Raw genomic sequence first — 55,151 nt, forward strand, 5'->3', positions numbered from 1 at the left:
CTGATTACACTTGAAGCACTTTCTTCCTTTTCCTTTGTTGGCGCAACTGTTAGACAAATGTCCCTTCTCTCCACAGTTGAAACAAACTACGTCTTTTTTGCCAACCTGTGTATTATTTTGTCCAAACTGCAACTTTTTATCTCTTCCAATTTTATCACTCTTTTTCATTTTCTCGGTAATTTTCTCATAATCATTTAATTTGTTTTTAAAGTCACTCATCATTTTTGCACCATATAAAATTGTTTTATTTAATGCCATCTCGTCAACACCGTCAATCACGTATTGCATAAGTGCGTCGTCTTCCACATTGCCTCTCGAAGCAATATCTCTCATGCGATAAAAATATTCCAAAACACTCTCTTTGGGTCGTAGTTTACTCTCGTTGAGCTGCATGTGTATTTGTTTGCTACTGATTTTCGACTTGAATTCGTTCAATAGCGCGTTCTTCAACGTTGTCCATGAGTTCAAATGTTTTTCACTCAAAACAAATAGTCGGGCAATGCCCTTTAGCGACTTCTTTGCGAAAATAAGTTTTTGCAAATCTGTCCAACGCATGAACTCTGCCTGTTCCTCGAAATCTTGTATCCATTCTTCGACAGCCATATCATCAGAGCCATCGAACACTCGGATAGACTCTTCTATATCGCGAAAACTTAAGGCAAAACGGGGTGCGGCCTGCTCATCGTAGTTCTGCCTTTGCTCGTTGCTTCGTTCTCTATTCCTTTGTCGACTTGTTGTTGGGATCTCTCTTGTGTGCATATTGTTATAGCTTTCTCGCTCCCTCCCGCGTCTCTCAAGCACAGCTTCTGCATCGTTCTCTTGATCATCGTTTTCGTCTATTCCCTCCTCGTCGTCCTCTTTGTCAATGTCGTCTTCATCATCGTTGTCATCATCGTCGTTGTTGTTTTGCAGCAGCTCTCCTTCCATCAGATTCCTAAAGATATGGAGTGCCATATTTTCCGCATTGTGATTTATGTTCAATGTAACACATATTGAAACAAGATCACGGTCCGTTAGCTTTGCTTGTATATATACGCGCTTTGCTGCAAATCTGGCGTCGTCTTCGTCGTATTCGAAACCACTAAAATCGCGCAACCGACTTCGGTTTTTTCGGTCTCCTTCTTGTTCATACACGAATTTGTGCAATGCACCAATGCTTGACTTCGTTGCCCGTCGAAGGCTTTTTGGAATTAAATCGTTTAAACACGTCATTTTGAAGAAATAAAAAAAAAATTGTCTATTTTATTTTCTCCGCTTTTTTAAATTTCCACGTCGTTTTTTGTTTGTTCTCAAGCTCCGTAACTTGTACCGCCGTCGTCGTACCGTCACTTATAAATTTTTGCTTAATTCCATCACGCGTTCCTTAAAAATTTTCCGCTCAAATCCGGGACGAGCCTCCAAAATGTGGGGGTTTTGGTTTAATATTATGTTTAATAAATGTTGAAATATAGTATTTGGTACAAGAAATAGAATTTAAGCGTCGTTCGTCGTCTGGTCTCTTTCCACAACCCTCTCACGTCGGCAGCTGGATCGAAACTCTCTCGGCCTCTCTCTTCTCGATCTGCTTTGTGCAGATATCTTAATTCGCCATCGGTCGTGCTTGCTGTTGTGCTTTGGGAATTCGCTTGGGAGCGAATTCGCTCACGCTCGTTTTGTCTAGGGATTTGCAAAACACAACCCACATAAATTTGTGGGCTTATGATTTATGTAGAATTTTAAAATATTTTTCATTTTATTGCTAAATCCGCTATCTACATCTACAATACTACATTGCACACATGAAATGTAGATTATACATCTAGAATGTAAATTATACATCTAGAATGTAAATTCTCCATCTTCTCCGCAAAGGTTGCGCATTGCCCTGGGCAGAGTGTGTGCGAGCGAGAAGGAGAATGAGTAGTCTGGTCTCCTGCTGGAGGAGGTGGGGGAAGCAACTCAATATTAATTTCTTCATTCTGGATATAATAATGATCCAATCTGATTCAGATTCGGCAATCTGGTAGATATGGTCATTCTCTACGACACATTTATTTTTATTTTTATCGTATCTTTAAAATTGTGGCTTCCACAGATTATTGTCTTTTGTGGGTGCGTGGCGAAATTTTGAAATACACTAGTAGCAGTTTGATATCACATGAGTCTGGAAACAAAATTTGGTTGCTCTAGCTCTTATAGTCTCTCAAAACTAGGCGCTCACCAAGACGGACGGACGGACAGGCAGACATGGCTATATCGACTCGGCTATGATGCTGATAAAGAATATATATACTTTATAGGGTCGGAAACGTTTCCTTCTCTGCGTTGCACACATCCACTTTTACCAAAGATCTAATATACCCCCTTAACTCTTCAAGTTCGGGTATGAAAATAGTCGATAGGGAATAAATTCAGAGAATAGGGTGAGTGAGGGATCAGTTCATAGCCCAATTTATCGATTTGTGCAATGGAAACTGCATATGTCTCTTGCATTATGGTCGATTTTTAGCAAACGCAGCACTCATCTTGCGGACAACTTTTTCATACCCAAGTTATTATTCAAATTTAAAACTACTTAGCCATGTGGTTGCCTATGGGTCCAGAATATCTTGCAATTTCAATCTCTGATCGGCCAGCACCCGTTTTTTGGCTTTTTTTTTCCACCCCCATCTAAAGTTTCCCAAAATTATTCCCCCCTATCAGATGGTTAGGAATGGGTTCTTTCGGTAATGCCAATTACTTATCAGTCCGGCCTCGTTTTAGATATTAAGAACCCATTTTCAATCAACTATATTTTTATCCCTAGGCGCCAAGTCCTATTAAATAAATGCGAGCTTAGTTCGTCTTTAATAGCTTTCTCCCACAACATCTTAGCACTTCTATATTTAACTAGCAGACCCGCGCGCTTCGCTACCTACTAAATGCATTTAATGGTTAGGAATTCATTGAAATAAAACAATGATAATCAAAAGCACCAAATATACTTACACAAATTACAATTTTTTCAGAAAACAATTTTAGACCAAATTTTAGATTTTTTTTTAATTTTCGAGGAACCTATTTGTAGAAAAGTAAAAACTTTTGTATGGAAACAATGCCACATACTCTGGTTACCAAACAGCATGCAATTTGGTGCACGCATTGCGGAGATAGCCGCTTACACACAGATTTTTTTCTAGAAATTTATAGTATAGATTTCATCACATGTTGTGGGAATTGAACCTACTGAAGATTGTGCATTCATAACACAATTATTGTAGTATTAGTATTTGTAATATTGCATGGTGGCACAGAGGTGTCGGAGGATGGCTCCAGACCACAGAGCCCTGTACCGTAGGGTGAGTTCTTTGTGCATCTAAAATTTAGATTTAGATTCTAAATCTACCGGTCAGAGCAGCAGCTCCCTTTTGGTCCCTGCAGTCTAGTAATCGGTCTGAAAGCTCCGCGTCAGTAGGAAAACCGATTAGGACTGACCACGAACCTAAGGTCAGAACTTTAGATGCCATTATACTGGATGACTCCGAATCCGATGATGATGACGGAGATGGCTGCGGACAGAAACGAAAGAAACGGAGCTGCTCGAAGCGCAAGCCTAAGCGCTCTTGTGGAAATCGCAAGCGTAAGAAGTCGTCCTCTGCAAAACGAAGACGCAGGAAGTCTGCTTGCTCAAAGCGCAGGGGCAAGAAGTCTCGCCGCAAGTCAAGCAAAAGCTGCGCAAAGCCACGTCCCAAATCCCGCTGTTCCTCGAAGCGCAAGAATATCTAAGAAGCCGATGCGACCAACTTACAAAAAGAAACGAAAACACCACTGTAACTGCACACAATGGGGCGGGAACCCCAAGCACTACCAACTGGCCTAGTGCCTAAAGGCGAGCGCGAGGTGCATTCCGCGATTATCAACTGTTGACGCTGCCCAGCCCAAACCAAAATATTTTGGAGTTTGAAAGGCCCCCTGCCTACAAACATCTGACCAATAAATATTAACAAAGTTCCGAGCATATTTTTTGGAGTCGTCCGCTCTTGTTTCTGGTTTAATGTTTTCCAATAGGTGGAATAGTTAAAGATCCATGAAAAAATCATGAAGACACAAGGTAAAATATGGGGCTCTATCTTTTGAATGTTATAGATCCTCGTATGTACATATGTCGTGAATATATATCCAAAAGATCCATTCCGTTCGGGAAAAACACATAAAGCACTTGCTAGAGCTGGTCGTGTTTATCGCTCGCTCCACAATTTGCCCTAATCGAATACAATCTATCCTAATTATATTTGTCTCTCATACTCATAAAAAACTTTTGAATAGTGAGGGATTTTACAAACTCTAAATGATTTATCCTTTTAATTAACGTAAACAAATCGACGCCAATCAAATATGCAAGGAGAGGTTTTGCATAACTTTGTTTATGTTCGAACATTTTTATTGCTAGGATTGCTCGTATTTTCTCGTGCCTGGTACATCATCCAATGTCAGAACGCACGAATTCTTTTCAGAAAATGGTTTCAAATGAATACTTGTAGTTCCATTTTTGATTTCGACGCTATCGCCTTAACTCTTTCAACTGCAATCATCGTGCAAAGAACGGTCCGTCCTTCATTTGCTGGTGGTTGTCCCTTCGCTTTCAACGACTGCCTTAGGTTATCCGAGATCTCTTTTGGAAGGCCAATAACACCCACTTGATCGGTAGCTATTTAGTAAATCCGAAGTTTTTGAAACTCTCATTTCAATAGCTTAAACCAGTGATAGGCACGAAATCTGACGGAAAGAGACAGGAAGAAAAAACAAAAAAAACAACCCCCTGTCGCGACGTGTCGCAGTCATGAGCCAGAAAGAATGGGCGAGCAAAGTGAATACACTTTGTTGTTGCTCTGATTTTCATGTGCGTAGCCCAAGACTCATGATGTATTGTTGCAATCTCGAGATCGCGCCTTCGAAGCATTTTTTCCCTCTCTTTGACGCCAAATTTCTGTGGCATTGTTTTTGTAAAAATTCACGGATCGCTGAACGCGAGCGACGACCGTCTGAGCCGACTTGCTGGCACCTCCCGAAAAACATTTTGGAAAGAGCCGCGGGAGCTGAAAGAGCCACGGCGTGCCCATCTCTGGCTTAAACTCTCGCAGGTCGAACCTGCAATCATTACCGAATATGGACGCAACAGTCCTTAAATTAAATTATTAAATCCTTGACGTAAAATCCAACGTAAATAAATATACAAACTAAAGGCGCGATTTGAAAGAATACGTATATACATATGAACATATGAGCATTTTAATGGGAAAGTCCACAGAAACTAAAAATTAAAAGTCAATAAAAAAAAACACATTTCCTTATAAATCCGTCCTGATATTATTATCCAAATTGATAAAAAGTTAATTTAAGTTAACTTTCATGAACTTTGAGGACAAAACCTTTAAAATCACCTAAAGTTAATTTTTCGATATTTTTCTTTACCTGTTAATGTTACTTCTGAAGTACCATAGGGAAGCCATCTGGGCCCCTTGCTTTTTAAACTCAGGCATTAAGAAACTGAAGAGTACTCATGTACTCCATAAGTTTCAGTCACAAAACCATGACTGAAATATATAACACCTTAATGCCTCGAAATGCAAATTAATGACGTTTCGTTTCAGCCGCTTGTGAGGTCCTCTGCAGTGGTTCTATTGAGAGAATTACCCTGGTTGATGATAAGGATGATGACCCCAAGTTAAAGTTTTTTGAGAACATTTCTAGCATGGTAGCATGGTCAAAGTAGTTTAATGACGCCTATATAACGAAAAATCTCTTTACATACTCGTATCTGGAGTATTTTAAAACAAAGCTCTTGTGTACCTTGTGTACCTCTGCCATATTTCCTTTCCTCTTCTTCAATTACTAACACTAACATACCTCTCCTGTAATACGTGGTAGTATTTGTATTTTCGAATACATGCTTAGCTGCTTTAGTTGTGCTTAGTTCTAATTTGCCTTGAAAGTAAGAACCAGTTAGGAGATACGCATCATGGGGCAGTGCCCCTCAATGTCAATGGTCGGTCCGTAAGCTTTGGGAGAAAGAAAAACTTCATCCATACTTATGCGTAAATAATACATGTTTGCTTTATTAAATTTCATTCCATTAAAATGTTAGCACATAGTGTGTCTGTATGTATGTGTATATTGTGGGTGAAGGGTTGGGGAGGTGGTGCCAGACGTTTCTGTTTTTGTTTGATTCTATGTTTTTTTCTCTGATAGTTCTGTTCTGTTCTGTTTCCTCTAAATCAGAGCTCAGATAATTTTAACTACAAATTTATCTTAAAGAACAGAGCATTTCTTAAAAAAGGCAACAGTTCCAGATGTATTGTAAGGCATTTTCTTCAATTTTCAGGGACCCTCAAGCCAATCGAGCTTTTAGTCTGGTTCCATTACGCATCATTCAAGCGCGTTTTGCGACTAAATCGGAATAATATTAGGGGAGTTATTCTGGTATCCTTTTCAAACAAACAACAATCAAACTACACACTTGTACATTCCCAAGCTAAGAAACGTAAAACAATATACAGTTATTTATAATGAATATATGCCGTGAAGTTCTGCAGTTGATCTTAATTATATTTGCTTTTCCCTTTCGGTTTTTACTCTGCTCACGCATCGCTTTTGATATGTTAATTAACTACACAGCCCCACCTCTGACCTGTGATTTCTGACCTCGCCTTGACCATCCCTGCTTCCAACTATACCCTGCTGCCTTCGTCTTTGCCTACAAAATTTATATTTCTGGTGGCATACTTTGTGTCTGTCTCTGTGTGTGCGTAAGCTCGTAACTGTGATAAGTTTGTTGGATGCATTTATATGGATTTCTAATTTTTCCCAAAACAAACTTACATATTTTGTTTGTTTTTTATACATTTTCGTTTTAGTTTTGTATGCGGATTCTCTGGTTTTGTTTGCATTTCTCTTGTTTCTTCTCTCCACGGTGTGTTGTTCGCTTCAGACCGACAAATACATAATGTTTCGTAAAGGGAAACTCCAAAAATTGGAACTCTGATTAAAAATGTTCTGAAACGAAGTTTGCAGAGAATATTCTAAAATGGTTTTACTGTGGTTTGGTTGGTTGTACCTCAATCGAGTCAGAGTTTCATTATGGAATATTTGAGCATACATATATCAAGTTAAAAGTTCGATCAGTTACGAAAGGTACTGAAAGAAGGAGAGGGAGCAGCACGACCAGGGAGGGGAGCCGTATCGTTGCTCAACTCCTTTTTGTCGATGGTATCGGTGGCCTCTTGGTGCAGTCCATACAGGAACTATTTTACCAAAACTAAAGCCAGAACCTCAAAACCGAGTCTGCCAAAATCGGTCTCGTTATTTCTCGCTTAGCAGAAGTGCTTAAATTCTTGGAATAATTTACGCATGTACGAGTATGTAAATATGTAAATGTGCTCACCGTGGTTTGTCTATCTGAAGCAAAATCTTTATGTAGGTATAATATTTAATTGCCTTTCCTTGCAGTGATATGTTTTCAGTGTTGACTCGTTCGACTTGCTATTGACCTCTTAAAGTTATCTTTGCTCTGGATAATTAAATATGTACTCGTATGTTTTAAAATCTGTGCAGAGAAATGTCGTGTAACGACATTTTTAAGGCAAATTTTATTTTTTGTTCAATTTTGAAACCTATTTGGATGATTTGTGCGCAGGGGGGGGGATATGGATGTGTGTGTGTGTGTGTGTAAGTGTAAGTGTATGTGTGTGTGTGTGCGTGAATGTTGTGCGTATGGAAAGGCGGTTGTTCGATCAAATTTCACATTTTAGGTTCTTCTACAATTCACCCAACACAAAGTTCCTTTCAATGCTTTCTAAAAAAAAAATAAAATATTGTTATAAATTGATTATAAAACTATTTTGGATATCACTTTTTGATTTCTAACAGCTCTTTGTGTGTTTGTGTGTGTGTGTATATGTGTGTGTCTACAGAACCTTGTGATAGTTGCTATTTATACAAAAAAAAAATTCTTTGCTCACATTTAGTTACATATTTTTTTTTTTGTTGATTTTTTAGTTTCATTTTTTACTTTCCTATAACATTTAGGGTTACGATACATTTTTTCATATATCCACCACCACAAAAAAAATTCTCTCGACAATTATCTCTAAATCCTTTGATTCTCTGGTTCTCCTCTTACAGACACATGTACAAGAATATGTGAGTATGTATGTATTTTGTTGACGTAGTACGTAGAACACAAAAATCATCCGAAAGCGGCGACTACAATATTATAGTTCTATGTATGTATGTATGTATATATACTCGTATGTTACGACCCATGGCTGAAAATAAGGCTGGACATGAGGACTGGACCCACGAAAAAGCTGTGGAATCGTAATCGACAACTATTTAATGATAATGATGTGTGTTTGCTGGATCGGCCCAAATCTGTGCCGTTCCTTCAATCTGCAATACATCGGTACATCGGACCAAATCCGTCTTGGGCAGATCTAAAATCAGTCACTGCTTTGAAAATGATTATTCTTTAATCGCCTTTTATGTGTTGTCTTCTGACTAATTTGGGGATCATTTGAAAGGCATCTCTCACTGAAAAGAACTTCAGTTGGCACGAAGCACTGAAAATAGTTGTTATTATCGGTATGCATCTGGATTTAGGTGGTTGAAAATAGTTTAAATCGTGTTTGAAACGTTAGAATATATTGAGGTCAGCGTTTCCCAATCGAGCTGACATCCCTCTCGTTTCCAGCCCAGTCTTCAGCCCTCCATTACATGTTCCTGCTCTCCCTCCTCTCCTCGCCCACCACGCCTCGGTGGTCTGGCTTTAAGCTCGCGGCTTAAGGCATCGGGAAATGATTCTGCTCAAAGTCTTTGTGTCGCTCCGCGAGCATCCTCTTGCTGACCATTGTCTCGAGTCTCCGATCCGTGATGGCTACAAAGGGCAGCCGGGACTGCTTGCGACTGTTGGCGGCGCCGACACCACTGGCTAGCACCGAGTTGCCGCCGATTCCATCGACGACCCGATGATAGACAAAGGAGTTGAGCGGCGATGCAGCAGCTCCCGCTCCTCCTTCAGTGCCTCCAGTGCCCTTGGCTCCTCCTCCTGTGCCATTTGAGGTGTCGTAGCGTGGCCAGCTATTGCTCTGGCCACGACCCGCCACATTGGCCACGAACTGTGCGCTTCGGCTGCGACTTCGCGGAGCGCCCAGGAAGCTGCCTGCTATGGCTGGATACGAGGGCAGTTTGAACAGGGCCGGCTTGGGAGTAGTCACAGAAGACGGCGGAGTGGGGGAAGGTGGAGGGTGAGCTGGCGGAGCGCCAGCGCCTGCCTTGTTGGCCATTTCCCTCTGCCAAAAGTCGACGGCTGCGGTCAGTCGCGGCTTCTGCTGATCTTCGTCAATGTCCACATAGCCATCCTCGTCAGGCAGATGATTGCTGGGAGCCTGGGCCAATGTGGCTGATGTTTCTCCTGTGACTGGTGTGGAGGCTGCCATCGTGGTTGTTTCTTGGGATTGTGTGGCGCTGAAGCCGTTGCGCTGCTCGGAAAACAAATCCTCGAAACGGTGCTGCTGATGGTAGCGTCGCCGTTTCTGCTTCAGATATTCATCGTCCAGTCTCACCGGTGACGTGACGGATCCACTCCAAATGGAGCTACGGATTGGGATCGATGGGACTGGTGGTGGTGGCAGGGTGCCCTCGAGCAGGTTCAGCAGCTGTTTGTTGCGGCGATTGTACTTCTTGATGTACGGCGGCAGGTTGGCCTCCTCGCCTTGCTCTTCCTGGGCCTCTTCCAGCTCGGCTGCAGTCTCGTAGTCGTCCTCGTAGTCGCCATACAGCTGCGAATGCTGCTGAGACTCGCGGTGCTCATCGTACAGCTGGAACTGGACCCGTGCTAGATGCGGCCACTTGGCGTAGTAGCGCTCGAGGTGCTCCAGCTCGGTGATCTGGTGTCCTAGCTGCTGTGTGGGTGGTGGCAGGGGTGGCAGCGGTGGCAGCGGTGGAGTGGGTAGCGAACTGCTCGGAGAACCTCCTGCCAGCGACGCTGCTGGCGCCTTGCGCTGGTACGGACTGCTCGGCCTCTGACGCAGTTGACCTGCTTTCTGGTGCGTGTTCTGATGGTGGTTGTGGTTTTTGTGGTGGTGGTGCTGATACTGATGCTGGTGGTGTTGATGATGTCCTTTATGACTTTGGTAGTGCTGGTGCTTCTGCTGTTGCTGATGCGGATGCGGATGCAGATGTTGCTCGCCCTGGCCACTTTTGACGCCGTTGCGGAGGACGGGACTTATGCGACGGTACCAGTTGTCATTGTCGTGGGCTATTAAGCGCTCCATCTCTGTGGTCTGCTGTTGCTCCAGGCCCTGCTCCATGCCCATGCCGAACTGGGGGTTGTCGTAGTAGTGCACGCGTCCCTCGTAGAAGGGTGTATCGGTGGACAGAGATGACCGGGGCCGCATACCCAGGGCGAATATGGGAGCTGAGTGGGCTCGCTCTCGCTCTCTCTCCCGCTCTCTCTCTCGCTCTTCTTCCTGGAGCAGCTTCTTGGCATGCCGGGGGGCGAGACTCGGTGGTGGAGCTGGTGGAGCTGGTGGCTGTGTTACTGTTCCTGGTAGTGACTGGTGATGCCGTTTTAGGAAATCCTTATATCGCTTTTTGTGGCTCTTGTGACCAGTCTTCTGACGGCTGCGCCGCAACGCCTTGAACCGCTCAAAAGCGGAGGAAGGTGTCGAAGATGGTGGCGTTATAGTTGTGCCCGGGACCGTCTCTGTGGATGGAGAAAAATAAGTTAGTCCCGGCATGCTGCAGATTTCTTTGGTTAAAGCCATGGAATAACCAGGCAGGCTCCGGTTTTTGCATTCATTTTGCTTTTTACGTTTTCAGCTAGAAGTTATACTTCTCATTTTAGGGCCCTCTGACATTCCCAAAATTAATGTTTATTTCCTCCTGTACTGTTAAGCGATTGTTGTTGCATTGTTGCAGTTCAGATTCGTTTTGTTGTACATATAAAGATAACGAAGGTAAGGTTGCCGTTTGAAAAGGGAACAATTTTGCGTTTTGCGAATGCGTGAGCCCCAAAATTTGCGTTTTCAAAAGAAACTCGTGAATTTTTTGCGAAATTGAAAACCGGAGCCTGCCTGTTTAAGTACCATTTTGAATGACTCAAACACAAAATAGATACTTGGTCAATTATTCTTTTATTTGCCAAAATGTGTCTCAAGTTAGTCCTGTCTATTTATTCCAAACAAGGATATTTAAAGCTTTGTTCTGCGGAGCCTGGGTTCTATTGTGGCTGTCCGTTGGTGGTCCAAGCCAGCTCAATGATAGCCCAGAAATCCCAGCCTGACCACACGAAATACCATCCCTCCGCTCTCTGGTATGACATGGACAAGGCTGCTTGCGATATGTGGCGGGGAAATGTAAAGGCAACCCACGTCTGCTGGAGGTTGTGGCTGTTTTCTGCTAGTCCAGGCACGTCTACTCCAGCCCCAGCAGTCCACTACGCCTATTCTATTCCCAAACTTAATTCTCCCCTCTCCATTCCGTGACCAACGGAAGGTATTTGCTTGGCCAATCCTCCAGAATGTTTCGCTCTTTCGGAATGCTGGCCTACATACATATATACGACTCAGAGTATACTCGTACAAGAAATTTGCCATTTTGCGAGCTTTATTGTTTAATGCCAAAAACTGGCAGCTTGCTTCTCTTAAAGATTCCCAGGGAGAGCTTTTGCAGTGGAGCAGGAGGGAGACTGTTACGTTTGATTTCCTTCTCTTTTTGGACGGAGAAAACGAAAATAATTTGCAAAAATTTCGCCAGAAAGTCTTTGCCTAAACTAATTAGGGGAGCATGGAACCCAAGCCACCCACTTTCCAGCTCCTGCTTTGCAGCCCTTCTCAAGCATTTAAAGTGCCTTTAAAGAAATTTTTCTCCCCTCTCTTGTGGGATTTTTTGGTGCGTTTTTTTTTTCATACAAATATTTTCAATTTAAGGAAAACACGAGCAACCGCAAAATTCAGCATAACGTACGTACCTACGTACACACAACCACACAACCCCACATACGACAATCTGACTCTGATGGGACTCCTGGGGAGGGGTATCCCCAGAGGTCCAGTTCTGGACTGAGAGCCTAGGCGCGAAAAGCACTAAAAGAACCCGATTCAAAGTTGGGCCAAACGTCGAGCAAGGAATGTGGAACAGTGGGCCAAGCCCGAAGGAACACTTGGAATTCTATAAATTACCGGCATATTGTCCTTAAATACAATCTGGTACTTGCCACTGATATTGCGAACACAACAGTGTACTGTGATATCACACTGAATGTACGAGTGTGTATGTACCTCCAAGGGTACCTTAAAAATGTTATTACATATTACATACGAATAATACGCAGTGGCCTTTCCTAGCGTATTTTAATTGTTTACCAGATACATGCATATGCATATGTACATATATGTATGCATATAGAAAACTGAGTGACGGGTATGTCGATGTCAAGGCCTGTACATTGTACACATGTCTCGATTCAAACGTTTCGACAGGCTTACATTTTGTTTTCTTCTCTTTTTGTGCATGTGGACAACATTTATTGACTTACTCTGAAACGGCTGCAATGCAGATTCCATATCAGACTCCGATTCGCTACTCTTCATCTGCCGACTTTCGAGCGTGTCCTGCTGCTGTGGTTCCAGTGGGGGGTGCTGCTCCGAGCTCTGATCGTCAGCGAAACGTGATTCGGGCTGCTGCTGCGTTCCATTTTCTGCCGAGCCAAAGGAGCTGCTCATGTAATTGGCCCGTGTTGGGACCTGACCCGGGCGCATCATCAGTCCCTTTTTTGCTGGTTGCTCCTGCTCCTGATGTCCGGCGTTTTCGAAGTAGTGCAGCTTCCCAACAGGGGCATCAAGGTCTTCGTCGTCATCAGCACTCTCCTTAACATTTTCCCTGGCATTGTCAGCCTCGTCGAACTTTTCAAAATATTTAGCCATGAGATCTGGCCTGTACATGCGCAAAAATCCACGCTTCTCTTTGCGGCCAATCATTGCTACTGTCGGCGACATTGTGGCTTCACAGCCCTTGCTGGTCTCCCTGCTGGCGCTTGGTGTTATTTTTGTGGCGGCTGTTGCTTCAGGTGTGGGCTTTCTAGATGATTCGTCACTGTCAATTGGAAACAGGATGTCTTCGGCCTCCATCACTTCATCCTTATCGAAACTGTCTTCAATGTCGCCGATTGCTTCCTTATCCTCCCTCACCAGCTTGACTATCTCCTTCTCCTGCTGTTGGTCGTTTTTCTTCTCTGGCTTATATTTTTCCTGCTCTTGATCCAGCTCCCGCTCCAATGATAATTGGCCTGATGGTTTATTTAATTTTCGTTCATTTAATATTTCAATAGAATCAAACTGCTGTTTCTCTCGGTCTGCCTTCTCCCCCATCTCACCACCTTGCCACTTGGCCCTGTCTGGACCTTGAGCCTGCTTCTGTTCTTCCTGCTGTTTGGTGTCGTGCTCCTCCTGTTGCTTCTCCGGCTGTTCATTTCGCTGCTTGTGCATTTTCTTAAATTTTGTATACCTTAAGCTTGTCCTGCCGAACTTTTCGTTGTGCTGGCTCGACTCTGGCTCTGTCTCTTTGGCTTCCTCCTCGGAGAAACTAAATTTTCCTACGCTTTCTGTCCCTGCCACGGCTTCCTTTGCCTTTTCTGCCCCCTCATTGGCCATTCTCTTCAGCTGCTGGCTTTCTTTATTGTTTCCCAATTTGTATATGTGGTGGCTTTTATTTTGCTTCTGCCTGGATAACTTCTTCTTGATGTCACTATTCTGGTACTTTTTAAATGTTTCCTTTGCGTCCAGCTGAGCAGTGAAATTTCTGGTAGTGGGCCTTTGAGATTCAAGTATCTGCAAGTATAAATAGTAATAAATACACATTAACATACAAATTTACGAGTAGTAGCCTCACGACGATTCCCGAGAAAATAAACTAATAGAGATGGAAACGGCCATATGTGCAGCTAAAGTAATAAAAGTATACTTAATTTTATTTTTTGCCACTAGATCTATACTTCTTTGTTGCTGTAATAATAGAATACTTCATTCTGATGTCTTATAATCTCCTTCTTATCTCTTTATATTTTAAATCTCCCCTGCATCATTTATTTGTTTGATATCTCATTTATTTTGTCTTCCCTTCTTTGAATCACAAATTCTAAGAGACAGTTTGTAGGCTTCTCTTTTTTCTTGCTTATTATAATAATAATTATAAGAATAATTATTCGTGCTAATCTTCATGTATAACAGTATAAACGAGAAGGAACGTGCGAGTCGCTTCTGGGGACGCGACTTTACTTATACCCGTACTCAGTCAGTATATATATTTTTCATTTTGATTTAATTTTTTCGAATTCTAGAATTATACAAAAATTTTACATATTACATTTTTTTGCTACATCTACATATACAATGTCTATTCTACATCTAACATGTAGATTATGGATATACCATTTATATTCTACATCTCCTCCGCTAGGGGTTGCTCGCGCACTGAACGCGGCAGAGTGTGCGAGCGAGAAAGAGATTGGTAGCGGGTCTCTGCAGGAGGGGGCGGAAGAACCAACAGAAAATGAATTTCTTCATTCTGGCTATAACTATGATCCGATCTAATTCAGATTTGGCAATCTGGTAGATATGGGCATTCTCTACGATACTGCGCTTTTAGTTTTAGCGTATCTTCAAAGTTGTGGCTGCCACAGATGTTCGTCCTTTGTGGGGGCGGAAGGGGGCGGGGCGAAATACACTTGTAGCAGTGTGATATCACATGAGTCTGGAAACAAAATTTGGTTCCTCTAGCTTTTATAGTCTCTGAGATCCAGGAGTTAAACAAGACGGACGGACGGACAGACGGACAGACAGACATGGCTATATCGACTCGGCTATTGATGCTGATCAAGAATATATATACTTTATGGGGTCGGAAACGTTTCCTTCTCTGCGTTACACACATCCACTTTTACCACAAATCTATTATACCCCTTAACTCTTTTTTGAGTACGGGTATAAAAAGTCTGTTTGATGTACATATTTACATCGACTTATTGGGCGTCTGACTTTTGTGACTTATAAACATTCGGGTGTCTGAAGTTCGCTTCCTCAGCGGGTGTGTCTGAGTCTCGGGCTCAAAAATGATTTGAACCGAATGGAGTGGCTTGGTCTCATTTTTACTCAAGTAAGTTTCAATGCAGAGATTCAGCGCTGGGGCCGTAAGCCCTGCTCCTCCTCGGCCCCTAGTTGGAATAGTAATTTGACTTGGCCGCTTCATTTTACGACATTTCAATGGACCACCACTGGTACAACAGAACTGACCTCATTCGCAGCGGACTTGGCTCGGGGCTCAGGCACCACTCTATGTGTACTTAAAAGTACGTTTGTGTGTACACATACACACATATATTTACACTGTGCATGGGTGTGTGTGTACTTACTATATCAGCTGCCTCGGATGCATCATTCTCTGCATCTTCGCCACCGCCACCGTCCCCATCCCCATCCCCATCCCATGGGGATGAACCATCCACATCGCTCCACGCAGCCCCGATCGCATCTTCAGCATCTCCGGCAGTTCCGACATCTGCGGCATCTGCGGCATCGTCATCATCATCATCATCATCATCATCATCGACCGCGGTTGCAACTGAGGCGGCTGGGGCATAATGCAGCTGGGAGTCGGTATCTTCAATGTCGCCATCGTGCTGGTCAAATATGTCCTCCGGAATGGAGGCCTCTTCTTGCAAATTGAAATCTGCAAAGGCATGAAAAATAAGGAAGAAGTGAGTGCGATATAGATAAAGCGATAGAAAGGGATAGAGAGAGAGCGAGAGCGAGAGCGAGAGATAGGGAGAGACAGAGATAGTGCCCCATTGGAATTTTTCTGTTGGGTTGCAAGAAAAGGTGCCTCCGTACACATGAATGCCCCGCAATAAAATAACATAGAATAGGTCAGAGAAGTGGGCATGGACTAGTGGGGACCCAGCTCAAGTACATTTTGAACAAAAAATGTGTGTGAGCTTGTGTGTGTGCTCTTTTTGCTTTAAATAAAGGTAAGCTGCTTGAATTGACTTCCACTTTGGGTCTCTTTTTATGCGAATATATTCGTATGTGATGGCGCACACATATGTACAGTGTACACACTTGAATACATACAGATGTACATACATAAATATAATCTAGAAGGTACAAATGTGAGCATGCATGCAGATACGATGCATGACCTCAGAAAAATAGATTTCACTCATACTCGTAGTTGAATAGACAAGATTTCCTTCCCCTTTCCCCTTCCTCTGCCCAACCACTTTACCGCACACACACACACGCCCAGGTATCTTTTATGCTCTGTCATTGACTGAATTACCATTGGGGTAGCTTAAGAAAAGGCGCGATGGAAAGGAGGAGGAGGAGGCGGCCGCATACGGGAGGGATGTTGACACACACACACACACACACAAGACCGGTATGAGCCAAGACCGCGGCCGTGCAGCATGATTTGGGACGACAAATATCAATCACTATACTCCTATATTTTTGTATACATATATATTTACATATGTACACACCACAGATGTATATGTACAGTGCCAAACTTATAAAGTAGTAGCACAACAATAAAATTTCAGCTTACTGCTGTCTTAAGAGCATTTGCAATCTGATTTTCTTTAAATATATGTACGTAATATTATCCGACAAACGAATATATTTTATATAAGATTGCCCAATTTTGAATTGCATTTTGTTTGTTATTAATGAGTTATGTTCTTGTAATTTGTTCAACTGGTCGCTACGTTTGGAAAAGCATTCGATCTAAGTCCTATTCATAGTTCTGTGCAACTGTCCAATTTTGTATCCCAAAGTACCTTTAATCGCTCAAACTAATCGGAGAAAGGAACCTCATAATTTCGCCCATTTAAGCATATACTTGGTTGGAAAATACACAAATATTTTTCCTATCTCTGAGCGATAAATTTTTCTTGTTGTGCCAGAAAATATAGATCCGTCTTTGGGCATTGAAAGGACCAAGATACATTTGATAATACATGAACAGTTGGCCGTCAGGAATAAATTATCTCGTGACATACAGCACAATTTGACATTTGCCCAAAATAAGGCTCTTGTCCAAATTATCGCCTATATTTACGCCTATATTTACTATATTGATTGAAGTTATGGAGAAGCGTCGTAACCCGTCGAAGAATAAGCCCTTGCTGTTCCAACCTTCAACCGCCTCGAAGAAGCAGACAAGGGAACTACACCATAAGCCATCGGCCCTCTCTTTTCTGTGCTCCTTCAACGTATTCGCAAGTAGAGGTTCTGGCTCCTAAGTAACATATTCCCAAGAACAAGTGGACCACTATTTGTTTAAAATATATTTCGAAATTTTTAGTACTACTAATTAAAATTGTTCTAACCGTGTATAATTTCTGTGGCTATTATAGAAGGGCGTTGTACAGTTGTAGCAATGGATAGACTCTTCAGACTTAAATATTTAATTTATGGGATCTCCACTTTATGTACTCGTAGATTCTGCCTCCACAAGCGAATGTCTATTCATGATCTAAGTATGTGTAGACCTCTGCTTCCAGTAATCAGGAGTCGGGGATGTATCAGAATCTATCTATGCATTTCAATAATTATAAAGCATAAGTAATGGATCCTTTCCACCGCCCATCGCCTCCACCGATTAGAGCTCATTGAGATTTTGGCCAACATGTCGTATACGCAATCTTGTTGAAGACTTAGTACGCCTCCGAATGGTGTTGTAATGTGACAGAGGGGTGGAGAAAAATAAGTAAATAGTAAATTATATTCAATTCAAATAGGTCTTTAGGTGAAGAGGGGATAAACGGAGTGCATGAATTAACATTAGAGCTTACTAGCGGTCGCGTTCGTGGTTCCTTTCTATCTCTCTATTTTTTTCCCCTCTCTTATGACAAGTAGAAGAATGTACTCGTGGTTTATCTGATTGCAATATTTAAATACGTATTGCTTAAACATTCTCTTTCTAAAAGCTTACTAAAAGAAAAACTAACTAAAAAAAACTTTGCATTTTCCTTCACAGTTTTCCCCTTTGGAATCGCTGGCCAAGAAAATAATGATGTTTGGATAAAGCTACACATTTCATTTGCCTTCGACCCAATGTCCAATGACGATAGCCTCAATGTGGTGCCCTCTCGATCGCCTCTTCCCACCATCTTTCTTCTGCTTCCCATCATTTATAGCATAACGTGTCGCCGCAGAGTGTCGAGAGGCAGGGACGTACAAAGGACTTGCGCTATTTTATTTTCCATTTTTCTGTTCTCTCCTTTGCTCTGTTCGCTATTTGCTGCTTTTGCTCCAGCTTCTGCTTCGGCATTGGAATAGGCTCGACTCCAGGTACTGTCCCTGTGTGTGTGTGTGTGTGTGTGTGTAAGTGTGGTTGTGCATATTAAGCTTGTGTTAATTTAATCACAGTAAAAATAAATTAATTGTGTGCCCAGCTCAGAAAAAACAAAAACAATGAGAACAGGCGTGGCAAATAAAATTTCCGCAATTTTAGGAGCAACGCACATTGGCCCGTTTTCCTTAAAAACGGGGCAAAAATGAATACTTTATAACTAGGCTAGGTCTGAAACTTATTCTAAGTCTTAGTCTGCAGTTTGTTAGATATATTATTAATTCTCTAAAGTAATTTTTGAAATACAATTACACAAATTAAAGTGTGCGTGGCATTTAAATGGTTGTAATGAACAGTCAAACTCAAATGTTCGAAACAATTTCTTTACACACGATACTCGCAGAGTTTAGGGATTTATTAGATTTCTGGTGGATGTACATATGTACATATATGTATAGGAGAATATTATTTTCTTGAACGGAATCAATCGATATGCCTACAAGTGCATGTCTGTCTGTGCGTACGTCTTGTTTGACGCCTAGTTCTAAGATACTTAAAGAGCTAGACCGAGTCAAGAAAATTCTGTGTGCAGACTCCTGTAATATTAAGTTTGTTTCAAAATTGTGCTACAAAATTGTGGCATGTGGCATGCATTTATTCCCTAAGGAAAAGCCGTAATTACAACTTGAGTTTTATTTTTGAGCAAAAAATAAAACCCAAAGAATAATGATTATTTTTTGAGTTGTACAGTGTAACTCAAAATTAATCATTGTGTTGTGGGTGATTCATTAAAAATACAAATGAATCATTATTGAATAATTTTTTGACAAAAACTTATAATGATTACAGTCCCTGGAAAAGAGCCTTATTATCGAACTTGTCTATGGATAAATCTTTGGATAATCTTTCGAAACAAAAAATATTTTCCCGCCACAAACTGTGTTATTTCCAACCTAAGGCTGCACCATGTGAAAATTTCGTTAAGATAGCTTCAAATCTATTTTTAATTTAATCAGGCAGACCACCATCGATTGATCGACTCGCAGGCATATGTCATCCTGCTCAAGAATATACATACATACATACATAGAATGTACGTTCATATGCATTTGCATTTCATATTTAACGTACACCTATAATACTCAGGTATACTCGGGAAATGTAACCTGTTGGAGTCTTTATGCTTGTAGCCTAATAAACAATTATGCATCATTGAATGTAAAGACCTAATTTTCCTATTTTCGTTCAGTCCCATGATTTCTAAATAGTTTCCATCTCTACCATTTTTCAATAAAAGTTAAATATCAGTGACTGCGTTACCCATTTGTTGAGTTGTTGTTGATCACTCCTTCATATGCCTGCCCCTCATCTAGCCACTATCTGAGGGCTATGCTATCCCTATCCTTTCCGGAGGACACTCATCCTTCGTATCATGCTATCCGCCACCTTCTATGACTGTTTCATGCCATAATGAATAAATGTCGCATTAATTTGCACGCAAGCCTGGCCCGCAAGCACAAGGGGTTACGTGTTCATGCGATGGCGATGGGGTCGCCTGGCACGTTATTTGCGCTGCTTTGCTTTGCACTGTTGGTTTTTCTTGGAGCTTTGGGGGTAAATAACAAAAATCCATGCAACACACGCACACACCCAGCCCTGGCACGGAATGTCTACGTGTATGAATGTCATTTGAAATCGCGTAAGCAAACTGAGCAGCTCCGCCCGCTCTGCTGTGCATATTTGAATTTTCTGGCATTCTGGAGTTTAAGTATTGTGCTTGTACTCGTAATGAGGATGTTGTATATTTTAGTAGGACTATGCCCCTTCCCACGTCAGCCACGCCCAGCTTCGACGGGCCCCTGCCCGGCAATCACCGCCATCCACTTTGGGCTAATTAATAGACAGACGGACAGGTCGGACTGCAGACGGCGGACAGCAGACAGATGATGCAGAGGTGAGCAGGCCGGGCTTCTCCCCTCTCCCTGACAGACTTAATTAACCCATTACATTATGGCCTGTTGATTTTGCAGCATCCTCATCTTTCACCTTTGGCTGGATGGACTTTTTGCATAATTATTTAACGATCTATTTGTACATTCCACTGAGCAATTTCTTTACATCCTTTGAACACTTTGCTCAGCCTTCATTTTAAAGATTTATTATGCACTAGAATCTCCTCTAAAAGTCGACATGCCCCAGGCGCCAGAAAGTGCTATTTGTCCTCTGGTGCGTGCATAGTAAATAGCGTGCTGGCTGGATAAGTCGATTTTCCACCAAATAATTACACTACTCGACAAAATCGAACTTTTTTTTTCCTCAAGGATCCAAACCGACATTTTCTGATAGATATGGGGCTTTCAAATTTTTTAAAGAATTATGGTTTTTTTTCTATGGCAGAACTTTTTTTTGAAGAATTTTTGAAGTCTGGTATTTTTTTTAAGCTTTTTTCAGAGGTAGCGCTTGTTTTTTTACATAACTCTATTATCTTACGTCTGGTTGTAAAGAACTTTGCTATTTTGAAAAGATAATTAAAACCGCTAGAAGTTAAGCCCAAACACTTTGTGATTACAGCTTACCGTCTGGGAAATATAAAGCATTGAAATGCAAAAATGATGATTTTTGTGCGGTATTTTTTACGAAATTTTGACTTTAAAAACTCAGGAAAAGTCCAAAAAAAAGTATATCTGTGTCCTCTATTTTTTGTGTATAGGTGCATTAATTTGGCGTCGTTCAAGGTATCGCTCATTAAAATCTATGAAGAGACTTTGGAGCTAAAATTCGTTAACCAAACCTAAAATATGGAAAAAATGATTAAAAAAAATGGTTAAAAAAAAAAATACCAGTTTTCAAAAATTCTTTAAAAAAAAGTTCTGCCATAGAAAAAAAAATATCATCAAACCATTTCTAAGCCCCAAATCTTTAAGAAAAAGTTCGTTTTGTTCCTTGAGGAAAAATCGTGTTGACTAGTGTTATTTGAACACCAAATTTGTAACTCATTTAGGTCGAGTTGAAGGCGTGTGTGCAAGTACCAATCAGAGTGGGACACACAGATTCTAACATCATCAGCAAACATTGGTGTACGCGTAAGTGGAAGAGTTTCGATGCGCGCTCTGAAAATGAGCGATGCATGTTAGGCATGGTCAGGGCGGCTGTATAAGCTCCTCAATGCATTTCTGCCAGATATTCTTTCGCATATTTTTCTGTCAGCTGTCAGTCTTAAACATGACATGACTGGTCATGACATTTTCTCCACAAGGTACGGTCGAGGGCTTGTCTTAAGTTGGCAATTTACTCTTGGCTGCTCTGTAATCCATGATATTCGTGTAACCTATAAATGATTTCAAAATATTTATATTTTCAGGCGGATGTGACAAAAAAGAAATATAAGGTGTCTCATCTAACACAACCCGGGTGTAAATGAAATTTGCATATTAAGTGTGTTGAGCTAGCGAGCTTCTTCACTAGCTCTTGGGGCTTAATTGAATTAGAAGTCGTTGCTGTTTCGTTTAATTTATTTCGATTATTAGTTTCGCGGCAACGATCGAGATTATTTGTTTGGGTAGAACGCGTGTGAAGGTATGCAAAGGAGGTCCTTGCAGGTTCAGGACCAGATCAAAACGATAGAAATGAGTGCGATAAGGATGACGATCAGTTAAAGACTACCTAAGGGCAGAGCGGCTTATATGCTACAGCTGCAGTGTAAATATGCATATCCATATGCAACTTTGATTTTCAAATAAACTTTGAACACACGAACAAAAATTTGGACTCCGTGAACAGTTGTTGGGAAATTGACAGCATTTTGTAATTGGGTATTACAAATTTTCAGAGCAGAAAAACTCCGCTCCTGCCCTTTTTTATTCCATTCCCAACCAGGACGGGAGTACTCTCTCAATTGTTCTTAAACCATTCATCGATGTCATGATATATTTAAACATAAGCTGAGCTAATGTTCCACTGCAAACATATTTGATTTTACATATGTACATACATACATTTGTATAGAGTATGTACATATGTGTAGCCCTGCAATCGGTGGAAGGTTTAGGTAAGCGTATTCGACAACAGAAAGTGTAAAATATGAAAAGCTTTCCATTTCAATCGGCTTTATAAATATTTCCCTTTCTCTCTCTGGCGCTGTACCTACCCCTCTCTGTCTGCCTCTCTCTCTCGCTGTTTTCCTTTTGCTGTTTGTGTGATATAAGCCCTTACCGAACACCCATTTGCATTTTTATGATGCTGAAATTGCAACATGCTCCAAAAAGGCAACGACACAGTAGCAAAAAATATTTTAAAATGTGATAAATATGTACATACAAGATATAAAAAATAAAAAAGGCAAATATATGTACGAGTATGTCTGTCGTGTCTGCAAAAAGGGAAAAGTGACAGCAAAAAAACTCTTCAAGGGAAAAGACCCAAAAAAATATCAACTTTTCCAGTTTTGTCAAATTCAATGGAAAAGCCCGAAGGCACAACGTACGTTAAATGTAAAGGTGAAGAGTCGACGAAGTTGGTTGGGGCGGGTGAGGGCTAGAATAGGAAAAAGTCCGAGCTTAGCATTAAAAATTCCAACAAAATATGCCTTACAAACCGACAAAGCCATTTTCGTTGTGATTATTGTCTATCGTTCTATCTCTATTGCTATTTCCACCGTCAAAAATTCATGGATGCATTTTGTAAGCCCCTATGTATCCAGGAATAAGGACAAGAACAAGCCAGTATTAGAGAAATGGAAAGGACTTCTTGTATCCCCTTTTATTTCCTATTTAATTGAAATATTTATTTTTCGACTATTTTATCTTTTTCCACTTTTGCTCGACTGTTTTGTATTCCGCTACACCAGTCGATATATGTATGTAGCTCGCGTCCCTCCGACAGGGGGCGCACACTGCACGATTATGAGTGTGTGTGAGAAACACACTCTGAGAGACAGAGTTCGAATGAGTAAGTGGGGGAAGGAGGTAGCGAAGCCACGGCAAATTGATTTGTTCATTCTTGGTATAATAATTCTCTGGTCTGATCCAGATTCAGCAATCTGGTAGATATGGTCATTCTTTATGAGTCTGCGGTTCGGTTTTCTCGTATCTTCAAAATGGTAGATGCCACAGATGCTCGCCCTTTTGGGGGCGTGGCAAAATTTGGAAACAAAACAAGATATATCAAACCGGCAAAATTCCTAATTGACTGATCGGAAGTTACGATACAAAATGGTACCAGTCATGCATCTACATATGTACATAGATATATGTATACTTACTTATGTACTTATATTTTTGATTGCCAGTGTGCGTACAGCAGACCCACCTGTTGTTTAATAGTGTTTTTTTTATTTATTTGATTTGATTTTATATTGAGCCTCTTTATTTTTCTCGCTGCATTTGCCAGCATTATGCATACATACATAGCTGTTTATGAATGTCACACCAAGGGCAGAATGGTGGAAAGATGAGGTACTCGTTTTGTAGAAGCGTTTAATGCCATCAAAGTAATTTGCCGCACAGATGGACAGGAAAGAGGCAGACAGAAAGCAGGAGATTGGGAGATGTGGAAAGTGTTTTGACTTACGATAAGCCGATTCTTTTAATTTCACTTCATTTGGCGCAACTCAAATTTCACCCTCCTGCACCTCTTTGTATGGCCAATTAACTGAATCGCACACACACAACTGGATGAATATATATATGTATGTATATTTATATATTTGTATGTACACATAACTATGTTTGTATATGTATGTATCTGCTGTCGTAAAAGACAAGTTTAAGCATCACTGAGCACTCATCCAATATTCGGCAACAGGTGACTAATTTTACTTGCCTTTCGGCTCATAATTAAATAAATTAAAGCCTAAATTAATCAAACACCCAGCCAGGATTAGATAGAAGTGAACATGGATGAAATTAACAGTACATACTTCGAATATAGGCAACGGAAAGGCGTTGCTGGGTAAAGATTTGAGCGGAGGAAAGAGGAAAGAGCAAAGACAAATTGGAATATGTTGATTGCAGATTTCGTGTATGTCGTGCCAAGAGATTTTACTGTACTTTAACTATAGAACTAGATGGATAAGCCCACAATAAAACGCTAATTGTGCTGCAGTGAATTGATAATGTTCCATTCATAGAACCCAATAAAAATCCATTCAACCTGAGATCGACTTCATCAAAGAGTGGAGTGGCTGCATAGAAAAAGCTTATCCGAAATGTTTATTCAAATGATTACGGTCTCATGGCGCTTCACAGAGGTGTCTAAGGGCGGGTTTCGCCGGTATCGGATATAATTGTCTCGCCTCAAAGGATACCGAGACATTCGCTCTCACCAGCCTCCTGGCTAGTGACGTAGTCCGCTTGTCAGCGTTCTGGGTCCTGAACCTAGTTGAGCGTTAAGCGTTTTGACACACACCGGCAATAAGACGCAAAAAGCCCTCTAAACCAAAGACTGCCTCGGCCAAGATGAGGGGGCAAGCAATAAGGTCACTGGGCACACACACGCAGACTCGGACAAGCACAACCTGCCTGTTTACACGGCTTGTACATAGCAGCTGCGTGGCCGAGACGAGCAATTAATTGAACTGACTACGGCTTCGATTTGGGGCCAAGTTACGAATCCGGATCCGCTCATAAAATCGAGTGCGGAGCCACAAATGCAAACGCACGTAAGACACACAGAGAACGCCCTGCTCTCGTGCACTTCATAGCCAAATCTAATAAATTCAAAAATGCCAAAACGAAAACTACCAACTCAGACAATTAACTTCAACTCCGTTGTGAAATTGGCATCGATTGACTCCATTCATTCATTGTCTCTTACGATTTTAATGCAATTTTGATATGTGTTCCTGTGAGACTCTAGTCTAAAAAAGATACAACATTTATCTGCGCGAATACCTGAAATACGTATTTGTCCCACATAACATCAAAACTGCATCTTCAGCTCATACAAAGAGCTATTGGGTATTTAAATACCCACTCCATTAGACTTTGCTTGCGTTTTGAGTCGCTTCAGTGGCCGCGGCTCTTCTTTTATACCCGGTACTCAGGCAGTATAAATGCACGCTTATGCATCTGTCGAGTTCTAAGAATTCGAATTCTGCTTAAATTGTTTTGATACATCTGTCATCTGCAATGTAGATTCTACATCACCTCCGCCATAGGTCGTACACTACGCAAAACAGATTTTGTGAGAAAGAATGAGTTAGCGCTGCAGCGCTGGAAGGGGGTACCTTAGCCCCTGCAAATTAGTTTCTTTATTCTGGCTATAATAATGATCCTTTTTAAACCAGATTCGGCAATCATTCTCTATGATACTGCGTTTTCTTGCGTGATAGCTGAACAAATGGCCCAACAGTCCACACATCTGTGTGTTATGTGGCTTATTTATGATTGCAAAATTGTGGATGCCACAGATTTTCGAGTCTGGAATCATAATTTGGTTGCTCTAGCCCTTATTGTTTCTGAGAACGAGGCGCCAAACAAGACGGACAGACGGACAGACAGGCATGGCTGTATCGACTCGGCTTTAACGTTTCATCTGCGTTACACACATAAAATAATGCCTAATATATCCCCAAACTCTTCGGGTACGGGTATAAAAAGAGTCCAAAAGCAAAAAGGCGCCAATGCGTTGAAATAAATATGTACTATACCATATGTATGTATGCATGCTAATTTGAATACATTTGTGCAGTGTGTATTCCTCCGAAATGGCTATGCAATGACGATAAGGATTGATATATAAGAAGATTGCTCTAAACGTAGCTTGAATAGGGTAATAGGAAGGGTACGACACTACACCTTTTTTGGTAATAAGTCACCAGCGAACACGAATCCAGTCCAGTCGAGACCAATCCATTTCGAGATACGACATTTGAGAAATGCAAATGCGTTCAATGGGTGCGTGGGGAGGTGAGATTCGAGTATACTCGTGTAGGGGGTCGGTTAGGGGGGTTCTGGTTCCCCAAAAAGTTGGATACGTGTTCTTTGCGTCAACTCTAGCCTTAGCTTTGTGTCCCTGGCAGTTTTGGAGTTTGTCATTTGGACAGAGGCGAAACTTGAGCAACTGCGTGATAGCTGAACAAATGGCCCAACAGTCCACACATCTGTGTGTGGCTTATTTATGATTGCAATACACCGAAAAATAGCTGAAGTATATGCCGCAGCTCCCCCATTTAGCCAACAGCAGGCTTTCAGCCAACACCAAGAAAGACTGAAGAAACATCGGGCGAGCGGGAACTATGTAAACAGGAACAGGAACATCAACAGCTACATCTACATCTGCGAAAATTTGCATAATTCCCAAATAAGCTGTAAGCCCTGTTATATGTATAGTATCTGGCTCACTGGGTGACTGGAGGGGGGCTGGCTGGCTGTGGAAGAGTGAAAAGTTAAGGCACGAAACAACAGCTTCTCCCTTTCTGGAAAGTTTCAACTTGTCCTGTAGACTTTCACGGCGATGTCTACCAGCTACTTGCTTGAGTAGAATGTGTAGAGAGTGTGCAATAAGTCACGAGAAGATGTTGGATAGTGTGTCTGGGTGTTTAGTTTTATATCCAGTAAGAGTTTAGGGATATACTATTAGTTTTGTACATGCACATATATAGAATGTACATAAAATAAAACCAAAGCACATTAAATTATAATATAATTTTACATATAAATCAATCACGATTAAGCAAATATTAAGTATTAACGAGAAGGAACGTGTGAGTCGCTTCTGGGGACGCGACTCTACTTACACCCGTACTCAGTCAGTATATACATTTTTGAGCTTATGATTTTTTTTTTTATACCCGTACTCAAAAAAGCGTTAAGGGGTATATTGTATTTGTGGTAAAAGTGGATGTGTGCAACGCAGAGAAGGAAACGTTTCCGACCCCATAAAGTATATATATTCTTGATGAGCATTAATAGCCGAGTCCTATTGTCCCATGTCCGTCTGTCCGTCCATCCGTCCATCTGTCCGTCTCGATGAGCGCCTAGATCTCAGAGACTATAAGAGCTAGAGAAATAAAATTTGGTTTCCAGACTCATGTGATATCCCACTGCTACAAGTGTATTTCAAAATTTTGCCCCGTCCCCTTCCGCCCTCACAAAGAAAGAAAATCTGTGGCATCTAGTGCCTTAAATAGAAGTAAATCTTTTAGTCTATCCAAGTGTATCCAAGTGCATCCTGGTATCCAAATAAATAAATAGCAATTTTTTATATTGGTTAAGAAATTTTATTTTTGTGAAGCCGTTTGAGCTGATTAAAGCCAGTCTTTTATCGACGTACAATAAACCGTATAATAAACTGAATTCCGTTCATCGGACTTAACGCGTAGTTATCAGAGACTTTAAGATCTAGAACAATGAAGTTTTGTGTGAAGAATCATAGAGAATGGGAATCCTCTAGAACCCTCTAGATCTGGGGCTTCTTCGATCTCAGCTTTCCACCACGGAACGGAGCTGTCTCGGTCTCGCCCATTGCCTGCACACACCATGGATCTCCGCCATGGAACTCCGCCTTGGTGGAAAGACGCGTACCAACGTTAAGGGTTACCGATTTGAACCTGGTCTGTAGGTTTCATTCTGGGCTTCTCCTGTTGGGATGATGATCTCATTAATATAGCGTCATGGCTGCTGTGGGTGCCATCTGGATGTCCGGGTCAACTCAACGCCTATTCTAGGGTTGTCGTTGTCCCTCGCTTGGAACCATTCGCGACTCATGATTCTCATTCTCTATGATTCTTCGTTTTCGTTTTTCTTGTACCTTCGAAATTATGGATGTTTTAATGCTGTAGGAGAGTGTAACCTATTTCTACTTATTTGAACTCGAATTAGCCAGGTTTTTAATGGAATGCGTGATTAAACCCATTCCAGTTGTTATTCAAAGGCTCCGCAGGGGTCCTTGGTCATGATATTTTGATCCCAGACATTGGAAAGCCCAGCCCAAGCACTTGCCTCACATACGTAGCTTCTGGTGGCAGTCATTCGGGGCATTTGAAGGCGTGACTATGGGGTCCGCCTTGGGATACGAGGTTTCATTGAGCTTTAAGACATTGAGCTTTTTCAATGGAAAAATAATTAATATTAGCGGCAGCAGGAACAGGAGCAGACATAGCAGGAGAAAATACCCTGGCCCAGACGGACAGCAGACACACCTAAGGCGTCAGGACAGTGCTGAGAACAGTGCTGGGAGTCGGATTCGGAGTCAGGCAACGATTGTGCACCGCAGAACATAAATAAATCACTAGGCTGTCAGCGGTTTTGGTATTTTACAAGCTGTTGTCATCGCTGCCCCACAACCCCACCCCCACCAGCGCCAACACCAGCGCCAACACCAGCCACTCCATCAACGGCCACAACTGAGACAATATCGATTTAATAAAATATTTATTTATTTTGCAGTCATCGCCTTCGCGCAGTGAGCCGCGAACAGGAACAGGAACGGGAACAGTAACAGGGCATGGAATATTGTAGCCCACGATGCGTATGAGTTATGAGACCCAAATGCCGAAAGCAAATCAACGCTAAGCCGCCCTAAATCGGGGCTCTTCAGACACCTCCCGTCAAGGAAATGGCACAACAAATTGCTTCCCTTCATCGGATTTCGGCTCGCTTCATTTTCCATTTCTGTGCCTGCCATATTGGTTATTAATTTCTCATTCGATTCCCAATCCTATTCCCATTTCTATTAAAGTTCCAGTTGGCTTGCAATTGGTGCTGATACGGAAGAAGAATGGGGGGAAAGACGGAAAGTCCCAAATAATATTAAGCATAGTTCAAGGACACGTAAAAGGAATTCGCTACGTGCGACCGCCGAATGTCCCAAAAGGAACCACACAAATACAAACACAATGCCAGCGACGGAAACGTCCTGACGAAGAAGGTCCATGGAAGAAGGTGTGGTCTGTGGAAGGAGGGTCAGACAATGGCATGTGTTATGTTTCCATTTTTGATACCCTAACCAAAGGAATGCAGAAGATGACCCAACGATAAAAGGGTTGAAAAGAATTGCTATTCAGAATGGATTTACCTTACCGGCCGAATATGGAATGATGCGAGCAAAGGTACAAATAATTCCCACTTGAAAGCATTTGAACGAATTATGGGAAGAGTATAGAGAAGGTTGACAAAACCTTTTCCTACGACTACTATCCCAGGATATAAATACATCGAGGTCGAATTCGACCCACTCAAGTTGACCTTCATTTCGTGGATGTTTGCTTTGTTCTCTGCTTGAGCTTTGCTGAACAATTTTCGATCTGTTTCGGTTTTGTGTGTCTGAAAGTGTCTTGGTGTGATTTAGGAAACATTTCTTGGAGATGTGGAGGTAATGGTTAATATATATTTATATACAATAGGTTGTATAATACATATGTATACGAATATATATGTCGTTATGTACCCGCTAATTACTAGAGCCAAAGATCAGTTGAGGGAGTTCCCACTACTCGTATCTCCCACTCATTAGCACATTAATCATAAATCAAACGCACCAGCCAACTCTAGTTCTGGGTATATTGTTCTGGCTCTATGTCACGAGTCTTTAACGGTGCGTGCTTGCTTGGCAAGGTCAAAGGTTAGCAGGTTAGCAGGTTACACTATACATTTACGAATATACTCGTATACAGTACGTGTAACAGCTGTAATTTGTTGTATCATTTTTATTATTTTTCTCGAACAGGCAAAGTCTAATAAGTTAAGTTTGCATTCAATGAGCTGAAGTTAACTGCGCGCTAATTCTTGGCCACGAACTAGACAATTATTTTCGATACATTTCGATCTTATCTTGTGTGTGGATAGCTATACAATTAAATCCATTTGCAGTTGCAAAAATAAGAAAAAATTTACCTTTTCAACATTCGTACTCGTACTCGTATAGTAGTGTCGAAGCTACCCCAGGGTACTCATAGTTCTGGTGGTCTCACGAACATAGAATGAATTCGTTGAAACGCACTGTACGGAATGGCCCTGTATAGTTCTTTCATATCCAAATTGACTTGATCTCCCTGCACCCGTTGGTGTGTGACAATTTTTGTTGACTTGCGTGCAGTCGCAAGGAATTATGGGACATGCCAACGTCTAACAGTATACTTATAGTACACAATCACCTGTCCAGGATGTTGTTTTTGTGGAGTATCCTTCATTCTCCCTCAATATGGCCATTTTGGTTGTGTTTCATGATAAATGAGCATAATTTCGAAATGAATTTCCATAAATTTTCGTTCTTTGGCGCTGCCCCTGCCCATGCCAGCTATAACTGCTCCTTCCGCTCTTCTCATCTTCGCTTTCATCATGTGCTTCTTCTTTTTCTGGTTTAGCTTATATTTTGTCCTTCTATTCTCTGTTCTTGTAGTGGGCTGTGCTTCCTGCGCTTCTTAGCGTCTTCGTTAAGTGTGCAAACAGTAATTATAAATATGGGCGTCTCCTCTCCGCATCATTTTCCTTTGCACCATCGCCATCCCCGAACAGCGCGACACCAGCCCACCACACTCTTTGCACACACACTTATACTAACTCAGAGGGAGAGAGTGCAGAGAGCGAGTGCGAGTGCGGAGTGCGAGAGTGAGAGCGGACAGCAGTAGACGAAGAAAATTTTTGCTATAACGATAATTAGTTTTGTTTCCTGTCTGGGCAAATGTCGACGCTGACTCCGACTTCCTCGCAGCAAAGTTCTATGAGTTGCGTTTTTGCTTTCCTTTCGCACTGCCCCAACCCCACCCCCACCCGCAATAGTACTTACTTTGTAGTCAATAGTTGTACTGTTACCAGCACAGTCCCAAACTTAAATTTCTCATGAACATAAATATAATAATATTCGATACCAAATAGCATAAAAAAGTATGGCAATACTGGTACTTCAAACAATTTAATTTAATAATCACGCCCATCAAAGAAGGCAAGAAAATCTGAAGAATGATGCAAATTTTCCGATCTGGCACCATTTGTACCTGCATACATATGAATGTACATATGCATGAAAAAAGGCTGTGGATCATGAATAAAAATTGCTCTCTTCTTTGCCTGATACATTCGAGCACTTCAATACGAGTACAAGTTGAAAACGGGTGTATTATATATATTATGCAAGGGTTTGCTCTATGCGAGTACCGTACCGGACATAAAGATTGCAAACAGAGATAGAGACGGAGAAGGGGAACGAGAAAGAAAGCTTGGTTTGTTCTGCTGACTGAGGCGGTGGAGGTGGTGAAGGTGGAGAAGGACTCGCGGCCAGCATTTTGATTAATTGCATTGCTTTTTCTGCTTGAGTTTCTTTCTGCCTTCCTCGCGCTTTTTAATATGTTAAATTGTTGCCAGCGAAATGAAAGTGAAACATGAAAATTAAAAGAAGCAAATTAAACGGTGAAAGGGAGCCAAGCAAAAAGAATTGTAAATGCTCTACGCGTTTGGTCGATGGTATTTGGCAGAGTTTATTTACGACGATATTGATCCTAGTTATGTTAAAGCTGTGCTAAAGAAATTGTAAGCGAAAGTGGAAAAGCGGATCTAGGCACCAGTGAAAGTCACATTAGCTCAGCTATTTCAGGTAACTTCACAGAGTAGAGATCAGCTGAGTTATCTGTTTCTATGTAAAGTTGAGATACGTAAGCGTAGAGAAGGCTTGTGCTAAATATATTATTACAAAATTACCCAAATTTATGTTTCGTAAATTGCTAGTTTTAGTGCCGCTAACCCAACCATAAAATAAAGCAGAAACTTGGAATTCAATATTTTGGTTAAGCTTGGTTAACTTGTATTTGGTTGACAGAGGGGGGTAATCGATAGGTGGTTAACCGTTTAAAATGCCTGAAAACGGGCATGGAAAATCGAGGCAGTCCAGACGGAACTTTAAAGAGATGCAAACATGAGACACAGAATGTTTTTCCGACGCTCTCATATCAATGAATTTTAACCAAAAAAACCGGGGAGCAAAATGCGAAAAGGTTGAGGGTCTTGGTCCCAAAATTTGATTAAATGTCAGAACCAAGTAGGGAGCACGGGAAAGGATCGGGGTGCAAGGATTACAAATTGACCTGAAATTGTAAATAAGAAACAAGAAAAAAACGTTCTGTGTGCCATATGTTATGTGTCAAATAGAGCACAGATTCCCAAAGCAAAGTTATCTCGAGCAGTGGTGACGGACGTTAGGTTATTTTTTGCCAGTCTTGAATTTTTGATGACCCAATATGATTAATATAGGCAAATGGGAAGGCCTGAACTCAATGGCTTTGGACCAATTTAAGCAGTTTAAATAAAAAAAAAATAAAGGTAGATTTGCAAATAAATATTAAGTGAAGTTTTTTAGTTTTTGTGACACACATCAATTGATTCTTTTAAAAATTGTTTTGAAATCAGAGACCTTAATAAGATTCTGAATAATTAATTGAATAACTTAATAAAACCATTCGAAATTTGTATTATAACGTTTCCAATAAATCTGCAATCAATTTACGATAAAGAAGAAGTCAAAAAAATTATATAAATATACATATTTTGTAATCCACAATCCACCCCAACTAAATATATTTACAATAATAAGACCGCAATGCGGTTTAGAATGGCAATGGAGCGGGGATGAGACAATGAAAAAGTTGGTCCGGTGCCATGGTTTTTTGACTGTTGTTATTGATTGGTCAGAGTTGATTAAATTTTTATAAGTCGATTAGTTGGCATTACCGAAGCCATTTTGTATCTCTCAACCTGTTCCGAGCGGCCGTCGCCGATTCCAGCACGCTCGCCATCCTTTGTCCGAATTACAGTGCGTATACTCAATAATCCCCGGTAAGCCTAAAGCCAAAAAATTACATAGCTGTGCCAAAGCCGCACACAAGCAATTTAGCTCCACATTAGCACTACATGCCGCAGAATGACAGACATCAAGCCCCTTCCTACGACGAAAGCGACGGGGCGTAACAATGAATACAAATGAGTCATTTATGGCCACCAAAAAAAGGAAGAAAAGAAGTATACGAGTGCGGTGCGTACTATAGAGCTCCGCTTTATCGTCGAAATGAAGCGCATGTTTTCTTCCCCTGCCAGAAGTGAATCAGTCGCTTCCCAGTTCGCTACACAGTGCGCTCCGTAGCTATGAGTAGAAAATGGAAAGCTTAATCCTTAAAACGACGAAAACATCGAAAATATTTTTTTTTACACGATCGGATTTGTTTTTAATAATATTAATAATATTAATGCGCGTATACACACAATTAAACGCGGAGAGTACTGGCTATACAAAATATGATGCACATCTTTGTATGTATCTAGTTGCTACTTTCGGAATACAACTTTTACCACATATAAAATATACTAGAAATTTTATATTGCCAACATAGCGACATGTAACTGTATGAAACGGTTTGTATGTACATATGTACATATGTTGGAAGGGTCGGAGGAACGGCTGCTGCTTAGGCGTTTCGGCTTTTTATTGTTCATTTATTTACATTTTTCCTGTGTGCTTTAAGCCAAACGGAAAGCTTAAGCAGATTGATAGGCGAAAAAAATACCATATTACATATTATTGATTAAAAAAACAAACACTCCATTAAAAATATGTCGAGCCCCAAGTCTAGCACAAAAAGTGGCTTGCGAGCTCAAGTTCCTAATACTTTGCTTGGTATGGAGAACTTTGTTGTAAATATGTCTCGGATATGGCGAAGTTTCTGGCATTTTGCGTTATTCTGATTCGTATTTGCCCAGTTTCGTGTGTTCTGGCTTTGTTTTGAAGGCGGCAGTAATGACATGCTGCTTAGGGTGGGCACCCCCTGCTCGACAGCCCTCTTCACTCCTGCCACGTGCATCCTGCATGCTGAGGCACAGTTGGAAGCTAATTGGGGCAGCGTGGGGCCATCACCAACGTTATGGCCGCCGTCATGGACGATGCGGCAGCTTCCACTTCACTTCGCCTCACTTGTCCCTTTCCCGTGCCCGTGCTCCATCAGCGTGTGCTTTAGCCTCCATTCGCCGAGGCACATATGTACGAGTATGTACACGCCATGCGTTATTTTTATAGCATCATAAAAATTTAAATTAATTTTCTTCTTTTTCTGCTGCTTCCACTCGACACAGACTCACACACACATACATATCGTATATGAGGTATTTGTATGCAGCTGTTGTGCTCCACACTTTCGGTGCCAACCCCCTAATCTCTCCCCTAGTAGCAGTTAAATTTTTCTTTTGTGGCTGCCAGCCGCTATTTCCTTACACTAATTTTTATATTTTTTATTGACCCAATCCAGTCGGGGAATACATACATACATATGTACAAATATAGTGCATGTGCCACCCACAATCAGCGACTAGTGGGCCCAGCTCCCCCCCTTCTGTTCTTTCCGACAGCTGAGTATACCTTCTTGCTAGTCTAACTCCAAGAAAGCAAAGCATCAATGGATTTCTGGCTGTAAGAATCAAATGGAATCAATCAAATCTCTGCAACTAGTAGATCAGGAGTTGTCGAACTGCAGCCACAAACCTGAAAATAAACAATAATAAGAGGGCGGAAAGCTCCTTTTTAAGAGCCTGGCCGAGGTCGCATTTGGATTTATTGGGCATTTGCATTAAAAAGTTCGGTATTTTCTGGGGTAGGTGCGGGACGAATTTCGTGAAGGTCGGTTTACGTACATTAGCTGTTGTGACAGAAAATATTGATGCTGTGCAGGAAATTATTGAGATAGATCACGTCATGTCACGTCATACCCTGAGATTGGGGTATCCTTGGGAATTAGTATGACCTCCATCAATAAGATTTTCGATGGTCACCTCGTTTTCAAAGAGGTGTGTTCGCGTTAGATCCCGTACAACTTAAAAATGGTCCAACAGAGGCCCGGGTCGACTGGTGTAAAAAAGAATATGCAACGAGAAGGAACGTGTGAGTCGCTTCTTGGGACGCGACTCTACTTATACCCGTACTCAGTCAGTATATAAATTTTTGAGCTTTATGATTTATGTATAATTAAATTTTGTTGCTACATCTGTTATCTACATCGACATCTACAATGTATATTCTACATCTACTATGTAGATTATACATGTACCATTTATACTCTACATCTTCACCGCCAGCGAGCGCTCGCGTACCTAACGCGGCAGAGCGAGCGAGCGAGAAAGAGAAGGCGGGGGAAAATTAATTTCTTCATTCTGGCTATAATTATGATCCGATCTGATTCAGATTCGGCAATCTGGAAGATATGGTCATTCTCTACGATACTGCGTTTTTAGTCTCGTATCTTTAAAATTGTGCCTGCCACAGATTTTCGTCATTTGTGGGGGCGGAAGGGGGCGAAGAAAAGTGAGAAAAGTTCTTGTTATTCTGCGATCCTGTGATTGTCGAAATTACAGGGAAAAATTGGCAGAGAATCGAGAAACGGTTCAAGGAATTCATCATTAGAATGTTCGAAATACAGAGAAGAGAGCGATCTAAGGCTTTAACCAGCCGTGTATTCATGGCTATTATTATTGAACATTTCAAGACGGAGATACTTTTAATATTATTATGCACAGAGTTCACTTTAGACGGCCAAGACATAAGCTGAGTAGGGGTCCAGGCTTGCCTCTGCCGCTTTTAATTGCGGTTTTATTTGAAATCAAAAGAATTCCGTTGACATTTTGCTTAAAAATTAATCCGTGTGCGCTCCCAGCATGACAAGCTTCGATCGCAGGGAGGGGTGGGAGATGGAGAGGGATGGTAGAATACGGGGCATCTTTCACTTGCTTGCCTAACCACATCGGGCATGCAGATAGAGCGTGACTTTCCACGCCTTTGCAACTGTTTTGGGGCTAAGCACTGAGTGGGGGTGTGGGGCGATGGGCATAAATATGCATGCCGGCGCGCCTGTCATTATGCAGCAAACTATTCGTACATGCGGCAACTTTTGCCTTTCTGCAAAGTTGCCTCAATTACAGCAGCACCAGCCATTGGTGGGAGGGGGACCGCGAGAGGCAGCGAGCGGAAGGAGCCGCTTGGCTGGTCCGATGCCTTAAGTATGCACAAAGCTACTTTCTATGTACATACATATGTATATGTATATGTATGTACATATATGTGTATGTTTATGTGTATGTCTGCATGCCTGTGTGTGTGTAGTAAGTAACCTACTTAAAGTTCTTTCGGCAGCCAACATTAGCATCAGCAACAGCAACATCAGCAGACTTTCCCGACGCGATTTGTATTCAGAAAATTGCCATCGTCCAAGCGATGCATGAGACCGCGACTGGGAATGGTGCATGAAACTTGGACTGAGACTGAGACTCGGTCCCATGACTAGTTCTTCAATTTACAGGCGGGACACAAAAATTAAACAACAAAATGTTGCCACAAAGTTCGCGTGCCAAGCGAAGCTCTCATTTCCTATACCCTTGTATAAACCCATGTTCATACATACATAGTATGCGAGTATGTATAGCCATACACACTTAACTGCAAAATTTGCATGTCAAACAATGGCGAAAAGCAAATTGAACTATGAAAAACTGGCAAGTATTCGAGTCCAAGAAATGGTGATCGGACGCAACAGTATGAAGGAGTCGATACCCCATAAATCCCAATGTTAAAGAGTTATTTAAATGCTTCGCTAAATCATATTTCACTCATGGAAGGAGCAACAGTTTTTTACGATTAATCTGCATCAGCAAACATTTTAGAACCTATCCAAACAATTGCTTGGGTCAATTCAATATATAAGCGAGAAGGAACGTGTCAGTCGCTTCTAGGGACGCGACTCTACTTATACCCGTACTCAGTCAGTATATAAATTTTTGAGCTTATGATTTTTTAGAATTTTATAATTACATATTTTTTGCTGTTATCTACATCTACAATGTATATTTTACATCTAACATGTAGATTCTACATGTAACATTTAGATTTTACATCTCCTCCGCTAGGGGTGGCTCGCCCACTGAACGAGGCAGAGTGTGCGAGCGAGAAAGAGAATGAGTAGCGGGTCTCTTGCTGGAGGAGGCAGAGGAAGCAACTGAAAATTAATTTCTTCATTCTAGCTGTAATTATGATCCGATCTGATTCAGATTCGGCTGTCTGGTAGAAAGGGTCATTTTCTACGATACTGCGTTGTGCCTGCCATAGATTTTCGTCCTTTATGGTGGCGGAAGGGGGCGGGGCGAAACTTTGAAATACACTTGTAGCAGTTTGATATCACATGAGTCTGGAAACTAGCTCTTAAAGTCTCTGAGATCTAGGCGCTCATCGAGACCGACAGACAGACAGACGGACGGACAGACGGTTATGGCCATATCGACTCGGCTATTGATGTTGATCAAGAATATATATACTTTATGGGGTCGGAAACGACTCCTTCTCTGGGTTGCACACATCCACTTTTACCACAAGATACCCCTTAACTCTTTTTGAGTACGGGTATAATGACGATTCATGATACAATTTCTACCATACAGTCTCTCCTCCATATTCAACTATTTACATATATAGTAAAAAATGGCTCAATATCAGCAAGCGGTATATTTATACCCGTACTCAAAAAAGAGTTAAGGGGTATCTTGTGGTAAGAGTGGATGTGTGCAACCCAGAGAAGGAGTCGTTTCCGACCCCATAAAGTATATATATTCTTGATCAGCATTAATAGCCGAGTCGATATAGCCATGTCCGTCTGTTCGTCCGTCTCGATGAGCGCCTGTATCTCAGAGACTATAAAAGCTAGAGAAACCAAATTTTGTTTCCAGAGTCATGAAATATCACACTGCTACAAGTGTATTTACAAATTTAGCCCGCCTCCTTCCGCCACCACAAAGGACGAAAATCTATGGCAGGCCCAACGCAGTAGCGTAGAGAATTACCATATCTACCAGATTTTCGAATCTTAATCAGATTAAATTATTATTATAGCCAGAATGAAGAAATTAATTTTCAGTCGCTTCCCCCGCCTCCATCAGATAGAGACACGGTACTCATTCTCTTTCTCGCTCGCACACTCTGCCTCGTTATGTCCGCGAGCGCCCTCTGGCGGAGAAGATGTAGATAACAGATGAAGCAAAAAACTGTAAAATATTTTAAATTTCTACATAAATCATAAGCTCAAAAATGTATATACTGAGTACTGGTATAAAAGTAGAGTCGCGTCCCCAGAAGCGACTCACACGTTCCTTCTCGTTTTTTATTATGATTACACTAGTCAACACTAGAATTAGGCTGTGGCCCAAAATAACGATTTCGGGGTTTAAACATTTTTAACGAGTTATGGTTTTTATGGTGTAGTTTTTTTTTAAAGAATTTTTAAAAATCTGGTTTTTTTTTTTTGTTAGTAGGTAGTGTTTTTTACATAACTTAAGTATCTTATATCTGGTTGCATAGAACTTTGCAGTTCTGAAAAGCTGACAAACGCAGCTATAAGACCCTGACCCTTTGTATCTGCAGCTTAACGCCTGGAAGATATTAAGCTTTCAAATTCAAATTTCATCATTTTTTTGCGGTATTTTTTTTCTTTCGAAATTTTGACTTTAAAAACTCGGGAAAAGCCGAAAACTGTGACCTCTATTTTTTTGTGTATAGGTGCATTAATTAGGCGTTGTTTAAGGTATTGCTCATTAGAATCTATGGATAAACGGTCAATTTGCAGCCGTTTGACTAAAACAACTCAAAAATAATTTTACCTGAAATTAGTGCTTTTATTTTTCACATAACTTAAGTATCTTATATCTGGTTGCATAGAACTTTGCAGTTCTGAAAAGCTGCTAAGTGCAACTATAAATCGTACTGCTATCAGAAAAAGTCATTTTGGTTCACAGCCTAAATATAAAGTTCAATTTTGTCGAGTAGTGTTATTAATAAATGAAACATGTTGTTAAAAATATAAAAAATGCTTCAAAATTAAATTGAATTAATTTGAACTAATTTATAAAATAATATCGGCACAGAATTGCAAATATGGAAATTTTATTGGCTTTTAATTTGTTGGTCAAGGTGATGCTTTCCATGGAAATGCCCAATTGCCAAAAAAAAAGAAGGTATTTCCGCCCATTGTGCGCTGGTGCAACTTTTTGTTGCATTCTCTGGAGACAGTCCACAAACAGTGCACTATGGAAAATTTGACCACTTTTTGTGGCAATAATTAATAACTTCCAAACGAAACAATAATTTTTGGTTTAGTTTTTTGTATAAGTTTATGAAGGTTTTTTGAAAAAATGGGCGTGGGAACTAGAGGTGGGCGCGGGCCTCTTTTTTGAGGCCCGGCCCGGCCCGAGCACGAAATGAAATTTTTAGGCCCGGCCCGGGCCCGGCCCGATACTTCCAACAATTATCAACTGCATAAAAATACACATATAGACATATTAGTTTTTATTTCTTAAATCTAAATAAGTTACATGTTTTTATAAAGAAATATTAGTTTATCTAAATTAGCGCTTGTTAGCCTGGTCCTCCTATCATTTAAAATATTTCCTGATGTGGAAGAAACGCGCTCACTCGTTGCTGAGCTAGCAGGAATGGCTAATAATTTTTTAGCCAAAATTTGTAGTAAATTAAGGTTTTTGGCATTTTTCCAAATCAAGTTTTTCCCTCGACATTGTTGAAGATATGTTTGCTGGACGAAACGAAGAAGACAAGTAGTGTGACCGCGGAATTATCGATCAAACATACAGTCCGATCCTCAGAAATATACAAAAATATACCATCCAATCCTTATAAATATACCGAAATATACCGTCAGACCCTCAGATATATTCGGAATATACCTTCTCTCCTTTTCAAAATATACCATAAATATACCTCTTCGGGCCTAGCGGGCTTTTAGCTAACGCACGAAGCCCGCACGACTTCGTGCCAAACTCTATTTGAGGCACGAAGCCCGCAGTTTTCATGACGAGGCCCGCGGGACTCGAAGCCCGGCCCGGCCCACCTCTAGTGGAAACTCCTTTTTTATAAAGAAATAACATTTTTTTTTTTTGCTTAAAAGGCAAAAAACAAACATGTTGAGAACATTTTATTTTATTCAAGAGGGCGTGCCTTAAAAACAATTTTAAAAAATTAAAAATTATTATTTCTGGTAGCTTTTTCACAAACATTTTTATCAGGAGACCTGGAATATAAAAGAAATATTGTAAATAGTAGGTTTCCTATCACACCTTTTGTTAATCCTCATGGAGTTCGTTTTCGAGCTCCATCATCCACAAGAATTCGAGTTGATCTTCAGCCAGCTGATCGAAACTACTCTGCTCCGGTGGATCTCTGCCTGAACGATTGAACTCGCTTGATAAAAGACCGAACACCTCAGTTGGAAGGGGCTATTCTCTGCATTTGTATGCTGCTTTCAAAGTAAACAGATGATATAATAGTATCTGAAGTATGGAACACGTCCGTGAAATTTTCTTTTCGGCCTCATTTTAAATATAAAATTTTATAAATTCTATTTCGACCCTTGGCACCCTCTTCTGCAAAATATCCCACAGGAAGAATCTTGTTTTCTTTTATATCGCTTGAATGCACTAGGATTTTGTGAACTGTCGCAGTGATTGACAACCAACGATATCGGTCAATATCACTTCTCGACAAAATCAAACTTTTTTGGTATTTTTTGTAATGCTTTTTGAAGAGGTAGCTCTTTTATTTTGCACATTTCTTAAGTACATTTGGTTGCAATGACGTTTGACATTCTGAAAAGCTGATAAATGCATCTATAAAGCAGACCTGAGCACTTTGTAGCTTCAGCTTACCGTCTGGGTATTAAGCTTTCAAATGCAAAATTGATCGGTTGTGCCAGTACTTTTTTCAAAATTTTGACTTTAAAAACTGAAAAAAAGTCGAAAAGAAATCGTACCCTTTTTTCTTATATTTTTTGTGTGTAGATGCATCAAGTAGGCGTCGATCAAAGTGTTGTTCATAAAAATCGATGGAGAAATGACTCAGCTAAAATTGGTTGAACAACCCTCAAAAAATAACATTTTACCGTTTTAAACGTTGCTGCAGTCCTAATGTTTTTGTCTAAGAATGCGCAAACACGCGCAGATAACCATGATATACATTTGAACAAGAATCGAATTTTCCACAAGATGCTTTACGTCATATGGTTCCACGAGTGGTGACTTTTTTTATACGCCTGCTCAAAGACACATTTTTGTCACAAATTTATACTTGTTAAAGAATTACTCACTAAACATAATTATGAGTGAAATTTTTACAGTTCAAACTCATAAACATATATAACATACCTGTCTGAATCGAACCCATTGTAAAGAAAGCACTTAAATTGATGAATTTATAACTTTTTAGCCCTTTTTACAAGATGAAAAAATAACTTTTTGGACCAACATTCGCCTAGCGATAGCAAACATCTGTTAATTTAACAGTGGAGCGCACTGTTAACATTTTTTTTGCATAACATTAAAGATCAATGTTTTTCGAATATATGAGGTCTACAAATATATTATTTTAACTAGTTTTGAAAAATGGGTTTTGGCCAGAAAAAGTGGTCAAATTTCCCATAGTGCAGTGCAGTGTCTGTCTCACCCTTAAGAATTTTATAAATATACCCAGTGGGTGAGTGTGAGTGAGTGGTGGGTTTTGTAATTTGTGTCAGTCGTGCGTATAATTACAGTTGCATTGCATGTTCAAGCAAGAGCTAAGTAGGCGTACACAGGCCCTGCCGGCCCGGCGGCAAACCAAGCCGAACATATGCATAAATACATGCATACATAGTACTTATAATACAAGCAAACGTACATCCGCTCAGCCTAATAAATCCAGAAAAAAGGCCAAAAGAAACCACTCATCAGATACTGATATTATTTATGTACTTATATGCATGTGTGTAAATAGGTATGTATGCGCTTGTGTACGTACTTATGTACTACTTACTCCTCTATTACTGAGTGCAGAAGCTCGACTTTAATTGGATACCGAGTGCTAGCAAATTGAACGCTAATCCTTTGAGCCACATGCCAGTGCTGCGACTTGTTTTTAGCGCGCCTCGATTGCCATTCAAGTATGACTTACAGGCTACAGTACAGGCTGTGTGCATATATAAAATCAAATAGGAACCAAAGACAATCTGGTCACGGCCTGAAAATACCCATCTACGGGCAGCTCACTAAAACTTATAATGTGATTAGGACGCAGCTTAAATTTACGTACCCATGCTCTGTACGTTGTACGATCAAAACAAACATACTATACCAATATGTTTTTCAACTCATGATACTCATAAGAATAGTTGTACAATACACCCCTTTTCAGATTTAATACGCTGTATTTGAAGCCTTCTCGTATGATTGGCATTAATTGGTTGCCTTATGACAGTTGTTACAGTTGTGTTAGATTGGATGCACTCTGATGTCCTACATTAGCGGTTTGTTATTTAAATAAACTAGGAATCTTGCTTCCCGGTCTCCCCTTTCTCCTATTCATCGTCAGAGCAAACAGCAAAGCTTTATGCCAAATGACACAAAGACCAGGAAGAGGATTTTAGAGAAAGAAGAGTGAATTAGTTTGATGAAATACAGAGTAAAAACTGACCAAGAACGTTGACTCGTATTCAAGGCTTATTAAGCCAGGTTTTTAGTTAAACCGAATCTTTCCGAAAGATTTCAATTTTTTGATTTGACTGAAATTGTGCAAAAATCACTCGATCAGGGGTGGTGCTCCACAAATCGATTACAACCATTGCTTGTTCTCTTACGTAGTAACCTGACATATATTTATTTTGCGCTCCGCATTTCCCTTTTATTTGGCTAACAGCCCGTTTGTTTTTCAAAATAGACCTTCACTAAATTCCCTAATTAACCTGCACTTCTAGAATCTATCCTTAAACACGAGTGATGCCTATCAATTGTGTAAAATTACATTTACATTTTATACGTAGAGACTACATTTTAGATGTAGATGTAGATGACAGATGTAGCAAAAAATGTAAAATAGAAAATACTAGCAGACCCGTGAGCTTCGCTGCTTACTAAATGCATTTCATATTTAGGAATTCATCGAAATTAAACAATGATAATCAAAAGCAACAAATATACCTACTCAAATTGCAATTTTTTCAGAAAACTATTTTTCATACAAAAAGGTATAAAAACAAAATCTGTCATAAAATGTTCTGTTGACACAAAATGACACAAAATGAAATGAAATAGGCCTTCCAACACACATTTTTAGACAAAATTTGAGATTTTTTGGTATTAATTTTTAATTTTCGAGGAACCCATTTATAGAAAAATAGATATAAATTTGTTTGTGCAAACCATGCCACATTCTCTGGCTATAGTTTAAAAAAACAGCATTTTAGGCTACAAATTTACAGTATAGATTTTAAAATTGCACATATATCATAATGACTGAGTACGGGTATAGAAATGGAGTCGCGGCCACAGCAGCGACTCCCAACGTTCCTTCTCGTTTTAATTCTTTTTCTCTGGGCCCAGCTTTGGTCTTGAGTCCAAGCCCAGCAGTCTACTTTCACGCTCTCTCGGGCCCGCAATATGTATATTGAAGGCTCGAACTATGGGAGATCGAAAACAATAAATTAAATAATGATACATCGTCCTAATTGACCGTTCATCACATTTAACCGTCAGATACCATTGGGCATGTTGAGAATAAAAAATTCCTCGTATTTTTGGTTTTTTAAAGAAAAATTTTGTACCATTCCGAGGAAAGTAAAAGCTACAGAGGGGACAGAGGCATCGAACGGTATTAAACGGGTAAACGTGACGTTGGGAGGGATGGTGAAAGAGATGTAGCTTCACCGTTTATCCAGCCTAGACGATACCTTAAATAGCGCTAAGTCAATGCAGCCAATACGGATAAACTTTTTAACAACAAGAACAACAATTATTTCATGAGTTTTTTAAGTTAAAATATATTTTAAATCTGTCAAAAGACAGACGAAAAGCTTTTCTCGGAGAATATTATATTCGATACTCTATGCTCTACCGCAAAAGTCGAGAGACAGAGTTGGAGTTGGCGTCGGAATAGGAGTCATAGCTGGTTGGCCAGACAGCCGAGTTTTACATCAGTTCAGTGACGGGGCTGCCCACAGTCATAAATTTGTCGGCGCCAGTTGCCTTCAGTGTTTTGAAATTAATTCATTATCGATTTTCATTCCGTTTCATTCGGTTCGGATTTTTTTTACAGTTTGTGCTGGGGGCCCAGCTTAAATGCGGCCATTAAAAACAGTCCAAAGGACCAAAGGCACTGCCACAAAGGCCACGAAGATGATGATGACGATGACGGTGTGATGGCTTGGGGAAGCATTATGAATGGATCATTTACAGAGTCAACACAATTAAAGCACACTAGTCGACCCTGCCCGTTCGGGACGGGACCAATGCTGAAACTCGAAGCGGGAAACTGTGGAAGATGCCAATGCGAATACAAAACCCTTTAAAACTTCATGACACTGCCAGACGTGGGTGTGGGCATGAGCGTGGGCATGGGCCGAGGCCTGATGGATCAGAGCCACCCCAGAGAGATTGCATGACCAGACACCGGTCCAATGCCATTGCCACTGCGAATGCGAATATTAAATGTAAAATTTTAATGGCAAAAGCGGTTGGAAGCAAAACAAGTGCGGTAACATCGATTGACGTCCTTGATTGTGGTCATTACCATATTCCCAAGGAGTGGGAACGGACCCATCCCGCTCACTGTGGGCAGTTTTAAGATGGGTTGGACAACGTCAGCTCGACTTGTTTCGCCCAGAGGACTGCTTCCTATATCACTGGGCAGCTGCTAGCCTTTTTATTTAGCTTAATGTGGAAAAAGTTGAAAGGTGAATTGTATGCGTACATATCTACATATATACATATATGCGTAAATGCGTGTACCCCTACCCCATACCACATACATATGAACATATGTGTGTGGGAGCCAGCCAGCAAGCGAGGACTAACATCAACATTTACATACGTATGTATGTACATAATTAGACTTTGTGTGTGTTTTGGATTCGGTGTCGCGGTAACGAGAAGTTGGTGTCGCAACCAAAGGGTTACGTTACTCCAATACAGTGTCATCATTCTCTTGAATGTGCGCTTGCCTTTCTGATTGTTTCTCCTGCGGATTCTTGCTTAATAACGCATGTGATCAGGCAGTTCTATGTGCATTCTCCATTATGATGGATTTCAGCACTTTCTTTTATTCAAACTTTTTTAATAATCGCTAATCTCAAGATGCAAATGGATGCTCCCACTTCATAATTTGTCCTATGATCCGTCCCAAGAGAAAGGAAGCACAAAGGACTAAGTGTTGCCAGTTTATCACTTCATTGAGTTAATGCGATGGTGGAAGTGGGGTAGGAGTAACAGTTGAGTAGATACATACATATTTATGTGTACATATGTGGGATTTGGTGGAAAGCCACAGAGATCAACAGAGCAACAGAGTCTGCACAGCAAACAACAGAGTCTGCAGCGGCCTTCGAGCAAAGAGAGGGAGAACCAAGCTGCAGCGATCCATGTCAAGTAATTCGATGCCAAAGTGACCCTAGAGAAACGCGCATAATAATTACGAGCGCATTCCTTTCCCGTAAATGTAATTTAAATCAAAATCACAGCGACCAAATAAAGACTAAATATAATAAAACCTGTCGTAGCGGATTAATCTTTAACTACGAAAAACCCGGGGCCACACATACATATAAAGTATATATGACTGGTCTTCTCTCACGGAGGGACTCATCTTGATTTGAGTCAAAGTCTTACAAGCCTTCTCCCAAGTTGCTTTCCGTTGCAGCTTTAGCTCCGCTCAATTAGGCACACTTTTCTCTGCGTTTTTCGACAACCGTAGCTCGCCGAATGCATTTATAGTTTTCAAGCTTCCGCTGCAGCGGCCTTCAATGCAATACTCTGCCATACATGCCATGCATATGTACACATGTATGTATGTAGTCGAATCAGTGGGAGATTTGACTTATCTAGCACAGACAACGTCCAATTTCGAATGTTCGATTCCGGCCAAACTAAGCATGTACAATTTACATACGTATATACATATGTAGACAATACCTACACGAATAATATTTTATACCCGGTAAATCTGTGGGTGTGTGTGAGTTAGAGAAAGAGTACGAAGAAGAAGGGGCACAGAAAATAAATAACTGTGCGCTACGGGAAAGTGAGAATAAATTTCACTTGAATCTATGCGGTTCCTTTTAGGAACCTTTCCGCATGGAGAGGCATGCCTCGGCCTCGTCATCTGGAACCTCAGTAACCGGCAATGTCTCCCTAGTCTCTCATCGTGCAGAGCAGAAGAAGTGACCTCCGACCCCCCCCACCACCCCTGAGTACAAGACCAATCTGGTGGGCGGTCGATGGTTGCTTAACAAGTATGAAAATCCTATAGATACATATATAAAATTGAACCAAGTTGCTGCATCAATCGTTCACACCCATGGGCAATGGGTAAAGCCTCTACCCAAGCCCCCACCCCTTGCTTGTCCTTTTGCGCCTCCTTTGGCCTGTGACTTTTCCTCTTTGGCTACCAGTTTCGTTTTCATTGCAGACTGTTGCGTTTTTTATAGCGTATACGCGAATTTTGTGATTTTTTCCTTTTAATTTTTTCTCTGTGTTGGCTTGGCGGGATTGACTTGTATGGAGGCTGGAGGCAGAACTGCCACCACGGTTAATGCATGCGGCATATGCAAAGCCACAGCCACAAATGATAGCAAAGTCGAGCTGGGTACGTATGGCTGATCCTGCCACTTCTGCTCCTTCCCTCCTTCTGCCCATGCGGCTCCTGCTGAAGCAACGACAGAGGAAACTTCAGAGCACTAAGCGAGCCAACACCGAACCCCAATCCTCTAGCATTCGCCTCGCCGCGCACTTTCAGTAATGTGACATTTTGGCCCATGGCATGTGGCAGCTTCAACAACACCCAAAATAGCACCACCAACAAACGCATCAGGAACAGTAACAGTATAAGCAACAACAACAATTCCACCTCTAAATACACGTTTCAAGCGGGCAGAGCAGGCGTGTGAGCAGTCCCTGCGGTGGGCGCGGAAATGGATGACATGGCTGATCCATGGATAAATCAAGCCAGGGGGAGGGCAAGCCAGAGTTATTTTACTTAGCTTCACTCCACAGTTACCCAAGTGCGAGGCTGCACTGTACCTGTACCCTGCACCCTGTGCTCTGCAGTGCACTGCAGGGGGGGAGTCGTCGGTGCAAGCAGCAATTGCTTTAAGTGCTGGCAAATTCAAGGCTGACTCTCGCCCACACTCTCTGGGTTTCCGCTTCCGCTTCCGCTCACACTGGGTATCAAGGAGGGACGGACGATGGGGAGGATGAAGTCCAAACAATTTATATTAATCATACGCAATGTGGTGCCAAATTGTCCCAGGCATAGCCAGCCAGCAGCCAGAACCCAGAAGCCAGCACTTTGGAGGAGCCTCGCTTCTGCGTCGTCGTCCCGCTTTCCTTCTTTCCGGCATTATCTCGCTTAGTGCAGCACGACGACATTTGGAGCAACTTTTTCCTGGAGTAAGCTCTTAACGCATGCAGGGAAGACGAAGGACAGGACACTGGGCGGAGATTCTGGGGTGATAAAAGCACTGGCTAAGCGAATGGCGTTTTATCCGGAATGGCACCCAGGACTGCTTCTGGTCGCCAAATGTTCGCATAAAAAAATATTTCATTCCATACGCGAAATGGCTGCTGGCTACTGGCTACTGGCTGCTGGCTGAATGGGAATGGGCCGCATGCCATCGAATAGGCAAGGCCAATTGGCCTACAGCTTCAGCTGCGTCCAGACGAGGCAAGGGCGCAGATATCAAATGCATTTCATGATAATTAGAGTGACTGAGTGTGAAAAATTGGCTGAGGAAAATCCGAAGGCAGATGGCGGCATGACGACAATTTACACTTTGCACTCGATTTCGATGACTGGATCTCGACTCGACTCGGATTTCATTCGTCTGCGTCTCCGAGGCCCAACATAATGATATCCTTTGTACAATGAACCCACCCAATACTCAAACCTACATAAGTATACACATGCATGCACACACGGATACATATGCAGGAGTACATCCGTGTGTGAGAGAGCTTACCACACGCATCGAGTATGTGGGAATACCTCGCAAAAGTTTCTGATTTCGTACGTCTCATGCCCAATTAAACATGCCCCAGGCCCCATCGGGATTAGGCTGAACTGTTCAACAAACGACCAAATACGACTAATTTGCCGGGGCTGGGCACTGAATGGCCGTCAAACACTTGCATCTCCGATTATGTAGCCATGTGTAAATACACACATATACATATGTACATATGTATATTCCCATTCACAAATGATTAATTCTTTGGGCACACGAATTTTAATTCGTTTACTAATATCCATATTCATATCTACTCGTATGTTTGGCTATGCCAGGACTAAGATTCCAGTTGGCGAATCAGAAATGTAGACCAGACAGGAGGTTAGCGGAGAGTTTTGATTCCGGAAAGCAACAACACAAACACAAATCAGAAAGGGGAGTAAATATAATCAGTGTGCCCAGCTAGTAGCTGCCAAATAGTATTGGCGATAGTGTTGATCATTCTTATCACTCGGAGGGAGGGAGGGAGGGGTGGGAGGGCTGATCTGATTCTGTTCTCATTTTCCCCATGTTTAATATAATGATACGCTTAATTGGTTCAATCAAACTGTGTTCAGCGCTAATTAAATGCTCAGATGACAGGGCAAAGAATCTCTCAACACAAATCCTAATAATCGGTTAAGTAATTACCCAGAGGCACTCACACACACACACAACACACACACACACACACACACACATTAAGCGAATGAGAGAATGAGCAAAGCATTTACTGGCTGACAAAAGTTTTACGTGGCAAATGGTATAGGGTAGGTGGTGCTGGGATACAGATACGGATACGGATACTGGATCAGAATGCCACTGGGGAAGGGGTTAGGAGGGGTATTACACAGGCGTTGTATTTAAGTACTTAACGTTGTTTTTGTTAATGAGCTGCGAAATAATTCATAAAATAACAAAATCTCACCACACAATCTTATTCTCATTCTCGATCGCATTTTCAGTCTTGTTCCCCGAAGATACTGAAAATACGAGACCATTTGTAGCCTATTTACTCGTAAATAAAACGATTCTAGGAGGTTTGCTCAAACGGCTGAGCCTGAAGTCAGAATACCCTACCCAGTATACCCATACTGAGTCAGTATATTCATTTTTCAGCTCATCATTTATGTAGAATTTAAAAAATTTTACATTTTACATTATTTTGCTTCATCTGTTATCTAAATCTACTATGTATATTCTACATATACATGTATTTTCTACATATAACATGTATATTATACATGTACCATTTAGATGCTACATCTTCTCCGCTAGCGGCGCTCGCGTACATAACGTGCCTCGTGCCCCGCGAGTGTGCGAGCGAGAAAGAGAATGAGTAGCGGGTCTCTTGCTGGAGGAGGTGGGGGAAGCAACTGAAAATTAATTTCTTTATCCTGGCTATAAAATTGATCCAATCTGATTAAGATTCGGCCATCTGGTAGATATGGGCATTCTCTATCTTTAAAATTGTGGCCGCCACAGATTTTCGTCATTTGTGAAGGCGGAAGGGGGCGGGCAAAATTTTTAAATACACTTGTAGCAGTGTGATATCACATGAGTCTGGAAACCAAATTTGATTGCCCTAGCTCTTATAGTATCTGAGATCTAGGCGCTCAACAAGACGGACGGACAGACAGACATGGCTATATCAACTCAGCTATTGATGCTGATCAAAAATATATATACTTTATGGGGTCGAAAACGTTTCCTTCTCTGCGTTGCACACATCCAATTTTACCGCAAATACAATATACCCCTTAACTCTTTTCTGAGTACGGGTATAAAAAGAGAGGAACCACGACCGCTTGTTATGTTCTTGCCCTCCGTTTATCACTTCTCCACCTAAAGAACTACTCGATTGCCATTTTTTAAATGTTTAATCGCACACCAACACCAGACCTTGTATTTCGCTCACCTCCCCCAGAGGACACGCACTGATCAAGGAAGAGTGTGTGAGAAAGAGAGAGAACGAGTAAGACACTTCAAACTAATCAGAAAACTAATATATATATCGCTGAACTCTTCGGTTACCAGATATAATTACTATTGTATTGTCTGCAGTGCTAAGAAATGCGAATTTGACAGTACAACTATCGGTGCTGGCTCTGCGTTTATTTCAATATTTAATATTTAAACAAGCATAAAACACCAACTGAATCCGTGTGGAAATTATTAGCTTACTTGACCAGTCTACAGCTACAGCTAAGAACATTCATTTTTCCACCAAATAAAACAAATTTCTGTCGCAATTATCGTCTTGAGTAGAGTAGAGAAAAAGTGAGCACATATTTAGAATAAATTCAAAAATGAAATTAGCTTGATGCCAATGAAACAAATTTAAATGGTATCCTGGCATGCGTTTGTGTGTGTGTGTGCTACATATAAAAAAGTCACTCCAACATGCTGGTGAAGGAAGATGCGGGAAGGGCGGGCGGTAGAGCTGACAAAGCACACTGACAAACATTTCGGAACGAAGCATTTATTTATACTTACCAATTGTAAATGGAAAATGTAATTTTGTTGAAAGCACGAAATGTGTGCCACAGACCCACACACAAAAGCGACATATACATACACACATACATACATATACGGGCGCGGATGGACACAAACGGCAATCAATTGCATTACGGGTACGTACTCATTCGTGGGGGAAGTGCCCCCAATTGTATGCTATGCATTTTTGCATGTCAATATGCTTAGCTATGCATCCTGCTTTGGGTTTGACCTGCGCTCCCCTCCCCCCGTCACATGTTCATTGATTCGAAAGCAATTAAATTACGAAAACACTTCACACACACAGACGAACACAAGCTCTGTCATGCAAGTTTGATAATAATACAATAATTGCACTTTCAGTTGTCACTGTCACTGTCACCTGCTTGTGGCGAGCGTGTGGGCGTGTGGGAAGAAATCGGTGAAGGCTTTGAATTGCGTACGTTCGAGTATGTGTACATATGTATATTCTCATACTAGATTTCACAATGGACCACAGCACTTTGTTGCCCTTTCTCTGCTCTTTTGCCTTTTTACACAAACAGCCATCATCGGTCGCATCAATATCAAACATCCTCCTCGTTATGGGATCAGCAACCCCAAGCGAAACGCTTACACGTTAAATGCCCGCCAGGCAAATGCAACACTCTGCTGGATGCAGCCTGCCTGCCTGCCTGCCTGCTTGCCCATTCGATTGGATACGCCAAAAGAAGGAGCTGGCTGTCCATTTGTCAGCCTTTCATTTTGATCTATTTCTTGCAACACTTCTGTGTTCGATTTTCTGTGTTCGGAGAGCTTATTGAGGCAACATCCCTTGCCAGCTTTGTGTTTTTCTCCAATTTCTCCTAGTCTCCATCTTATTCTGCTGATGATACGAGTATGTACACATTACACATTTCGCTTTTGTAGCTTATGCTCCACATGACACTACGCTACAGAGACAGAAGTACAGAGTACTATGGGTAAATATGGGTCCACCATATTTAATTTCTGTTCCGTGAACTACGAGTGAGCGATCCCTATTCAGATAGACTCGTACGTACGAGCAGGTGCGTTTCATTTGATAAGCTGGCTTAGGCCTCTTTGATAATTGTAAGTCTTCCGAGCTCATTGGCAAGTAAGTTCATATGTACGTATATACTTTGCCATTCAGAACATCTATTCAATCGAAATATTCATCATTGCCACTGCGAAAAACTTCATAAACGAATTCAGTTGTGTACGTCCGTAGCTGCAGCATGAGTCCCGCGAGGGTCATCGAAAAACGGTTGTTGTACCAGCAAAACTGGATGCTGCATTGGGGTATTGGCTATTGCAATATCGTCGTATGACGTACCATGGGATAGAGGCATGTTTTGGCATAACAGGACACAGAATTTATTATTGCATGAACAGTTGGACGTCAAGAATTTGTCTCGTGAAATACAGCATAATATGACATTCGCTCTCAATGTCAGTGTCAATTTTAAATGTTATTTGATTGGTCCGCCTACATATCACTTCATTGTTCTATATTTATTTATTTGTATACCCGTACTCAGAAAAGAGCTAAGGGGTATATTGTATTTGTGGTAAAAGTGGATGTGTGCAACGCAGAGAAGGAAACGTTTTCGACCCCATAAAGTATATATATTCTTGATCAGCATCAATAGCTGAGTTCATATAGCCATGTCTGTCTGTCCGTCCGTCTTGTTGAGCGCCTAGATCTCAGATACTATAAGAGCTAGGGCAACAAAATTTTGTTTCCAGACTCATGTGATTATCACACTGCTAAAAACTTATTTCAAATTTCGGGTATAAGTAGAGTCGCGTCCCCAGAAGCGACTCACACGTTCCTTCTCGTTTTTTTATATATTTACCGTCGAGCGAGAGCAAAGCTAAGAGAGATCGCAGGGATGTCCCCTCCTTCTCCCCCATTAGCAAACAAATCATTTCCTTCCTTTTACAAAGAGCGATGCTAAACGACAGAAAGAATGGAGCGGTCATCGGCTGCGATCCCAGCTCAGGCGCTTACAAAGAAGTACGGATAAAAGATATAGAACACCAGGTATAAAAGTAGGTCCGCGGCTTTTGCCACGCCACACACCGTTCCCGCTCACTTTAATACTGTTTTCATCTTGGAAGCTCTGGGGTAGCTGGGGCCAAGAGTTAGGTAAGAGGTGGACAGGTAATATGAATATAAGGGTTAGGACAGAATTAAGAATGCAACAGAGCTTAGATGAGACAGACTATGTACCTAATCGTCTTATTTATGTTACGGTAATATGACGAGATAATGGGGTCTGTTACGATTAGGCTGGATAAGCCCAGAATCGCTTAGAAGAAAATGCTGTGAAATATTTGGACATATTAGTTGGGAGAAGGATGAGTAAATTCGTTAAATAAAGACTTGGCTAACTGCGTTTAGGCTATGCCAGTCTTCAGACTGCTCGTACGTAAGTAGCAGGCTGTTATTGCGATCTTGGAATTTCTGCATGGATATTTCCTTAATAGCATTAGTACTGGAAGAGATGATCAATCTCCGTCGTTTCGTTTGTCTGTCTGAACCTATCGATGATATTCGCTCACTTTTACCGCTATGTGGGTGAAATATAGTTCGAAAAGCCTTCCAGCTGAACTCACGAGACGCACGTACGACATACTATACGATCTATCTGCAGGATCTGTGTCAGGTACTTCGCTTCCGTGGGAAGATTTCTGTTCCTCGTTGTTGGTAGACATTAGGCATAATGTTAGCTACTATTAGTTATTTTCGATTTTTTAACGATGAATGGATTCACGCTCACTTCGGCGAGCTTGAGCTAATTGGGGGTGTGGTATGGACTCTACCTAAGCTAGAGGCATTCCAAGCAATATTCAACTTACTGTGAAGGGCTCTGGAAAAGCACTTCATATAACTTTCATTTTGAGGCAGTGTGATATCCGTTTTGGGAGTTGCTCCCTGGACGATGCCCTTGAAATTTCGAAACCCATCCCCATCCCAACCGGCACTTACCGTTCGCGTAGGCGCCATAGTCAATGTTTTTGTCTGGTATCGAATGGCGGGACTGAACGCTGGCATCCGCTGCATCTTGGATGTCCTGGTCGAGCTGCATCAGACCGTGCACGGGCTCGGCTTTCGTCACGGAAATAACATCATTTCCGGCTGCCTCGGCGGGCAGGGCCAGAGCCAGAGCCATAGTCAGCACCAGCGCTAGAACCAGCGGCAGGAGGTGCGGCAGCCTGCGCTGGTGCTCGAGCTGGCATCGGCCAGATAGGGCGAGCATTGTCTTGAAGCGGTGCTGATGGTGGTGACGGAGGTTCATGACCGCCATGGCCATGGTCGACTGCGACTGCGACTGCCGGATCACTGCAAATGGCACGCACGGAACTTGGAGCACGGAACGCGAACCGGACGCACGAAAAATGGGCACCCGGCAAAATTAACTCGCCTGTTGTTTCACTTATGGGTTACTGTACTCAGTTTGGGGCGACTCCCCAGGAAAATAAGCGGTGGTCGCCACACCACAAGAACAACAAAAACAAAAACAACAACAAAAACAAAAATACCACACACACTGACTCAGGGCCCGCTGCAGGATGGAGGATAATAAACCTGACTTGAGTTGTCGACGGTTCGTTCCTGTGTTCTGGCTGCTGTTAGGGACACGCGTTTCCCACGCCGGCCACGGGGACTTGGCCACCGAGGATTCTGTTCTGAACTGAGCGGTAGGCAGGAAGCGTGCGACCTGGCCAACGAGCGAAGCGCAATTGAGCCAGTCAAGTCCTCAGCCAGCACTCATATAGCCCCCGAAGCCGAACTTCTGTTTTGGTGAATGGACGTCTGCCTCGGCTGACGCCTGCGCCTGAAACAGCCAACGATGAAGGATGAAGCATGAAGGAGCTTGAGCTCCCCGCAGCAGGGCAGGAGGGTAGGGGGGTAGGAGGGCAGGAGGGCAGGAGGGTAGGTGCCAGCAGCAGGCAGTGTGTGGCAGAAGTCAGTTGCAGTTCATTTGCTCGGCTACGTGATGAGAGTTTCGGCTTCGCTTCGCTTCGGAAGGCGGGAAGTGGGATAATGGATAATGGCTGATGGGCAATTTGAAATCGGATTTGCAAGCGCCGTAGGAGCTCCTGGCTCTATGTAGTTTTGATGGACTGTTTTACGGGCAGTGCACTATGGGAAATTTTACCACTTACCACCACTGGCTATAATTAATAACTTCCAAGCGAAACAATATTTGTTGGTTTAGTTTTCTGTTGTGCGTTTATAATATGAGTTTTT

At 41.6% G+C, this 55,151-nt stretch overlaps 1 protein-coding gene across 1 annotated transcript; it reads right to left on the minus strand.

Moving 5' to 3' along the window:
• Positions 1 to 7,665: 7,665 nt before the first annotated feature.
• On the minus strand, positions 7,666 to 54,626 carry LOC111075846 (trichohyalin). Its single transcript, XM_022369344.2, has 4 exons — positions 53,886 to 54,626; positions 15,425 to 15,741; positions 12,554 to 13,844; positions 7,666 to 10,720 (listed from the first exon to the last, which is right to left on the minus strand). The coding sequence occupies exons 1-4, from the start codon at positions 54,208 to 54,210 to the stop codon at positions 8,796 to 8,798; spliced, it is 3,858 nt and encodes a 1,285-aa protein (XP_022225036.2). The 5' UTR covers positions 54,211 to 54,626; the 3' UTR covers positions 7,666 to 8,795.
• Positions 54,627 to 55,151: the final 525 nt, after the last annotated feature.

Source organism: Drosophila obscura, unplaced genomic scaffold (genome assembly GCF_018151105.1).
Source record: "Drosophila obscura isolate BZ-5 IFL unplaced genomic scaffold, ASM1815110v1 contig_74, whole genome shotgun sequence".
NCBI lineage: Eukaryota > Metazoa > Arthropoda > Insecta > Diptera > Drosophilidae > Drosophila > Drosophila obscura.

What these genes read in the sequence shown, in the direction of transcription:
- LOC111075846 (XM_022369344.2), bottom strand. Translation starts at nt 54,210, where the DNA reads ATGGCCATGGCGGTCATGAACCTCCGTCACCACCATCAGCACCGCTTC. An exon ending in CTATGGCGCCTACGCGAACG is followed by an intron (nt 15,742 to 53,885) that starts GTAAGTGCCGGT and finishes ATGCCTTTGCAG; the next exon opens with ATTTCAATTTGCAAGAAGAG. An exon ending in TGCATTGCAGCCGTTTCAGA is followed by an intron (nt 10,721 to 12,553) that starts GTAAGTCAATAA and finishes CTCCATCCACAG; the next exon opens with AGACGGTCCCGGGCACAACT.